Source organism: Diabrotica undecimpunctata, chromosome 5, assembly GCF_040954645.1.
Source record: "Diabrotica undecimpunctata isolate CICGRU chromosome 5, icDiaUnde3, whole genome shotgun sequence".
Lineage (NCBI taxonomy): Eukaryota > Metazoa > Arthropoda > Insecta > Coleoptera > Chrysomelidae > Diabrotica > Diabrotica undecimpunctata.
Genome location: NC_092807.1, coordinates 121283241 through 121355329, shown reverse-complemented (window position 1 = coordinate 121355329; position 72089 = coordinate 121283241). Strand labels below are relative to the sequence as shown.

The 72089-nt window shown below is 33.0% G+C and overlaps 4 protein-coding genes and 1 non-coding gene across 5 annotated transcripts in view; 2 read left to right on the top strand and 3 right to left on the bottom strand.

The window, feature by feature from the left end:
• The window catches only part of LOC140440767 (kinesin-like protein Klp10A), a 41105-nt gene extending 39996 nt beyond the window's left edge, over window positions 1–1109 (bottom strand). Inside the window, exon 1 of the mRNA XM_072531136.1 lies at window positions 1022–1109. Coding sequence (XP_072387237.1) covers window positions 1022–1064 — 43 coding nt within the window. The 5' untranslated portion in view covers window positions 1065–1109. The remainder of the gene's footprint in view (window positions 1–1021) is intronic.
• A 1461-nt stretch (window positions 1110–2570) lies between these two features.
• Window positions 2571–2909, top strand: LOC140442454 (uncharacterized). The gene has a single exon (XM_072533524.1). The coding sequence runs from the start codon at window positions 2571–2573 to the stop codon at window positions 2907–2909; it is 339 nt and encodes a 112-aa protein (XP_072389625.1).
• Window positions 2910–3530: 621 nt separating this feature from the next.
• Rpt1 (26S proteasome regulatory subunit Rpt1) lies at window positions 3531–14907 on the top strand. Its single transcript, XM_072532613.1, has 7 exons — window positions 3531–3721; window positions 3781–3818; window positions 3919–4232; window positions 4291–4459; window positions 8306–8596; window positions 9607–9848; window positions 14661–14907. Exons 1-7 carry the CDS (start codon window positions 3649–3651, stop codon window positions 14836–14838), a joined length of 1305 nt encoding a protein of 434 aa, XP_072388714.1. The 5' UTR covers window positions 3531–3648; the 3' UTR covers window positions 14839–14907.
• A 3628-nt stretch (window positions 14908–18535) lies between these two features.
• On the bottom strand, window positions 18536–18666 carry LOC140442553 (U11 spliceosomal RNA). Its single transcript, XR_011951075.1, has one exon. It is a non-coding gene; the product is annotated as a U11 spliceosomal RNA (small nuclear RNA).
• Window positions 18667–24667: 6001 nt separating this feature from the next.
• net (atonal bHLH transcription factor 8-like protein net) lies at window positions 24668–38985 on the bottom strand. Its single transcript, XM_072531134.1, has 2 exons — window positions 38722–38985; window positions 24668–25764 (listed from the first exon to the last, which is right to left on the bottom strand). Exons 1-2 carry the CDS (start codon window positions 38756–38758, stop codon window positions 24812–24814), a joined length of 990 nt encoding a protein of 329 aa, XP_072387235.1. The 5' UTR covers window positions 38759–38985; the 3' UTR covers window positions 24668–24811.
• Between the last annotated feature and the right edge of the window lie 33104 nt (window positions 38986–72089).

Sequence of the window (72089 nt, the reverse complement as noted above, 5' to 3'; positions counted from 1 at the left end):
CCCACAACCAAGTGGTTAAAAAAAGACTTGCAGAATTGGCTGAGTTTAAAAAATATTACGTACCATCCCGGATCTATAAGAAAGGAACTTTATTCGTTGTGTGCCCTTCATAAAGAAAAATTTAAAAAATACGAAATTGATGAAATTGCCAAAAATCGTGGAATGACAGTACTTAGATCCCCACCATATCATTGTGAATTAAACCCGATTGAACTGGTATGGGCACAGATAAAGAGTGAAGTTTCAAGAAAAAATACCACTTTTAAAATTCATGATGTTAAACAGTTGTTTTTGGAGGCCGTAAATAATGTAAAACCTGAAAACTGGGAAAAGGCAGTAAATCACACTATTAAAGAAGAGGAAAAAATGTGGAAGCTGGACAATATTACTGATAAAATGATCGAGCCAGTTATTATAAATCTTGGTTCTGAAAGTTCATCTTCTGAATCTGATTTGGATTTGTAACAAGTAGCTGTAAGTTTTATATTAATATTTTTATTCATCTATTTAACATACCTTAGACGGTTTTAAAAACTCTTTTTCTCTTTTGTAATTTTTAAAAATTAAAAAAAATGTGAATTTTTTAAAACCCTTTTTAATGTAGGCCAGTCAGTTCTAATATAGTGTGTGATAAAAGAGGTCACTTTTGTTTACATACACATAACACTTTATAACACTGAAATAATTCATTTATTTTTTACAATTATTCAAAGTAATTTTTCAATTAATCTTGAGCACGCCCATGGAGTGGTCGGAGCTACCAGTTAAAATTATGCTAATTACTCTCTCGTTCATAAAAATAAACTATAAAAGACAATCCTACTGCTTGTGTCCAAAAACACAAAAATATAGATAAATAGATATATTGTAATTACAATTATTAAAGTTAATAAAACATTATTTATGTACTATATATTTAAAAAAGTTCTTATGCTTTTATATCTTATATTTTTTTCTAAAAAAGATTTAGAAAAATGTGTAAAATTTTGTATATTAAATATATATTTACATAATTACTTACCTCTACTGTCATGAAGCAGCAAATATTTCTTAAGAAACGACATTTTACATACAGATTTCACTACCTACTAACTACACGTAAACTTCTTTGAAATGTTTGTAAATTTACATTGAACTTCTCTATGGGATTTATTGACCAAACAGGGGGTGTTATTTAGTTGAGTGCCGCCCATATTTAATAATGGGGAAACCATTGATGCTATCAAAAGAGAACAATTGAATCAATATTTCAACACGTATGTATTTCTGCGAATATACCTATTATATAGCAAAGGGTATTGTACCTTAACAAAATTTAATCAAAATGAATACCTGTCAATGTGGTAATCAATTGACTTCAAGAACGAAATTTTAATTAAATCTAGATATTCAAGGATTTTAAAAATACAATATTAAACGAGCATAACAATTAAAAGAAAAAAAATTAAAAGAACATTGTAAAAATAAAAAAAAAACCAAAGAAGCACGAAATGTTACAATACCAGAAAAAAGAGATAATCCGTAATATATTCTTCTTTTCAGGATCTGCAGCTCTAATCGAGTACAGAGCAAAGATTTACTCTCTGTTCAGTCATGATTTTTAAATAAGCTTCTAACTTTGGACAGCAGAATTCTACATAAAGTAACCTACAAACGATATAACTGCTTCCGGCGAAAAAAAAAATCGAATCTTTCAACCATACATGAGAGACTATCCTTCCTGGGTAGGAGTCATACCGTGAAAACTTCTTCTAGGTGTCTCTGCAATTCTTTATATTCCGTACAAGACTGCCTGTTATGGGGTACAAGGGTAATAGTTCCGCTTGGAAGGAGGAAAACAATACTGAATTTGCTACACTCAGCAAACCCCGGAATCGTAAAAATGAAGTCACTGGCACGCTCATATGTTTGGTGGCTAAATCTCGACAAACAAATCGAACACCTAGTACATACATGCAGCGAGTGCCAGGAGTCTAGAAACATGCCAAAAAAGGCTCCAATCCATCCGTTGGAGTGGGCCAGAGCTCCATGGACAAGAATACACCTCGATTTTGCCGGTCCATTTAAAGGCAAAATGTTTCTGATTATCATAGACTCGTACTCAAAGTGGTTGGAGGTTAAAATCGTTCCAAATACCTCTAGTGTTGTGACTATAGAGGTATTACGTGGTTTATTTGCCACTCATGGCATCCCAGATATCGTCGAATCTGATTACGAAACTTGTTTTACGTCAGCTGAGTTCCAAGATTTTTTAAAGAAAAACCTTATTAAACAAGCATTGGTTGCACCGTACCATCCAAGTAGTAATGGGCAAGCGGAACGCATGGTACAAAATGTAAAAAATGCACTAAAAAAATGAGAGATAGTAATGAAGAAACTAAAATACAGTTAGCATTACACAGATATATCCTTACTCAGCACATTACACCCCATTGTACGACAGGGAGATGCCCATCAGAAATATTAATGGGGCAAAAATTGGGCTCATTATTTGATCGTTTACAGCCCGACTTTAGAAAAGAAATGTTATCTAAGCAAGAGATGAAAGATTCTTACAAAACAGTACCCAGATGTTTTCAAGAAAACGAGACTGTATTCAAAAGTGGCTTCCTTCCAAAATAATTGAAACCACTGGACCGTTAAGCTACAAAGTTCAAACCCATGATGGTAAAACTTTACGTCGTCATTCTGACCAAATCAGAACCCGTGTGTGTGACCAAGAAACAACAGACGAATTTCCGTCAACCTCGATGGAAACAAAATTACTGGTAACTCCGCAACCGTTGTTTCTGCATCCAAACGAATTTGTGGACCCAGAACCAGAAATTGTAGAGCAGGCCGTTGAAGTTAAAAAGCCACCTGCCCGAATAAGAAAACCTCCAAGGTATTTCGAGGACTATGATGAGTAGATTCATCCAGGAGGGAGGTGTGTGATGTATTGGCAACCATGCAGTGCGGTTACGTCACAATCAGCTGGGAGAAAACTCAGGACGACAGACGCGACGATGGTCTATTTAATGTATATTGTTATTTGCATTACGTTTTGGAGTGATAATTAAAGTCGGTATTATTTCTTATACTGTTGTTATTATTTACAACCCGGTCCGATACATATTAATAGATACCTTAACTAGCCAAATATGTAAGAGAAATGTATATTTCAGGTCTCCTAGTATAATGGGACAAATACTTTTGAATAGATTACCAATGCAAATAAAATTGTGTTAGAGCATGATAAGCTTTAAAATAAATTTAAAGGAATTTTTGACTGCACACATTTTTTTATTCAATTGAAAAATTTCTTCAATTTTAAATGTACTCCTTTTTTGATATTAGTTTAGTGTGTTCGTCTACTTGTTTGTTTTATTTAATTAACTGACCAATTCTACACAAACTATGTTTATTTAAAAGGAAATAAAGTATTTATTTATTTATTTAATATCAAGGAAGACAAAAATAATTTTAACGTATTGTGGATTATTATACAGCACCGCATTTAATTAATAAAGTGACAAGGAGTATGAGTTGACATTGACAGCAGACAGATTAAACGTTTCAAATCCACTAAAAATTTGCTTGTAATCTTGCACACAAGTATTCTAAGAATAATATTTTTCACATATATAATTTTAATTTAAGACAATTAAGATGCCGGACCATTTAGGAGATGATATGCGAAAAATAAAAGACCAAAAAGAGGAGCCCGAAAAGGAAATTAAAGGTAACCCAAAAAAGTAATTTTTAGAAAATTTGCAAATTACAATGAAAATATTATTTTAGCACTTGATGAAGGAGATATAGCACTTCTCAAAACCTATGTAAGTTTTCTTTTTCATTTAATCAATATCCGTATTATTTATGGGATCGGTTTTCACATGATCAAATATATCTTAGATCTAATATCTATTTATTATTTAGGGACAAGGGCAATACACAAAGACGATTAAAACATGTGAAGAAGATATTCAAACGATAATCAAAAGGGTAAATGAATTAACTGGTATAAAAGAGTCTGATACTGGTTTGGCTGCACCAGCTTTATGGGATCTAGCAGCTGACAAACAAACCTTACAAAATGAACAACCCTTACAAGTGGCCCGTTGTACGAAAATTATCAATGCTGATACAGATGATCCCAAATACATTATAAATGTTAAACAGTTTGCCAAATTTGTAGTAGATTTGGCAGACTCTGTGGCCCCTACAGACATAGAAGAAGGCATGAGAGTTGGGTAAGAATTGTTGAGTTAAAAAATTGTCAAACCAAGAGATAAAATGTTTTGTTTTTAGAGTTGATCGGAATAAGTATCAAATTCATATTCCTCTACCTCCAAAAATTGATCCAACTGTGACTATGATGCAAGTTGAGGAGAAACCTGATGTTACATACAGTGATGTTGGTGGTTGCAAAGAACAAATTGAAAAGTTGAGGGAAGTTGTTGAAACTCCTTTACTCCATGTAAGTTATTTTACTAAAATTCAATATTGTAATATTTTTGTCATTTTCTATTACTGTTGAATGACTTTCTTTAAGCTTTTATTCATGAGTTCTGATTCTATACTGTTCTATAGATCATTGTGTCTAGCAGGCTCACCACTGTTTGCATTATACCCATAAGATATTCCAGTGTGTAGTGGTCAACAATGATAAAATTATTTTATATGTTCCACAATGGTTATTTACTTAGATGAGCCCTAACAATTATATATTGGAACAAGCAGTTATTTCACTAATAAAATGCCAATTTACCAAAATTTTTTTTATTTAAATTTTTTTAAATTATAAATATGAAATTAACAACATTTTTTAATGAATTTCAACTATTTAATTAATTGTTTGATAATCGAAAAATGCTGAAAACTAAATATTGCAACAAGAGGTTTTTAAAAAATTAAAATTATGAATAACAGCCTGAAATTTATTAGGCATTGTATCAACTAGGCCTTCACAGAATTCAGGGATGAAACTATCCTATATTTGTTGCAATTTAGGACATAGCTGTGGCAAAGTATCATCGTCAGTGGCATTACAGCTCATTATGAGCCAAATCCTTCTTCAGAACAATCTTCCATTCGCCCCTGTCTCTGGCAACTCTTCTCCATGCTTTTACTCCAATGGATTTTATCTTGATACCTAAGTTTTGGTCTTCCTCTGGCTCGTCTTCCCACTGGTCCTCTTCGGTCGAAAATTTTTCTGATCGTTGCATCTTCATCTCGCCTAATAACATGGCCTATCCATCGAAGGCGTGCTAATTTAATACATTTTACAACGTCAGGTTTCCCAAAACTTCTGTATAACTCAAAGTTGTAGCGCCTACGCCACAAACCCTGTTCTTGGATTCCTCCATATATTTTCTTTAAAATTTTTCTCTCGAAACATTTAAGCAATTCTTGGTCATTCTGTGTAAGTGACCATGTTTCAGACCTGTATGTTAACACTAGCCTTATTAATGTCTTATATATGGTAACTTTAATTTTTCTGGGTAGTTTTGGGGTCATATGTTTCCTCAAGCCGTAATAGCACTTATTGGCTAGCACTATTCTTCTTTTAATTTCTTCGCTGACATTGTTGTCTTTGGTCAGCAGCGAGCCCAGGTAGACGAAGGTGTCCACACCCTCCAGTTCCAGATCTTCAATTAATAGTCTAGGTATCTGGTTGCCTGATCTAGTACAATACATATACTTGGTTTTCTGTGTGTTTATTTTTAAACCCATTTTAAGTGCAGACGCCCTTAGTGATCGAAATGCTTCGATCAGAGATTCTGAGGACCTAGCAATAATGCCTATGTCATCTGCATATCCGACCACTTGTACAGATTTATTAAAGATGGTGCCATTCGTATTAATATGGCAGTCTCGAATTACTTTTTCTAGTGCAAGGTTAAATAAGAGACACGACAGTCCGTCTGCCTGTCTCAGTCCATTTTTACAATGGAAGGGTCTGGGAAAGTTGTTTTGGATTCTGACTATACTCTCTACGCCTGTAAGTGTAACTTCCGTTAGTTAAACAAGATGAAGCGGCATTTGAAATTCCACCATAGCCGGTAGAAGTTTTTGTCTGTTGACTGAGTCATATGCGGCTTTGAAATCCACGAATATGTGGTGGGTGTCGACTTCGAACTCAAGCGTTTTCTCAAGAATCTGTCTGACTGTGAAGATTTGATCCGTTGTTGATTTATTGGGTCGGAAACTGCACTGGTAGTTCCCAACTATTTGTTCAGCATAGGGGATCAATCGTCTGTATAATACGTTGGACAATACATTGTATGCCACGTTAAGTAGGGTGATGCCCTATAATTATCACATACCATCATGTCTCCCTTTTTGTGAAGAGGGTGCATTACACCTAATTTCCAGTCCGCTGGCGTTTCCTTCCGTTGCCAGATTTTGGTTACTAATTTATGCATGTGTTTAAAAAGGGTGTCACCTCCATTCTTAAATAGTTCGGCAGGAAGATTGACCAAACCGGGAGCTTTGTTATTTTTCAGTTTTGAAATGGCTTCTCTAATTTCTTCTTCGGTGAGGGGCAGCTCTTGAGCATTTTCATCCATTTCAGGCAAAGTAATTTCTATTTGGTCTTCTTCACGACTATCGCTAAGCAGTTCTTCAAAATGATTCGCCCACCTTTTTAGTATCTGCTCTTTGTCACTAATTATGGAACCATCTCTGTTTTTACAAGCTGTTATTCTGGGTTTGAATTCTTTTCTGCAGCTGTTTATCTTCTGGTAGAATTTTCGCGAGTCTTCGCAAAGTATGCTGAGGGTTATTTCTTAGGCATTGTTTCATTCTGTTTAAAGTGTCTATTGGATTAGGATCCAAGCTGCTAGGATATGACAAAACTTTAATATCTTGTTCTCCCATTCATTTTTTTGCAGATTTAGCCATATGACATGAAGCTATGTCCTGTTGAAAGATAAAATCATCTGGATGGATATAACTTTGCTGCACTTGGGTAACAAAGAATGTTCCAGAATATCTTGATATTTGACTGCATTTACTGTGCCTTCAATAAAATGTAAAGTTCCCAACCCTTTGGTCTCCATAAAACTCCACACTATGATGCCATGTGGAAACTTTACAGTCCTTTTGAGACAAGCCGTATGGAATGCTTTTGTTTTTTTTTTCCAGAATTACGTGCTTTCAGTAATCTCCCACACAGACATCAAATGTGCTTTCATCACTAGAAATAACTTTGTCCCAGTTTTGTTTGGTCCACGAAAGTTTTGATTTAGCCCAAATATAATGATTCCTTTTTTTGAGTTTCTGTCAACCTTGGTTTTCTATGACCTAAAGAAAAACCCATAAAGATACTTTATAAAAACTAAGACAGCTTTTGTTGATATATTTGTGACAACATTGTTTGGAAACATTCATCCCAGTTTCTCTATTCCACCTAGCAGTTACTTCTCTTAGTGTATTTTTTCTTCCCAACTTTATATATATATATATATATATATATATTATATTCTAATTAAATGACACACTCCTTTGAGAAACAGCTTTTGTACAGCCCTGGCTTTTGCAATGAACATGAATACTGTAAGTTTCACAGTAGTTGTTGCTACACTCAATTCACTGGAAATTTCATGCTTTGTTTTCCCTTTATGGTAGTGATGAATAATACTTTCTCACATTGTTGAATCAGTAGGTTTTCCATGAGCCATTATTGTATTCTACTCATAATAAAACTGACAGTTATTAATTATTTATACTCAAATGACGCATGACAATTATTATTGACAACACTGTTGACATTGAAAAAATAAAAGATATAATTAAGCACTAAAAATAATTCCATACATCATAAAAAATATTGTTAATTTCATATTTATGATTTAAAAGAATTTTGTAAATTAGCATTTTATTCCTAAAATAACTGATTGTTCCAACATATAGTTGTTAGGACTCGTAGTTACTTTATTACCCCAAATTTGTCTCCAAGAGAAAAATCTCCTCTTTAGTTACCTGTGAGATTTTCTATCTGTTGGTTAAGCATAGCCACTGCACTACAGCCACCACCGGCGACCTACTGATGTATGTTGATAATATCTTTATAATTTTTGGAATATGAATAATACATAGTAGCAAATGACAATGGCTAGAAACTGTCATTTAGGTTTGCCATGTGAGACATACCTGGCCATCTATAAGCCATAGATGTCAACAACTAGAGCTGGTGTTATGTGAGGCATGGCAAAAATGACAAGGGTTGATAGATCCATGTCACTTATTTACAAGGTTATATTTGATGTAGTTATTTATACTTTTAAGTCACGTTATAAACACTTCTTATTCAAATTTATAGCCCGAAAAATTTGTAAAACTTGGTATTGAACCACCAAAAGGAGTTCTTCTTTTTGGTCCCCCTGGAACTGGTAAAACTCTTTGTGCTAGAGCAGTAGCCAATAGAACAGATGCCTGCTTTATCCGTGTAATTGGTTCTGAATTGGTTCAGAAGTATGTAGGAGAGGGAGCAAGAATGGTTAGAGAACTTTTTGAAATGGCTAGGTCAAAGAAGGCCTGCTTGATATTCTTTGATGAAATTGATGCTATTGGTGGAGCCAGATTTGATGATGGTGCTGGAGGTGATAACGAGGTAAGAAATTCTTTTTATGGTCAAAAGTTTGATAGTCAAAACACAGTTGAAAATATAGATTAATTAGAAAGTATGATGATTAACTGTTTGCTTTACATTATATTAATTTGAACAATTTTTAAATATGAAAATTTACAAAAACAGAAAAAATGAACTCTTAAAAAACAAAATTATTATTCAGAGTTAGCTCGTAACATATAAATTAAACGCAAACAGTGTTGGTTACCAATAAAAACATACTAGGTATAATTATTATTGTATAGATTTAGTGTCATCATTTTCAAAATGTATTTCTGTTGATGAAGATCACATTGAACAACTTTTTATTTTATGTCAGATGTTTCAAGACCTATGTATGGCACTGCCGTCGTGTTGAAAATTTTTTTTACAGTTTCTTCATATAATATACAACCTGGGTAATAATCTATCGTCAGTATGGACCTTACGTGAGATGGAGTGAGAAACACCTATTTAAAAAGAGAGAGGTATATTAGGTCCGCCCTTTATATCGTCGAAAATGCATTAGTGAAAATGATAAATTCAACAGAAGAGGAGAAGTTCAACGTTGCCAAACTTATTGGTTTTATTTGTCCTGTTGTCTTTTTAGCATTTGAGCAATGTTCTAAGATAATGAAATTTGGGCGAATTGATTTAAATGACAGCTTACTGTTTTTTATTAAGAATATGCCACAATTTTACTTTATTTCAGTCAAAATTCGCCCATTCCTACGCCAGGAAATGTCTTTTTCACAAGACTCGAGCGAAGTGTCCTAGGAAGCGCTGCTATTAACCCACACACACACGTCTGTGTTGGTTCGAAGATAAAACTCGACTATATTTGTAGATGGAATTCGTCCCTTATCTCACACACGTCTGGTGTTATTTCGCAGATGGCTCGTCTTGTAAATGAAATACGAGGAGAATCAAAACTACCACAAAGTCTGTTAATATTTTATAAATGTTTATCTATCATTGCGAAACTGCAACACTAATGTTAAAACTGTTTTTAGGTACAACGTACTATGTTAGAACTTATCAATCAATTGGATGGTTTTGATCCTAGAGGTAACATTAAAGTACTTATGGCTACAAATCGACCAGATACTCTAGACCCTGCCCTTATGAGACCTGGTCGTTTGGATCGTAAAGTTGAATTTGGACTTCCAGACCTTGAAGGAAGAAGTCATATTTTCAAAATTCATGCTAGGTCAATGTCTGTTGAGAGAGATATTCGTTTTGAACTTTTGGCCAGGTAAGATAACAGTATTAATTTATGAATTCAGTAAAAGTTTTATTATTTATAACTACAGTTAATTGAATTTATGCTGTATAATTTTGTCTCCCTCTTTTTCTTTTGTCATCTTCTCCACATATCAATATTTTCGTTGTGTCTCGAGTCCATGCAGTAGACATGTCTCAAACCAAAATAGTTCAAACCCAAAAATTTTTTGACTGTGATCAGTTAGTTACTCTTGTAATGAATGAAAATATTGACTAAGTATAGTATTTTTCATATAAAAATGCGTGCACGTCATTCAAGATTTACGACGTCAGAACCCCACAGCGTTGCCAAAACATCAGAATAGTAAGTAAGTGAGGAATTTTTAAAATGTCAACTATTTGTCAAACTATTATATTAACAGTAAATACACTTAGTTTTAAGATTACTGCAACACACTAAAATACATAAGAAAACATTTTAATACAAAATTATATATTCTAAATTTGTTATATGTTATATGAAAGCTTATTAGCTTTCTACAGACTATTTAGTTGTTTTGGCATAGCACAATCACAATACACAACAATAATTAGTTTTTAAAGCATTTAATCTAAATTTAATATGTATTTATAAATACAATTTATTAATATATAATATATTATGATCAAATTGTGTAAGAAATCAAAACATAAACAAAATTCTTACTCTAAAAACGCGGCAACACTTTAAACAATTTTACCACACGCTGAGCTGTCAATAAATATTGAAGTATTCCCGTATCAGTTGCGTACAATTGTCTAATATGTTTAATTAAAATTATTATTTTTGTGGAATATTAGACTTATAGAGTTATTTCATAAAATTTATATTATTAATAATAACAAATGTTTTTGGTTATTTAATCAATATAATTCTAAAATTTCCAATATAATGAAGATTACATTTTTCTGATTATTATACCATGTCGACGTCTATGAAAGATCGTGCAGTTCCGTATGGGTTTCGCATTATTAGCTGTGCTAGGAAAATTTGAACTCTAAGGTTGACGTTCTGGAAATTTTAAATATAAGTGACGTCACTTTATATAACTTGTGACGTGCACGCATTTTTATATGAAAAATACTATCTATAAACAAATACTAAATTATAAACAGGAAGGAAGAAGTGTAGAATGCCCCTGGCAAATATGGAGCAAAAGTGTACCCCCCCCCCCCCCTTAAGATAGGCAAAATGGCCTCACTGCAATTTTTTACGTTCTATGTCTATCTTCTTCTTGGTGCACCATGTCCTTTCAGAACGTGGTTTACTATCATAGCTATCTTAATTTGATTCACTGCCACCCTAAATAGAATGCTTGGATCAATACCATACCAATCTCGCAAGTTCTTCAACCATAAAGTCTTTCTTCGTGCGGGACTGCGTTTGCCTGCTATTTTCCTTTGCATAATATAAGAACCTATATTTGGGACCTCTCATTAAATGTCCGAAGTACTCCAGCTTTCTCTTCTTGATCTTTTTATAATCTCAGTAGTCTTGCTGATATGTTCTAGTATTAAGGAGTATCGCATCTTCTCCGCCCAAGAAACTTTTAAAATTTCGAAAGAAACTTCTAAAGCTTCAAGATGTGGTGCTGTGGTGCAAAAGACGATTTAGATCACTTTTACTCACAGTCCAGGACTCGGCTCCATAAAGTAAGACCGAGAACACGTTGCATCGCAGTAGGCAGATCTGTAATGCCAATTTTAGGTCTCTGTTATATAATACCTTGGACATACTTCTAAAAGCGGCTCTGGCCTGCCATGTCTATCCCAGCTCTAATTATTATATATACATATATATGTAAAAACTTGTTTTTTCGCAACAGATAAGTTTGTTTATATTGATCTGAGGCTGGAAAATATATTTTCATGCATTATTTTAGAACATTCTCTACTACCAGGCTATTATTTTTCCCCATATAATTGACTATATTATGGTTCATATCAGTACATTTCTTAATCTCTGCAATATTTATTGTGTATCACCTTCTGACTTACAACTTTAACTTGTCTTTGTATTTATTTATTTCCCGATTTTCAGCCCGTAGACCAATATGCTTCTTTCGATTGTGGTTCTTCTCAGAGCCTTCTTTCAGTGCGTCATTAATTATGACGTCATATAATGTATTGGATGTTTCGAGAATTATTTCATGTAATTATTGACGAATCTAACGTCATTTTTTGTAAACACAAAAAAAACTCTTTAAAAATGTTAGATAACTAATGGTGGAAAGGGTAAACTTTGTTGCCAAACTATCCACATTTAAGAGAGGCGTATTTGAACACCTAATTGCTTCAAAATATTTATAAAGGACCACTGAAGCAATAAAACAATTAAGAGGTATTTTCCTTCGATTTATTTACAAAATAGACTTAAGGGCTGGTTCAAACATCGACAATTATCGCAATTCTGATAGTTACATAAAGAGTTATACAAATATTAGCTTTACAGTGAGTGCGGGGAGGCAGTAACAGATATACATGAAATGATAAAATTGAGAGAGACCAACTATATACGTTTTAACACAAAACACCGGGTTTACAAGCGCATTTATCTCTTACGCACCACGCACTTTTCGGGATCACACACAACCGGCCTTTACTTGCCGAGAGGCAAATTGGCACTGTCTGTCTTAAGTTACATAACGAGGGGAGGACGGGTCCCTGATCTAGGAAATCAGTCGCACACACGTTAACACGATAGCTGCCGACCTGAGCGCACAATTTGATAAAATAACTATACTACGATTACAATATACAGGTTGTTTTTACAACAACTAATATAATTATTTCACGGCATATCAACTAATGATATATCTTAAACCAAAAAAGTATAAAGGCGACAGGAACTGTAAGAGAAAATCGTATGCAAAAATGTCTAGTCTTCTTCTTCTTGTGCCACTTCTATCGGAGATTGGAGATCAGCAAGGTTATCCTGACCTTGTTTACAGCTGACCTAAAGAGTTCATTAGTGGTACAGCCAAACCACTCTCTCAAATTACGCAGCTGACATTCTTCTACGGCCTGGATTCCGTTTTCCTTCTATTTTTCCTTGCATTATATTTTAAGTAATGCGTATTTATGTCCTCTGATCACGTGACCCAAATATTCGAGTTTTCTTCGTTTGATCGTTGACAAAATTTCTGGGTCTTTTCCTATCCTTCGCATTACTTCAAAATTTGTAACTCTTTCAACCCAACTTATCTTCAGCATTCGACGGTAGCACCACATCTCGAAACTTTCAATATTTTTTATATTGTTCTGCTTGAGAGTCCAGGCCTCTACACCGTATAATAGCGTGTTAAATACGTAGCCCCTTAGCATTCTTAATCGGAGAGGGATGCTTATATCCCTGTTGCAGAAGAATTTCCTCATCTTTATGAAGGTAGCCCTGGCAATTTCGATACGTCTTTTTATTTCATTGTTTTGGTCTCCAGTTTCGTTTATTGAAGTACCCAAGTATTTGTAACTTGATGAAATGTCTAGTAATGGAGTCTAAGCTAATGAAGAAAATGGCAAGAGGTATATATGATTATAGATTCGAAAAAACTAATGAAATTTTGTTTGTGAAATGGTATGAAAATAGTGTTTGTTCTATGTTATCCAATTATGATACCATGAATCACTAGGTCACGTAAAACGGTGGTCCAGAGCATCAAAATCAAAAGAAAATGTAGTATAGCTCAAATTTTCTGCTTCCTACAATCCTGGAATGGGTGGAGTAGATGCGCATGATCAGTGTATATATAATCGAATACAACAACGAATCGAATGTGGCTTCATTTGTAACGCAAACATAAGTTATATTAGCATCATAATACATTTTACAGTTAGACCAAACACTCTATATTGGATTGAATTGACAATGATATAGACGCGGTCTCAAGACCCGATGGCCATATTGAAGGGCCAGTCTATTCAATAGTAAAACAAAGTATATAAAAATGCCATTTACTAAATAAATTCTAATACATACGTAAACACTTTATTTGGTAGATGCTTCTTTATAGTATCTATCAACTCAAACTTCATCATAGTCATTATAGTGTGAATACTTGTTCCTCTTCCATATATTTTGGCATTTTTAAAATATTTTAATGAAAAAATAAATAATCCAAAATACAAAATAATGCACAGAGCTGTGAAGTATTATCAAATACTGACCTGCACGACAACGATCACTTCACTCTTTGACACTTCGACAGGATGGCCAACATGGATGAAGTTTTATGTAAAATGTTTGTAATTCGCGGAATTGATTGGCTATAGAAAGCGCGCATTTTAAATATCAACGAATCAAACGTAGGTTAGGAATAGACCGTTTATGTATGTAACGCTACAATATTTTTGTGTTTAATAGCGGAATTACCGCTTTTTCCATCACATCCAACTTAATGCGTTAGAAAGAAATAGAAAAGCTGTGACACACTGAAGGAAGGCTTTGAGAAGAACTATATATTCTCATTTTTCTAAGGCTGGGTTAAATAGTGTTATAGACAGAAAATCTCCTTGCCTCATCGCTCTATGTACTGCTGATGTCCTTGATAGTTATCCTTGTACATTTACTTTGTTTAATATTTCATTTTTAAGCTCTTCTTGTCTAATTTTAATAGTTTTGCTGGTCTTCTTGATGATATCATAGCCTCGAAGATTCCTGCTTAATAACTACTGTGTAATAATCGTGACAATGTAATCTATTGTTGATCTCCTTTTCCTGAGACCTCCTTGATAATCCCGGATTATTCATTTTTGCAGTTGTTGAATAATTGTTATAAGCCAAATATATGTTACGTTGATTTTTTAGGTTGTGTCCAAATTCCACTGGAGCTGAAATCAGAAGTGTTTGTACTGAAGCTGGTATGTTCGCTATAAGAGCAAGGAGGAAAGTAGCTACCGAAAAAGACTTCTTAGAAGCTGTAAATAAAGTGATTAAGTCATATGCCAAGTTCTCTGCTACACCAAGATATATGACTTACAATTAATTTTAAAGATTTTCTAATTATCGTATTATTTAAATTGCGTTTCTAAATAAATAATCTTTTTTTAGGGTATTCGTTGTTTATTTATGGTTTTAAGGTTTTATGTATTTTTTCTTGAATAGACTTTACCCTAACATCGCTAATAGATCATGGCGGATCTGTGACAAAGTGACTACATTTGGATGTGAGAGGTGGCATTCGGATTTGTGCAGAAAAAATTGTAATAATATTGTAATTATTATTACTAAAACTTTAGTAATAATAATTAACACATCCTCCTTCTTCAATAGGTCGGAAATATTAATAAAAAAATTTAAATATTCAAAAGTTACTAAAAACGTTGATTTTTTTTTTCTTTTTTCCTTGCTTATAACTTTAAAACAATTCATTTTCGAGGAAAGTTGTACAGAAATAAAATAGCAACAATTAAATTTTTTATAAGATGCGCCTAGTTAAAAGGGTTTTAGTTTATTACACTTACTGCAAAATAGCAATAAATACAAAAAAGAGGGGTAAACAAGCCTTCTTCTACGGCACTACAGCCCAAATTGAGCCTTGGCCTCCTTTATTTTTTGCCTCCACCCTTGCTTGTCTGTAGCTGATCTTCTCCATACACGGACTTCTAAAAGTGCTTCTGCGTCGCTGTTTACTGTGTCTTTCCAGCGCTTTCTTGGCTTTTCAACCGGTCACTTTCCCTGCATTCTAGCATTCAGTGTTCTTTTTGGTAGCCTATCCTCTCCCATTCTTATCACATATCCGGCTTATTGCAATCTTTGTATTCTAAGGAAGTCTGACAGTTGTGCTTCCTCATAAAGTTGTTAAAGCTCGTTGTTGTATCGACTTCTGAAGATTCCGTTTTCCTTCACAGATCCTAGTATTCTCCTCAGTACTTTCCTTTCGAATTGCCGAGTTTGCTTTTGGATGTTTCTTTCATGACCCATACTTCACTGCATAGCATTCTATTGGTCGAATTAAGTTTTTATAGATTCTCATCTTTGTATTTCGGTGGACATTTTTAGACCGAAATATATGGGAGAGGGCAAAATAAGCTCTGTTTGCCTGCGTTATTCTCTTCCGTATTTCTCCATCTTCTGATCCGTCGGCATATATTTCTGCTCCCAGGTATGTAAACTTTTCAACCGTTTCAATGTCATCTTCATGCATAATGTTTTGTGGGACTATATTTCTTCTCGTCTGTATCATTATTTTTGTTTTTTCTGTGTTAATTTCCAGACCTAGCATTTTTGTTTGCGTTTTTGCATATGTATGTATTTTTGCAACTCTGCGTATGTTTCCTGTGTTCCTGTTGATGTTCTACTCATAATATTAATATCATCGGCATAAGAGGCCAGTTGAATCGTTCGGTTGGTGAGTATGTTTTCTCGTGCAGTTTGTATTTGCCTAACCGCATACTCTAGTGCCAGGTTAAACAAAGTTGGGGCCAGCCCACCTCCCTGCTTTAATCCCTGGGAAATTTTGAAAAAGTCTGTTCGGTGGTTTTGTATTTATTTGTACACATGCCTGAGTTTCATCCATTGTGGCTTTAATGAGTCTAATTAGCTTGTGCGGTATTGCCAATTCAGAAAATATATTGTAGAGTTTGTTCCTTTTGACTGAGTCGTATGCCTGTTTGAAATCTACAAACACGTTGTGAACATCAATGTCATGTTCCCATGATTGACTCAATATCTGTTCGACTGTAAATATTTGATCCAGTGTCGATCTTCCCCGTCGGAAGCCCGTCTGATACTCTCCAATAATATTTTCTGTCTACTTATTATACCAAATAGGGTGTGAAAATAATGCTTCCAGGTTTTTGTGACTTTCTGTTAGTCAGTGATTATTTGCCTACTTTCATCTTTACATAGACTTGTTTGAGGTTTATATCCACTTTTTAAGTTTTTTATGTATTCGTAAGCCCCTCCAATTTCGTTGTTTTTTAAATTTTCTTCCACTTTTTCTATTTGTCCATTTTCATGGGCTCTTTTTTTATTTCTACATATCTTATCTGCTTTCCGTCTTGCGACTTCAAATTATGTTCGTCTTTCCCGTGTTCTTGTTATATATATTTTGTGTGCTTCATTTCTTTCTTCAGGTAAACAAGCCTGTTCTTATGTTTTTCAACCACTTAAATTGCACTTACGAAATTCGTCTAAAAAAACTACAAATTTTGTATTTATATTTCAACAACAATGATATGAAACGAAAATAGAAAACATAATTGAACAATGTAATAAAGTAAATAAAAATCAGGTCAGAACCATCAAAGATAGGTGGAGGGTTTTAAGAGAAGTAGTTATAACAGCTGCAAAAGAAGTAGAGGGCGAAAAGCAAAGTACCTAGCCAAAAAAGATGGTATGACAAAAATCAAGCTAGGCTGAAAATGCTGACAGTACTAAAGAAACCAAAGAGGAATATATTGCTGGACTATGAATGCGAGAATAGGAAAAACAAGCAAAGGAAAGAAAAACATAGTCAACTATGGTTGAGCAAGCCACATATACATGACACTGAAATTATCTCAAAGAAGAGAAACTATTAAGTAAATTAGGAGATATGCCTATGCAGTTGGTCTCCACACCATGTAAACCTTTAGAGCCTAGAATCCCCAACAGGCGATCATGGCTCTCCATGGGCTGTCAGTGGTCACAGATAATTTAACTACAAACTGAAAAATTCAAAACTTTATATTATTGTTTTTTTTTGTACTGTTTGTTTTAGAAAACTCATCAAGTCAACCTTCAAAGTCCATTTTTAGGATTACATCACTTTTTATGCACATTATTATTGAATTTTTCAGCTTACTTTGTAATTGACTTGATCTTTTTAGTAGCTGAAAACCCTTGTTCACGAGAACAGTTCGTCATAGGCAGACTTAGGTACATTATCTAGCTTTTAATCTCTAAAGTAATTAACGAGTGTCGTCACAATTGTATACATGTTTCGCATATTATGAAATCGAGGTACAGATTCAATCGACCACCTATACTTTTTTATCATTTTCGTCGCAATTTATCTAATCTATTGTTTGGAAATGTATTTTTGAAATTAACGGGAAATATTATAGTATTTTTACTAATGCGTTTTCTAAACTTAATAGGGGAAAACGATTTCCAAAAATTTAATAACGAAATGAGAATCCAGATTTTTCTAACAATTGTAAAGAAAATCTATTAATAATATAATTTTTTTATTGTCTGTAAATTGGTTATTACAAGAATAAAACATTTTTTTGAATTAAGTCCATTTTTTTATTTTAATTTTTCCTTTTCTAGAAAGAACTTCACTTTGTTAATTCTTCCTAGCTACTTATCTAGGTATCTAATTTCGGAATTAAGAAACCACATATTAGCAAAAGGTATTAATCAAAGTACAAAAGTATAATAGCTTCTTATATAAATAATAAATCATAATTAACAATTTTTAATCAGGATGATCAGGATTAAGGTCAAATTTATACGCTAATTCTTTATTTTTTATTAGTATTTATCCCTTAGACAATGTCTAAGATTTATCTGTACTCAACTTTATCAGAGAAACGATCACATCGTCATCGTAGTATCCTAGTATCGTAGTTTTTTGCCTTTATTTTAATACAGATTACATAGTTACAGAGAGCTACGATAGTTCTCTGCTGCTGAATATGTGATTTCTGACATTCCACACTTTGCTTTTCGTTTTAATTTTAAATTAATTAGGAGGGGGCGTCTCTGAGACTTTGCCAAGAAACAGCCCCACGGGAACAAAAATTACGTGCTGGGTATGTCTTGATTACCATACCCCACAAGCCCGTAAGAACTCGTGTGCTATCCAGTAACAAGCACCCTTTTTGAACAGTAAGAAATGTTTCAGTTGTGCTGCAAAATAATGTGAAGTTAATGTCGAAGTAACTTAACTGCTGCCATCTGTCTGTAAAAATCCAAAGATTTCAGATAAATCCGTATTTAAATATATTATAGTTTGAAATATTATTATATAAAAAATATTGTAGTGCTAGTACAGAGATATGTAACATATCTCTGTGCTAGTATAATAAATTTTTTATCACAAATAAATACTAAACAATGACACAGACGTGATTTTGTTATGCGGATTTCTTATGCAACCAATTATACACTAGTGTTTAAGAAGTTATCAGATACCTAGTTCTTAATGTTTGAATATTAAAATCTCAGGAACACTTATATGTTATCAAATACATGGATAAAAATTCAAAGCGGTCCTGTGAAGTACATTTTCCATGTAGCATTAAATAAACTCAAAAGTTAAATTTACATTTGAAGATGTATTATTATCTGTAATCAGGGTTTAGACTTTTAAATGTTGATAATAGAAATATGTGCATTATAATAATTAATATTTTTTTATTTAGTATGAATAATTTTTATTTTAAATTAATTTAATAAGTAGATATACTTAAGTTAAACTATTATTTTAAGAAATAACTTTCTTCGGTGGTGTTTTACCTTTTCTATATAGATAGGCCTCTCTCATTGCTTTTTAGTTCTCTCTATTCTGGACCTCTCTATTCTCTCTATTCTAAATGGATCTGCATTTTCGTATCTACATGTAATAATTTTCCAAGGTATTTTATCATTATATTTAAGTTATTGAACAACTTTGAATTTTATTTATTTCCTTTTACTTCTGTTGTTATTGAACACTAGACAAAGACAGATGTAGTTCTGAACTCAAATAAGAACCCTGATATATAATAAAAATCTAATTAGTAGCGTCTGTAATATTTAAAAAATTAGCCAGATATCTTAATTATTAAATTGCATATTTTTTGTTTGTTTTAATTTTATTGAAATTTATTAAAGTAGAAATTTTCAGTTCGACATTTCGTTGACTTTATTTTTTCAACTTCGTCAGGAACATACTACAAAATTAACTAACAATTAGATACAATCATAATATTCACAATTTTTTAACTTACGAAATGTTGTTTTATTATAAAGGGTGATTGATTTAGAGGTACTTTTTTCAGCAAGGGAAAACAATGAAAAAAATAATTTTTATTTAAAAATATTTATTATCCTTAAGAAGAACCATTCTTTACAATTACTTCTTGAAGATAATTTCTTTTAAATGTTGGCCATGACTACGATTAAGTTGGTTCATTCTAAAGTTCCAATTCTCGATGACTCGTTCCAGCATTTCGATTGGTATTTCACCAATGACTCTAGTAATAGCCTCCAATGCTTCAATCGTATCTGATTTATTCATGTAGACTTTGGAATTTAGGTAGCCCCAAAAGAAAGAGTCTAGAAGTGAGATGTCACTAGGATCTAGGCGGTCAATTCATTGGTCCAGAGCGTGAAATAATTTGTTCACCGAATCGTTACCGCGGTGAAGCCATGCTTTTATGGGCTGTATGGCAAGGGGCGCCATCTTGTTGAAACCAAATGTCGTCGAGACCACTAGCTTCAATTTGAGGTACCAAATAGTCCGTTATCATGGCACGATAACGGTCTCCATTCACAGTAACATTCTGGCCGGCCTGTTTTAAAGAAATATGGACCAACGATTCCAACAGCCCATAAACACCAAACAGTTATTTTTTCAGAGTGTAGTGGCAACTCTTGAACTTGTGTGGATTGTTCATCGCCCCACATATGGGCATTTTGTTTATTAACGTACCCATTACCCAAAAAATGAGCCTCATCTGAAAACAAAATTTTTCTCGAAAACAGTGAATCTTCTGAAAGCTTATCAAGAGCCCATCGACTGAAACGGTGACGACTCAGAAGGTCGGTCGGCTTCAGCTCTTGCACTAATTAAATTTTCTATGCTTTTAAATCAAGATCATTACATAAAATACACCAAGTTGTTGCATATGACAAGCCAAGCCAAGAACGGCAACGAATCGATTCTTCATAATTTTCGAGTACACTATCTGTTACCGCCGCTACATTTTCTTCAGTACGTGCTGACTGTGGTCTATTGGGTTGCGTGTTATCCAATAATGAAAACTGGGTTTCAAACTTACTAATCGTAAAGCAAATTGTACGTTTGGTAGTCTTTCCATCAACAAAAGTGTAATTCCCAACAAAAAAGTACCTCTAAATGAATCACCCTTTATAAAGCAAATTATGTCAGAGCCACAAATATTCTACGACGAACAAGGCGGCACTGATTTTCATCTTTTTTCGTATACATATGTGTCATTAGGCCCAACTAGTTTTGTTGTCGATTAATATAATCTAACCAGATGTTAGCTATTTTCAGTTGCTCAGAATTTTAAAATATTGAAAAAAAATTTATTTAAAAATTCCTTTATAAAGGTATATATTAAAACATCCTATCGGGCTACATCACAGAACGTTTTCGGAATTAATATTCCATCATCAGTGCTATCTGGATGTACATGTTTAGAGCCACTAAATGCATGGGTAAAAACCCCTTAAATGTTGTTAAGATAAATTTCTTCTTCTTCTTCTTTTTGTATAGACATGACCCTGTCTGATTTTCAATGTACCTCCAGTAAGTTGTCGTTCCATCGTTTTCGTGGTCTTCCTACTGATCGTCTTCCTATTGGAGAACCGCCTCTTGCCGTCTTTACTACTCTATTTGTTGTCATTCGACATTATATGATCGTTCCATTCTACTCTTTTATTTCTTACCCAGTTCTTGATGTTCTCAATCTTGTATCTACATCGTATATCTGTACTTCTAGCTCTGTCCCATAGTGTCTTACCATTAATTTTTCTAAATGTTTTCACCTCTGCTGTTTCTAACATCCTTTTTGTCCTCTCTGTGTCAGGTCGTGTTTCTGCCGCGTATGTCATTATTCGTCTAATGACTTAAATTCTGCCTTTCATTTCTTTCCCGATATTTTTATTTCTCCATATAGTTTCATTTAGGCAGCCTGTGGCTCTGTTTGCTCTATTCACTTGATCTTCCACTTCAGTTTCGAGCTTTCCGTAGCTAGATAATGTGATGCCTAGATATTTAAACCCCATCACTTGTTCTATTATCTGACTTGTTATCTATCATCTTAGTAAATTTGCTGTTGTAACCGTGCATTTCGTCTTTTTTGGGGAAATTAACATCTTAAATTATCTGTCGGTTATATTAAATTGTTGCAGCATACGTTGTAAATCAAAATACTTTGAGAGAGTAGTATTACGTCGTCTGCATAGCAGATTATTTTAAGTTGTTTTTCTCCCGTTTGGTATCCTTTTTTAGTTCTTACTTTTTTTATTATTTTATCCATGGACGTATAAACATAGGTAAATAGACATAATAGAAGACGTTGGTACAGAAATAAATTTATTGATTGCGAAATAAAACAGTCTTAGTAAGAACGCTTCTTATGCGCACGGTGTTAGCATCTAAAGTAGTCTTCGTTTCATGATGAATTCCAATTTTAAAATATTTCTCAAGAACCAATTTTAAAAGTTGCATAGAGTGACCATCGATTGCATCTTCATCATACATATGGTCACCAAAATGCTCATAAATTGATTTTGGAACATTTTGTATGGTTTTATTAATCAAAATATTCATAAGATTTTTAACTGGTCTGTTGTAGATATTTATAGCTTTATTAAAAAATCGAGACTGGACAAACATGACTGTACACGAATTATTCCACGTTGCAAAAGACAGAGAAGCTTTTAAAAATGTGGTCGCCAACCTCCGTTAATGGGGACGGCATAGGAAGAAGAAGATTAAAAAATCTGAAATATTTTTCAGCTTCCTTACAAGTTTTAATAACCAAAAAGGATGCTTTTGAAATGTTTTTATACTGTTTTCTCTGTTGAAGTTTAGAGTAAGTTTCATCATTAATCAATATTTTTTGGAAACCTACATAGAAAAATAAATGAGTTTTATTCATTTCACTAATTTATTTGAATTCATGAGAAATATTAAATTAAAAAGCTACTAAACGGATCTTTTTAATCAGTCTACTTACAATTTAAAAATGTCTATACTAATTTCATGAACCATCTTATTCAATACATTAATGTATATGAACAAACCCAATGGTACGCCTATGAAAGACATATTTTAAAATGTAAACAAACAGGCTTCCTCAGTTCCTCATCTTAAATAATGTAAATAAACAGTACTTACAAATTAAATCAGGCATTGGATGTAAATATTTCGTTTTTTGCAAATGCAATACTGTAGCACCATTATTATAATATATGTTTATTTCACTATTTACAAATATCACTCAAAATACAGCCAAAATATCGAAAAACAACAACTTTTCCTCATCTTGGTAAAAAGTAAACAAACATGGAACAGCATTTGAAGTTTGACGTAGAGCCAGAAGACAGAGAAATGTAAACACCGTTGCCATTAATAAATAGTTTTCAGTGCTTCTATATAGGTATAAAATAATTGGTTGATATCTGTTATACGCTATTATTAAATGATATGCACACTATGTGCACACTTGATGTTTTAATTACAATTAAATCTATTAATTTAACTAATAAATTATTATTTTGGTTTGATAGCACCTGTAGAGTATAAAATAAATATAGTAATATTTTCAGCGATACGTGAATAAGATATTTTAATAAAAAAAACGTGACATTTGAAGGTGCTGAGAATGTGACCTATTCAAATAATTTTGGCTTCACATTTTTATGTAAATAACCGAGTCCATCTGTGTTGATACGTCCATGATTTTATCCATAATCAGGTTGAACAATAGAGGACTCAAGGAATCTTCCTCCATTGCTAGCTTCAATAGGGTCGGTTAATTCTTCTTCTACTTTTACTTTAATTGTGTTGTTTTGATAAATATTTTCGATCGTTTTGATTTTTCCTAGAGGTACTTCTCTTGCGTACAGTACATATAGTAAATATGCCGGTTTTTTGTATTATAATGATTTCTCTTGCACTTGCCTCATTATAAATATAGCGTCGGTGCATGATCTTCCCGACCTAAAACCTTGTTCTTCTGGTAGTATTATAATTTCATTCTAATTATTTGTTATCACTTTGGTTGTTAATTTTAGTGTTGTAATTACTATTTATTAAATGGGAATAACCCACAATTAAAGGTTAAAGTACGTTTATTGACGTTTTAATTTCCACTTCGGAAATCGTTCTTTGAGTTACACAACGAGCCATGGAACGTGCAATGCTGAACGTGAGCCTTCAAGACCACAACAAACCAACAAATCAGGCAAAGATCGGGAGTTCAAGACGCCATCGAAAGAACCACGACGCTTAAGTGGAACTGGGCAGGGCACTTAGACAGAACACAAGATGGACGGTGAACAAGACGTATTATGGAATGGAGGCCCAGAAACTATAAAAGAAGCCGAGGACGACCACCGACTAGATGGACCGATGATATAAAACGTGTAGCGGGAAACTGGCTACAAGCGGCCCAGTGTAAAGAACAGTGGAAAGAACTGAAAGATGCTTATATCCAGCCGTGGACACGATTGGCTGATTGATGATGATGATACCACTGTTTCCACTGCTACTCCAGAAAGGACTTTTTCGAACCTAAAAAGACTTAAAACTACTTGTGCAACACAACAAGTGAAAGCAGGCTGCACGGCTTGGTTCTCATGAACATTCACTATGGGAAATAAATTGCTAATGAGTAGTGGATATAGTTAAAAAAGAAAAACAGAACATTAATTCAGTGATGCGTATCTATAATATTTATTATAATAGGACGATATTTTTTATTTAGCCTATACTGTCTCACTGCTCGGAAAAGGACTTCCCAATTCCTTCCAGGAGCTTTTTTCTGTACCAATACTGGAACCTACATAAATGTAATGTGTCTACATAAATATAAGGTATGTCGGGAAATTTTCTTGAAATAAAAAACATGTAATAAAAATAATGTTTTCTTATTAAATATTCAAATAAATATCGTTGTAAAAACTTATGTACAATTATAAGTACAAATGTAATTTGGCAGCTTACATGAATAACAATCTGGAATAGATTCAAAAATTTAGGAACTCAAAAAAATATAAAAAATTATAACTCAGTCATTATCATCTTTCTTTTTCCTAAGTTTACCTTCTCTTTGAATGGTTCTAGTAACCATATCAACACATTCAGAGGTGGAAGGTTCACTTTCATCGCTTTCATCGTTTACAATGGAAGACAAAGTCATTATATAAGAGCAAGCTATCCTTAAAACAGATAGCTTTGATAGTTTTTGATTATGAGAAAAAGAAGGAATCGACCTCCTCAACGTATCAAACGCGGCACTAATTGTATGCACTCTAGTCCTTTCTCTAGCATTAGCTTCGATCCTCCTCTCTCTTGTCATGTTTTTGTAGTTTCGTTGCTCCCTGCGAGGCATCTCCGAAGATTTTTTACTGGTACCAGGAATGGAACTTTGCAAGGTAGGAAATAATTCGGATGATTGTAAGATTAACCTCTCTGTTTCTGCGGTAGAAAGATTCTGGATCTGAGGATGGATAGGAACACGTATTTCTTCGTTGTTAGGAACATCCTCTCTTTTTTTTATTAATGGCACCGGTTCAGACTGTTGATAGAAGTTAACTGGCGAAGGTGGTCTAAAGTAAGGCGCAAACTTGGGTTCCACCTTTTCCTCTAATCCGCGCTGGCACTCAATTTTCGGTAACTGGAAGCTAATTGGTTCTTGTTTCTTAATATTAACCGCAGTCTCATTTTTAACAGTAACTGGTTCCTCTGACTTCTTAGGAGAGGGACTCCAAGGTCTGAAGGGATGGCTATCATTTATCTCAGCTTTAACTTTGAGGCACATTCTCTTTTTTAAAGGCCCGGTAAACGTTTCGGGTGTCTTTCTTGGATCTATCCTTTTTCTCTTATTAGACAAAGATATTGCTGATACTTTGACTTCAACACTATCTTCTGAGCTGTCTGTAGGGGAGTGGATTTCATGCTCCAAATAGTCTTCACTCGAACAGAAGCCCATGTCTTCAGAAGGGACAGCCATTTTGAGATCTGTAACAAAGAAAAATTTGATTTAGTTCAAGTAGTAAAAAGTAGTAAAAAAAATTATTTGAAGTTTGAAAAGGTTCTAAAAAGAATATTAACTATATGTCCAAAAACATGAATACAGATAATGTTAAGAAAAGCTTATTGACAAGAGATGATAGTTTCAATTATTTAGAAATTTCTCCTTCCCGCTAATTTAACAATAGTTGCGTTATTTCTTTACTCCTTAGTAAAAAGTTAATTATTCTCGTAAATTCAAAATTCACCTGTACAATCAAGAAAGAAGAATGTACCTTTATAATACATTTGTATATGAGAAAATTATTTGTACATATATGCAAATGGTCGCCCGAACTTTCAAGATGGAGACCAATTATAAGGAATGAATCTTTTTTTGTAATCAAAACAAGTTCCCGAAACATATTTGTCCACGTATGAATGTACATACCGATTATTGATAGATATTCTTTGATAAACTGCCAACCCACATGTGCTTCTCTACGTGAGTTTGCAAAGCCTTTCATCGTAACAACATTTGCTACATCAAAACATCCGCTAATAAACCATAATGCTATGCTTATTTATGTATTAGCATCTTGAATGAAATCTATTTTTGAAGTCTAGGTAAGTAAATACACGTCGCAAAGAGATGGTGTGTTCAAAAATAAATTTTAACTGTTTAATTTCATAAGAATCGTTTAAGATATACCGAATTGCCGCTAAAAATACCATTCCTTATCAAATTTGAAAATAAAATGCTAATGGCATTGTTACCTTGATTATTAAAATAAGTATGAAGAAATTTAAAGCATTTAAACTATCTGTGTGGTGGCAAACAGATTAAAATTTATGCAATGTGAAAATTAACACTAATAATATTCCCTAACTCTACCATAAATTCCGATGATAATAGCCAGTGAAAACTAATAATCAGAAGGGGGGTTTCGAAGAAAAATTTGTAACGGTGGTTGCCTTGCCTTCATAGATTTTGAAGCAGCTTACAATATACTGCCCTACAAAATCTATATGACGCTTAATAATCACATCTAATTATTTCTAAATTACACAGCAGGCGTTTGTTCGTTTCGTTTTGAGAATAAAAGTAGGAGGAAAGAACAGTCTTCCACACGGAAGCGTTTTAGTGAATACTTCTCAAATACAAATGACTTATAATCGACGGCAGCTCATACCGAGAGCTCTCTTTACGCTGAATATCTTGCAATGTGTGCTCAAAAACAATATTTAAGAAGTATAAAAGAAAAATGAAAGTAACTTAAATTCATTGATAGCATACTAGTCACAGAATTTCCTAGAATCTAACCTTCCAAAACGCACGTTTGTTCAACTTTCCGTTCAAAACGAAAGCTTGAAATGACCTGAAATGAGAGTATAATAGAAACACAGAAACCAACTATTTTGGAGTAACTCTGAACCGACCTAGAAAAATACATAAAAGCAAGGAAGAAAGTAACAACTAGAAACATGTGTTAAGAAAAGAGACACAGGTACTATATTTCTAATCTACTGAATGAGCTCTTGGACCAGATCTACCCACAATAAATAAGTCGCAGTTTTAAAGACTACCAAGCGACTCCAAAAACATTTGCTCTCAATTTACTAGACCTGTAAAAGCTGATATAGGCTTCCAGAATTCTGGAATGGGTGTTATGAGTAAATGACAGATGCATAATAAGCCATTTGGCTGAAGTACAACCGTTTGAACCCCCATCCACATTTTAAATAACCTCCTTAAAACTAATCTTTTTTAAATAAACTAATCTTTTTTGAGAACGATTTTCGTGGTGGAATTTGAAACACATTGTTACATATTGGAAATGGTATAGTTGCTATTAACACCTCAACCGGATTCATTTCATTACCCCGAGATTTCTGTTACTTAACATACTCGAAAGAGTAGCTTATTGAACTTATTCTGATACATTATTTAATTTGAAGGCGATACAAAGTTCGGCGGGTTAGCTATAACATAGTATCATATAAATACTATATTTAAAAGTTCAAATTTTATTTGATAATGAAGTATTTAAAGATCTAAATAATATAGAAGTTGGGGATCATTATGAGAAAATTTAGTAAGTGTTAATGTCCAGCTGATAAACAATAATGTTTGCCTACCATGACTCATTGAAAGACGACGACTAGAGATCTGATAAATTGTAAATTTAAAAAATCACAATTCATGCTTGCTAGCTGCCATCGCCAACCTATGGATAAGTATAAATTTATAAAACTTATAAAATGAATTTGTTGTTCACAAGATGAACAAAGCAGTTTCTGATAAAAATGAAAACAAAATGCATTATTCAATAACAGATGGTTGGCAGTAAACTTTATCTGATATAAATTATCGTATCAATCGACCACTTGTATTGGCCATATGGAAACAGGATATTAGTTCGAATACGATTGGGACTGTTAATTTTACTGTTTGTATAATTGACAAACTACTACTTAGTACAGTTGGCCAAAAAATCATTTGAAAAAAATTGCAATTATGGTTGAACTGATAGATGAATAATTGGAATGAAGATTTTGAAGATTACTGAAAAGAATTTTAAACCGGCTTTCAATCGAAACATTTAATCAATCATAGAGTGGGAAATATTTTGATGCAGTATAGCTTGTCTCAAAATATATCGTCTTGCTTTTCCCCTCGTTAAAGGATTGGTGTTATTATTGCCATTGTCATCAATGGATTTACCAAAGTTATTGATTCTTAGTGAAAAAACATCGGAGGTGGACTCCAAGTAAAAATAATAATACAGAGATTTTATTTCAAGACCTCCATTCTATTGTAAAAAAAGGTTTAATTGCTTACATTGATCGCTATAGAAATCATATAATAATAATACAAACATTAATAATACATATGATTCCATGTTTAATTCTGTTTCACTGTCAGAGTCCACATTTGGATTAATTACAATGGGTTGTATATTATAGATAGGACTGTTCAACGTTTACAATATGTTGTTCCGAATTTTTCCAGCTCTCTACCCACACATTTATAATAGGTTTAATTAACTGTATAACAGTGACAGTAACTCACTTTTACTTTGACTTGGTTATATACACAAGGTTGGAGGAAGACATAACACTGTATGTCCCATTTGCTTTGCGAAGTTATCACATACATATTGCTTTTTAATATTGAATTTAACACTTCTAGTAGTTGTTCTTTGTCATAACTATGTAGTTTCAAAATAAATATCATTTTTTAAGAAATACTCACGAATTTCAGTTTTAGAGCTTGATCTGTTCGGCTCTTTTTGTAGCTGACGACTGTGGTAGCTTGCGTAATCCATGATGATTACACTATTTTCAGGAGTATTTTTCAAATGAAATTTTTAACCCAATTTTTAAAAATTTCTGCACTGGTATCGTCATGATAGTCTAAGCTAGAGTCTTTGATATTCTTCGCAGATAAGAGCAAACTGTTTGAAACCCACCAGTCTTTCGTACTGGCGTGAATTATTGTTATACTTTTTTCCTTACTTGAAGATTCCTTCGTCTGGAAGTTTTACTAGAATCGACCCATCCTTTGCATACTGTATACTCATTTCTTACAGAGAATACTCATTTCTTTAAGTGTGCAGTCTGTGTGATTCCATTCCTACTGCTTTTTTGTCACCTTACGATACTTAAAATTCATTATGAAATGACTCCATGGAGGGTGGCACGACATGTCTAAATTTGTTTCTTCTTCCTATAACTTTAATTTAACTTTATCTAACGTAGGAAATATCTGATTTTCAAAGGGAATATATTGTTCTTATAATATCTTGTTGAGTAGTGTCCAAAGGTGACTGAAAATCACTATGTTTTTTCGTCCTGTCAAGGGTTCTTTGCTTACAGTATTCTTTATCGACGATATCGACTTTTTGTAAGTAAACAAGTTTCTTTCACAACATCTTGTTTGATTAGGCCTCTATCTATTAAATGTATCAAATACATTTTTAACTATTTCTTTTGTGTCTAATGAAAAATGCTTTCGATTATGTTTAGTAGATGTCGAGCGATTATTTTCCCACGAAGAAACATTTTTTACGAAAAAACTTCACTAATATACTATACACACAGTAGCAAGTACAGATTCTTAATGACTCTGTACTACCTATTAATTTTAATTCCCTCAATATTAGCCGTACCTGATTCAACCTTGAGCGGTCAGGTAGAAATTTAAAGCCTATTTATTTATTAATAATGGCAATAAAACCACTAATCCTTTAAAGACGGGAAAGCCAAGACCATATAGTTTGGAACAAGCTATAGGTACACTATTTGTATTCTGTTTTGTTTTCTTCTACTGTCTTCTTCTTCAATCCGGGACTTTTATTGCCCATTCCGGCATACATATTTTCACAGTGCGCCCAAAATACAAAAATTGTTTTTTTTTTGGTGTATTTTGCAAACGATTTCCGAAATGAAAATCGAAAAGTTAAATTCACTTATTTTAAAGTAAGCTTCTGGCTTATTCCCAATAAAATTAGTATATTGCATTAAGATGCCTCAATAAAATAGCTTTAGAACAATAATAATTCTCTTACCATACAAAATAAAGTGTAATTTGAAAATTATTAACTCAGAGCTTTTGAACTTTTAACTTATTGAGAAGAAATGACATTTTTATTGAGAAACATTAACTTTTTTGAGTTGTTACCGCGTATAATAAAAAAAAAAACAAATGTAATTTATATCCTACCAAAGTTATACCTATTTAAATTAATTGTTGTATTCAATCTAAATTTCTTTTTTTTTAACAATTGTAAACATCAATTAATTACTGCGAACAAAATAAAGACATAGTTATAACAATCAAAAATATGCTTTATGAACGAACGAACATATCTGTTAATGAAAGATAAACAGAAACAGGGTAGTTTTGCAATTAACCATAAATACGACTCTTACTAACCAAATTGAACGGAATAGATCAATACAAAAATAAAAATAAAACGCAGTAAAAAATTCTTACGGAAGGAAACAATATTTTTCGTAAAATCAACCACTATGAATCATTTCGAATGTTTACAAGTTGCTAACAGCATTTTTTCGAATTCCTAAACAAATCTAACAACCTACACTAGCATAAACCAAAAATAATTAGAAGTCGTAACTATTTTTAGTTGGTGGAATTTTAAAAAATCACGTGAATTTCTCAACACTCCAGTTTCTTTTCAATAAGTAGGCTTTTAATAGAATCAGTTGGCGGAATATTTTTCAGGAAAATAAACAGTGTAGTTAAAAATGGATGTTATGATTAAAATACGGCGTCGTAAAAAGTTGAATCATTTGCCAGGAATTTATGTTTTTCGAACAGCTGTGGATCTCTAAACATGTAATAATAATGTCGCAGGTAATAAAGGCATCAAAAATATTACTTATAGCCTCCCAATATCTGGCAAAATACATATTGTTACGAACACTTGGATTTTATTGACTGGAATACCATATTTTGTATTTTAAACATGAATATTTTCATTCATTTGTATACCAATCATGGTTATCTATAAATAACTCATAATATCCTACAATTTTTTGTGACATTAATGAATAATTTTAGATTTTTTTAATATTGTATACGTTTCTTGTCGAACTAAAAATGTAGTATAACAAGTGCAGGTGTTTCACGTACAGTACGCACATTAGACTTATCTCTAAATATAATCGGATTTAAAATTTGCATTTCCACATAAATAACACCTGTAAAATATTTAAAAAAAAATTGGCTATCAATTCCGATAAAATTTTAAATATTATATTCTCATTCCATATTTTTGCACAATCTTACTTGAAATGGTCCCATTATAACAAAAGCGCATGTTGACCAGAGAAAATTGTTGAAACAACGAAACAATTTTTTTTTTAACAAATTGTCAAATTTAATTTTTTTGCTCGGAACAAGTTTTTTAGGTTAACTAGCTCATTCCGAACAAAAAAGTGGAACCGATTTCGAGTTAACAATTTAAGGTCTGAAAAAACGCTAAAATGGAATTTTCATTTTCATGAAAAATTAATATTTTTGTTAGGCAATCGCCAAATTAAACCTAAACTCCATTTTACAAGATCCCGAGGAGTTTTTATACATAACTTTATTACACCCCATTGTTTTTTAATTGTTAAGCTTCGCCACGCCGAGTTGCGCGACCGCTATATATACATGCATGAACATAATAATAGGCGGGTGGCTTTTGTCGAAAAAGGTCGATTTCATACCTACAAGAGAACTGTTTTAATCAATACATTATGTTAAAAATATGCAATGTTTATTTCAACATTTTACGCGGGAACCTATTTATAATAATTTTAAATAAATTATTTTACAATTAATTATATGTTAAACAATTTTTTTTGCTTCAAAACTACTTTTTTGATAATTTGCGTCATTCTAAGACAAAAGTCTTCTTGTATTTTTTTCGCAAAATGCTTACTTAAACATAAAATGCAAATGAACAATTAAAAATGTCGGAAAAAGCCAATTTTAGCGTTTGTGGAGACCATTCATTTTCAATAGGTTGGAGACTGAATTAAAAAAAAAAACAAAAAATGGAAATTTCAAAATGCTTAATTATATTTTGATTTTATATTGCAAAGCTTTCATCTCATATTTTGTTTGTTTTTTTTTAATTCGATATTCAACCTATTGAAAAATGGCGCCAAGAGACGCTAAAACTAACGTGTCTTCATTTTTAATTGTTAATTTTCATTTTACGCTTTCATCTAAAAATACCCCGGATTATCGAAAAAGTGGTTTTGAGGCGAAAAAAAGCAATTTTTATAATTTGTTTGTTTATAAATAAATAGGTTATCGTAGAAAACTTTCGGTAACCTCTTAAACATAGCATATTAGCATCATGATCTATCGTTAAAATAAGTTTCAGCTTGTGGGTATGAAATCGACTTTTTCCGACAAAAGCCACTTTCCTAGTACGAGTATATGCACATGCATGTATGTATATTTATATAGCATGTACCTATATATATACATATATATATATATATATATATATATATATATATATATATATATATATATATATATATATATATATATATATATATATATCTCGGACGCGGAACTCGGCGTGGCCCGAAATTAACAATTAAAAGACAATTGGTTGCAATAAAGTTACGAATAAAAACTCTTTCGGGAGTTTTAGGTTCAATTTGATGATTTCTAATCGTAAAAATATTAATTTTCCCATGACTTTTTGAGCTTTGAAAATGGTCATTTTCATGCTTCGTATCTTAATTTGTTTATAACTAGAAAACGATGCATTTTATAGAAAAGTAACCAGAGACTTTTTACGCACAATCAGCCAATTAACTTAAAAAAAACTTAAACCAGACAAAAAAAAAACTAAATTCGTCAGACAATTTAAGTTGGGGTTGTGGGCAAAAAGGGCGAACGTACCAATACGATCGGACATGAAGAAGCTAACAGAATCGGGCCATTCAGATCGTACATAAAGTATTTTTATTAAAATCAATTAGCTAAGTTTAACACATCCTTAGAAATCGCTCATAGGCAACAGAAAACATTAAAACACAATCAAAGTCTGTTCATTAATGTATTTAAGCATTTGTTTCTGAATTCATACTGCATATTGATTAATGAAACAGGCGGAAGCGGTGCCACTCAATTAGGCATACAATATAAATATGGCGCTTGCAGTCAGTAACCAGTGATATGTAAATACCCAGACTAGATAAGAGCACATTTTTCAAAGGTCAACTTAAAAATATTTAATGTGTTAACAAAAAGTTTTGTTCGATTTTAAGCATAATTTTTAAATATTTCTAGAACGTTAACAGCAGTTATTATTAAAACAGACAATAAGCTTTATCGGGTCCTAACATATTCTTCTTCGTTCTTAACTTTAAGCAAGCTGCCTATTTTTTATATTCATACAGCTACCCCTTTTATGTTTAAGCCATAGTTCCACCTCTTTCAGGGACGAGCGACGAGACGTTCCAATGCCTTACTGGTTATTTATCTCGAGCGATTCTCACCAATGGTTTCTTTTCCACTTTATGTTCAGTTCACTCTTTAAATAATCAGCCTAAACAGGACATGAATATTATCTTGGGAGATTTCAATGCAAATATTATGAAGGAAGCAGCATACGGACCAACCATAGGTAACCATAGGCTTCATGATGTCAGTAACGATAATGGAACAAGGTTAATAGACTTTGAAGCATCCCACAACCAACTAATAAAATCAACAATGTTTGAATACAAGAAAATACTCAAAGAAACGTGGGGGTCTCCAACGACGGCGTCACAAGAAATCAGATCGATCATGCTCTGTAGTCTGTAGATGCCAGGAGAGGTAGTAACTGCTTAGACATAAGAAGCCTAAGACGAGCGGATGGTGACACGGTCACATCTTCTGGTAAAACGAAAATAAGAACAAGAATAGCTACTATTAACCGGGTATTTACTATTACTATGTAAATTTCGTTTTCCCCGAATTTATATCCTTAATTTTAGACAATTTCGACTTATTGTTTCGTCCCTGGTGATAGAATAGAAGCGGAATCAATACGCCTCCCTGGCTGATCCTATGCCAAACCCGTACACTATTAAATATAATATACCTATTCGGAGTAAATGGAAAAAAATAATACAATTTGGTACATATAATATAGAGAACAAATCAGATGGAAATTGGAAGTTAACAACAGAATTCGTAAAAACTACAGGTAACTTCGAATACAGACCACGGTCTAATACAAAGTCGATTAAAAGTGCTTGATAAAATATGCTCAAGCCCAAGAGAAACTGAATAGGCCATGTCGTAATCGTTTATTATAGCGTAAGCGTAACAAGTACTTATAAACACTGATAACGATTTTTTGAATATTTATAATAAAAAGTAGATATATTATTAAATGTGTCCTAATGCTTTTGCATAGTTAAGACAAACTTGGCTTTGCATATCACTTATAAACATCACTTAAAAAATATATCTTAACGTTTATATAAAACGTTGAAGATTGAGCAAAAGCATGTAAAAGTAATCTTCAACGTTTGATAATGAATTGAATTTGATTCATTTTTGCTATGCATAAAATGAAATTAAAAAAAAATGAAATCTAATGAGCATTTTTTTGTTGTTGTCTTAAATTTACTAAATGGTTTGTTAACTAATTCTGGTTACTAATAGCTCTTCATAGAATGCAGCAATAGTTTTAAATTCCGAATTGCAAGAATATAATAGTTCAAAGAAGACAAGCATTATAACAAAGCTCCTTTCATATACCGTATTATGAATTAGAAATAGCTAACATCTTCATTAAACAATGTTTATTTGTTATAATGCAACTCATTATTTGTCACAACATGCACACAACCAAACTTGTGGAATCACCAGGTATTTCAAACAAATATTTATTTCTTTTGAAAAAACTTAGAAAGAATAAAGATTTTTATTGAAAATAAACAAACCAATAACACAATCAGATAATACAGCCCGTTACGGTATAGATTATTTGTTTTAGTTGTAAATGACGAAAATAAATAAACTAACTTTTACGTCTTGTGGTGCAAGGAATGTCTTAGAGGGACATAGCTGCAGTGGTAGGCGTCACACAGGTCTTTGTGTTGAAAACCTATGCTAGGTATCAGGAGTTAGGAACGCTAAGTAAAGACAAAGATAAAGTCGCCAAAAAGTAACAACGGCTTGCCACAATCGTTTTATTGTCCTTCTTCTTCTTAACATGCCATACACCAAAGTGCGTAGGCGACTATCTCATTACTAGAATTATGCTCTTGGCGGCGTGACACAGCTCGCCTGTATTGTGTATTCCTGTCCATTCTTTAATATTCCTTAACCAGGATAATTGTTTGAGGCTGGCTCCTCTTCTACCTTCGATCTTCCCTTGTAGGATTAACTGTGGTATTTCATATTTTGCTCCTCTCAATATGTGCCCAAGGTAACCAATCTTGCGTTTTTTAATTAATTCAAAGAGTTCTCTTTCCACGCCGGCTCTCTTAAGGACGTCATCGTTTCGAACTCTATCCACCCAAGGTATGCGCATCATTCTTCTCAATGACCACATTTCATTTCATCTCATTTTTATTGTCCAAGTAGCTAGAAGAGACCCAACACTTTCTCACCCTCAACTTCAAAAGCAGCTTTTGGAAGGTAAAGGTGAAAGTGTTTCAGTTGAAACGATAAGAAGAAGACTTCGTGCCTAAAGACTATACATAGTAGACTGTTACGGGTTTCCGAGTTAACCAGGCAGCACAAGATTGATCGCCTAAATTGGCGTCTTCAATACCAAAACTTGAACATTGGAAATTGGCAAAATATGCTATTTTCAGACGAAACCAAGATTTTTGTAAAATCATATAACCGATGGATTCGTGTACTTAGAGGGCGCGGAAGACAAGCAAGAACGGAAACAGCCAGATCTGTTCACAGACATAAAGGAGGAAGTGTTATTAGCCAACTTTAATAGCTGGCTGGTACGTTGATTTGGCTCTAGAACCTGTAGTTAAACTCTGAAAAAGTGCACTAGAAAAAACTTTAATTTTCATGCACGAAAATCCACCTCCATATACCGGCAGAGTCACTACAGACTTCCTTGAAGCAGAAAATATCACTATTCTGTAGTGGCCTGCTCACTCACCCGACCTTAACCCTATAGAGCATTTGTGGGATATGCTTATGAGAATAGACCTCGCCGACATAATTCACAAAACACCCTACAGCTAGTACAAGCTGCTCTTGAAGAAAGGAATCAACCTACCATAATAAAATGTTGACAATTTGGTTGGGAGCATACCCACGCGAATTGGAACTTCTATGAGGCCTAGGTTTAGTAACCCTGACTAGTAAAAAACATAAATAAATAAAAACAATTTAAACATCATTGTTTAATTTAACACCTTGTACATTGAAATTGTGTATGCTATTGACTGTTGGTTTTTTTTTTAATTCCATTAAAATAATAAGAAATATCAGATAATTCCATATAAGTTTGATTGTGTTTGTTTTTGCACTGGCGTCTAAAATTCGTGGATCTTAGCCCACTGTCTCGGGATACTTTTTCATGATTAAAAAATCTTGCACTTCAAAATCTTTACTATAACTACAAAACTTTATGAAACTGTAACTAAGAACGAACACTTTTAAATTTCGGTGCTTGTTTAGTTTCTCCCCTGATATTTTGTTTCTTTTTGGACACAAACGCAATTTTTACACAAAATAAACAACGTGCATGTAGATTCAATACTAATCATCTTTTTTCCCACAGTAGCCAATGTATTCTACAGAGCATTATAAATGAGAGCAGATGCGTAAATAATCATCAAAAGGTTTGAAGTATCAGTGATAAAGAAGAGAGGTGCCGTAAAGCTCCCAAAAATTGTTCTCTAATTGTTCCACTATTGGCCGTTTCCCCAAATCAGGAAAGAAACTAAACAAGCACCTAAATATCTCTTTGACATCAGTTAGATCAATTTTTCAAATGTGGTACTTACTACGAATTTTTTCAATTTCTAATTTAACACTAAAACCTGAGACTGAAGGTTACACGAATGGAAGACGTAAGTACAATAATCCAATTGTATGCAGTTCAACTGATTATAACAAACGGTTTCCGAAAAAAGAAACAAGCCAAGAATTCCAATTTAAGAAAGGAAAAAGGTTTAAAAAAAAACGCGTAACAGAACGTAGAGCTAATTTTGTCCACGGTAAAACCAAAAAGACTTTGAATTCAACCATAACTTTTGAAATTTTGCTTAGACAATTTTTTTTGAAGTTTCTGCTGTATCATCGATCTGCATTGGTGCCAATCACGCATTGTTTAATAAAAACACCTGTCTAAGAATACCAGATTAGAAAAAGAAAACATGAAATAGGAAAGTAATAAAAAAATCTGTATTTTTCCAGGTAGATAGGTACTTAATAGACTGTCTCATTATCGAAAAGCATAATAATAAAACGACTTTATCATCTTAAACTGTTGTTTTCTTTGCCGAGGTTTAAACTTTTCACAATCATTTTATCATCCCAAGTACCTCCATCTCTCGAATGTTCATTTACAAAATGTAAAATTGTTGAATTTTGGTCCATTCTCGAATATTTTCAGAAGTTTATTTTCTTACTGCACCACGACGATCTATTGATTCCTTTAAAAATTAGTGCAGTATTTGATATCGAGTTTCTCTCAATATATATGTCCCAAATAAGATGTTTTTTTAAATCCAATAAATATATTCTTGTTAACGTTCATCAGTACTTCTTCGTTTGGTATGACATTCAAGGTGATCTACGTATCCACGTTCCCAATGTTTTAGTTTCACGCTCATACTCTCTAACAGTATATACTCACTGGAAGATATTCTTTTATAGATTATTATAATAAAAAACTGTGAAAGTAACTACTGAATTGTAGTTGGACTCTTAACAAGATCAGGTGCTCAAAACCAGATATACCTATATTGAACTCATTCATATCCTCTCATAAGTGTCATTCATATTAATGTATCATTATGATACAAGATTTTTAATATAAACTGTTAATTAGGTATATATGTATTAAAATTGTGATCTTACGGTTCTAATGGTTATCTTAGATTATACATTTCAGTCATATTAAAGAAGAAACTTAAATACTGTGATGAATGATGATCTAGAAAAGAACTTCAAAATCAAAGAAGTTACATCGGCAAAACTGATTTGAAGTATTGTTTAATTTAATATTTATGTATATTTGTCAAAACTTTAAGCACGTGTGATATGCAACAAAATATTTAATGAATTATAACAGGTCATAAAAACTTAGTCAGATTTCAAATAAAAATTATGCTATTTCTCACAAGACTGTTCATAAACCGTAGCATAAAACTCAACATAAGCAACTAAACTGAAGTTTGTAAGTTTACTACATACATTCAAAACTTTATAGAAATAAAAAATATACTAACCGTTGACACACAAATCAAAACAAGCACCATTCGTCATAATCCCATAAAACTAAATTATGATATATCACAGCACATACGTCGGGTTCCTATGTCACAAAAAACTGAAAATTAAATATTGAATCAAAAAGCGCGTGTATTTTGAACTTCTGCGTAAAGTCGTACAACCAACTCGTAGTAGATTTAATGAACGACTGACGGCAAACAAGAGGACGTGCTTTCTGTTCTGGTCGCTGCAGTGAATGTTTTCAGTTGTGCGGCCCCAAAAAGGAGGAAGGGGGGTGTGGGCGCACTCTTTGGCGCCAGCTGTCTGGCCAAGCTGACTTGTTAAGTGTGAGAAGTAACAGGGCAGAGGGCCCGCTGCTTTGGAATTTACAGATACGGACTAAGTATCACTTCTGATAAATAGCGAAACAGGTGTTCCGGTCATGAGATTAAATAAATTCTTAATTTATCATAAATATCTCTACAGCTTCCGTTATCGATGCGGAAGTTCCGCCTACCGCTGTGCCAAGCTATAGATGAATATTTTGTCACCTTATCTTATCATCGTTTTATGTAGATAACCGTTTAGTAGAAAAACATCCGATTATTATTTAACTGTTATTATTAGACAAATATTATTTATCTTTGCACATGGGCTCCTCTAATTTTTTCTATTCTTGCCTATCTTAAACAATTTATACCGATATCAGTCAACTTGTTTTTTGACAGTGTGTAAACAATTAAGTTGTAGTCTCCAATTCAACGCAGGAGCAAAAGAATTTAATATCATGATCTTAACTCCAACTAGATGTAAATTAGAAATCGATAGAGTCAGCAAGGAATAAGTAATGGAAATGAAGTACCTTGAGAAATCAAGTACAAAAAGCAGATAAATTGACAGGAAAACCTACATGTTCAAACACGTATGCATCAAAAACAAGACCCGACTAAACCGCAAAACAACGGCTGTTGTAAGAATACTGAAAAGAATTATTGAAACCAAGCTACAAAGGAAAGCATGAAAGAGATCAGAGTGATCAAAAACCACGCAAAATAGTTAGTACCAGTCTTCCTTAGAGTTATCAGTCCCTCAATTAACAAGCAGAATTGCTTATAGACAGGAAAAACAGGACGATGACCATATCTTATGTATAATTAATTACGTATACGTAATACGTATTTAATATAATTAAGTATAATCTTATGTAAAATTATAAACGTATCAGATCTAAAGTTCTGACCTAACAATCTCCAAATCAAAAGGAGTATTTTCTATTTGTAACCATTCATGCATATTTTTCATTTTTGATCCATTACAATGACGTTTTTTGGCAATTTTCAAAAACAAAAAAAAATTAATTTCAATTTTTATTCTCACCCTCTTAAGGATGAGTGGCGGTGTGTGGTGAGTTGTCTATGAAGTACATTAAAACGAAAAGAACGCAACAACAGTGTACAAATCATAGACAAGCCGGCACCAGAAAGGTTGCCAGGTCATATTTTATTTCTTTAGTAGATTGAGAATAATGGATATATATATATATATATATATATATATATATATATATACATATATATCAATAAATACATTTTTTTCAAAATTTATAATTGAACACTGACATAACGATCATTTTTTGAACATGATATTATCATTACATATTTTTTACTAGATCGATATACTGTTTCAGTAAATCAGTAAATTGAAGTTGAAATCAGTAGATCTACTGAGAAATCAGTAGACCTGGTAACCCTGCGAGAGGTAGTAATGGTCACAAAACATGGCGGTAGCATCGAAACTGGCTTCACTTTTCGAAAGTTTATTAAATGAGCGTTACCTGTACTCTATATTTCCTTGTCTAAGGTGTCAATAGTGTCAAAATTTCATAATTTAGTGGAGTAAACCATAGGTAAATAATATAGGAGTAAACTTTCCTGCGGTTGTACCAATTACAAACAAACATTACTGCACGGTAAATTTGAATAACACCTAGTTTAAAAACGAGGTATAAACAATTTTGATTATCGAGCTCTCGATGCCTCTGCAACCTGATTTAAAACGGAATTGTGCTGAAGGACCCAGAACCTCACGAGCATCCTAAAGTAATCTAATCCCGATTGCTTTACTTCCTAGCATGTCGAAATCTTTCTTTTTGTGTGAATGATTTACATTCAGAGTAAAATTAGTGTCTTGTCAAATTACCAAATATTGTGCAACAATCATTCAAAATGTGTGAAAATCTCAAACTTTTCGGACATCTAGCAGTCAAACTGAGATGTATCGACTTTAAAAATATAATGTCGGTTTACATATATTACAGTAAAAAAAATACTAAATATTCTGCACTGAACCCAGCCACAACTATCAGGTAAATTTAGGAATTCATTATTTTTTGCTGCATTGGTCAAATTTTGACTTCGACTGAAAATGGCTTAAGGTCACAACGTAAACAACCATTGACAAGTGCATATACTTAAAAATAAACAATTATTCGCATTAACACAATAAAACTGCGACAATTAAAATAATAAAATAAAGTGTTAAACCATTATTTTTAGACTAATTAAATTTTAGATTAAAGAAGTTTGCAACAGTAAGTTTATTTTAGGTAGGATTTTTTGTGTTCTATATTTCCGACAATGACACTGTCAAAATGTTCCCAAGCTGAGTGAATCGACTATACTTTCTTGTATTTTTAAGAAACTACCAATTAAAATTTATTTGTCTTATTTATTTGATTTATAAAAGTAGAAACAAAAATAACAAATAAATAAGACGATCATAAAGGCAATAAGAAAAGACATAAGAAACTACAATGTAGAAAAAACAAAACAGGCAATAGAGAAAAATAAGAACATGAAAGTTTTGAAGAGGAGCGTACAAAAGGGGAAAATAGAAATTAACAAACTGAGAAACAGCACTGGAGAAGAAACAACGAACAGAGATGAAATATTAAGAATAGTCTACACAGAAGAGTTCTACACAGAGTTATATAGATCAAGAAAAAAAGATAACAATACGGAACCTCCAATTACACTAAAAACTGGGGTATTAAACCAAGGGTCAGATTTAATGCCCGATATAACAAAATCAGAAATCAAAGAAGCCCTGAAGAAAATGAAAAATAATCGAACCCCGGGTGAAGATGGAATAGTATCAGAAGCACTAAAAATTGGAGGGGATGTATTACTTGAAAAAATTAAACAACTTTTCAATATCTGCCTTCACAGCGCCAATATTCCAACCGACTGGAACAATGCTACTATGATTCTATTACACAAAGCAGGAGACAAAGCAAATTTAGAGAATTACAGACCGATTAGCCTCCTCAGCCATATATATATATATATATAAGTTGTTTACGCGAATACTAGTTAAGAGAATGGAAAGAAAATTAGAGACTTATCAACCAAGGGAACAGGCAGGATTCCGAAAAAGTTACGGAACAAATGACCATCTACAAAGTATAAAAACCCTAATAGAGAAAGCAGTGGAATACAATAAACCTCTAGTTCTAATATTTATTGATTTTCACAAAGCCTTTGACACAGTTGAGCTAAGCAAAATATTACAGGCGCTTAAAGAATGCAGGCTAGATTATAGATATACTAAATTATTATACAAAATATACCTGCAGGCAACAACCACTGTCAGATTACATACTAACAGTAATCGCATAAAAATAGAACGGGGGGTTAGACAAGGAGACCCAATGTCACCTAAACTTTTTAATACGGTGCTAGAACATGCTTTTAAGAATTTGGATTGGATGACAAAGGGAATAAAAATAGATGGAGAATATCTAAACAACTTACGTTTCGCCGATGATATACTTATAATAGCTGAAGATCTAGGTATGGCAAGAGAGATGGTACAGGAACTCGTTGTGGCTACAGAAAGTGTAGGTTTAAATATAAATATCTCGAAAACAAAAATCATGACCAATTTGGTACCCAACCAGAACATCAGTATTGGTGGAAAAGAAATAGAACTCGTAGATAGATATAAATACCTGGGACATGAAATTATGATTGGCAGGGATAACCAGACTCATGAACTGAAGAGAAGAATCGGCCTTGGGTGGGCAGCATTTGGAAAACTGAGAGAAACTTTTAAAAGTGAGCTGCCCACATGCCTAAAGAGAAAGGTATTTGATCAGTGCGTCCTCCCAGTCTTAACGTACGGAGCAGAAACACTTACCTTAACAAAAGCAGCAGCTACCAAACTGAGAGTCACGCAGAGAAGAATGTAGCGGTCCATGTTAGGAATAACTCTGCGAGACAGAATAACCAACGAAGACATCAGGAGAAGAACCGGAGTGACTGACATCATCGAGAAGATAGCCAGACTAAAATGGAGATGGGCAGGACACATAGCCAGAATGACAGATGGGCGATGGACAAAGAGGTTATTGGAATGGAGGCCAAGGGAAGACAAGAGAAGCGTCGGTCGACCACCTACAAGATGGACTGACGATTTAAGAAGACTCGATAAAAACTGGATGAGAGCGGCGCAAGATAGACGGGGTTGGAAACATGAGGAAGAGGCCTATGTTCAGCAGTGGACTCTTGAGGCTGGATGATGATGATGACCAATTAAAACGTGGAAATCGTGACTGGAAAATGTTTACTCGCACATGCAAATTTATTTTATTTAGTTTATATTCATACGCATAATATGTTGTTCTATTATAATTTTTAAGTCCACGGTTGAATGACCGGTGATAAATAATATTAACCACCTTATCTTGCTCACTAAATTTGTTACATTCTATTGATGTATTATTTTAATAGATATAGATATATTTTTATTTATTAGGGAATATACATAAATATAATGTATCTTCAATTCTTCCGCATTGTAAAGACTTTGGAATGCCCAGTGTTGTTAGCTATTTAAGGCTTTCTCAAGTAGGTAGGTATTAGTCGAAATAACATTTTCACACTAAACAGGCAAATACAGCTTATATTCTACTGTTGTCTGTTAAATTTTTAAATTATTTGCAAGTTATATAAGTACAATATGTGAGTTTCAATCCGGTCCTGTCTGGAATTCGTTGGGCGACGTTAGTTAGCGATGCAGGTGGACCGCTTTTTCATCAAAAGTTTTCGGTGGAAGGTTACACAGGTACCTGGTAGGGGGTATTTGGCTTTTTAACGCCACTTGTAATATCACGCTTCGACAGGTACCCATTGGCAGACAGGCTAATTGTTGTTATCGGCTCGGGGAAGCTGCAATAAAACCTAAAAGGCGTGTTATTATTTTAAACTGTAATAATCATGAGGCGGATGAGAATGCTAGTGTTCTTTTGTAAATGGATTGCCGCTCGTTTGATATAACACGTTATAGGAATTCGGTAGGGTTCGAAGTTCGGATATTATAACTGAAAGTAATATTTACTTGATTAGTTAAAACCAAACTGCATCTTAATTCTATTAGATAAAGTATATTGAAATTGCCACATTTGTAGTTGTTTTTATAACATATTTATTTATATTTATAAATATTATTTTTCTACAAAACTGAGACTGCGACTTTTTATTTCTCATAAATTATGCCGGGTAGTGAGTTATGGTATCCTTTAATATTTTATTTTTAGTGTAAATTCGACACACCTTTCTTAGCACTTTGTTATTTTCATTGCGAACTTCAATTTTTATGGGCAATTGTTCAAAGTCACAAATCTGGTTTTGCCTCTTGCAGTTCTTCTAGTAAGAATTTCTCTATAAGTTGTAGACGAAACTGATATAATGAAGGTTTGCTACCGATATACTTATTAAATAATAGGTATAATATACATATAACCATTTTGCACGTATATTTGAAAAATATGGATGATATTTATATCAATTTTCTTATAAGTAATAACTTAACCCAACACCTGATCTTAGTCCAGTCGTCAGAGAGTTGACCCACAAAAATCATACGAACAAGATAAATTTTGACGAGATGACAAGAATATTAAGTAATTTTGGGACCCCAAAAAAGATGCAAAAAAGTTTACCAGTTTTACCCCCGGCTTACCCCTAAAACCCGCTCGTAGGGTGGTAAAAACGCAAAAAATTGATTTACCAAGAATCTGTACACCGTAGAAAAAAGTTTTTCAAATAAAAAATGTAGCTGATATAATTTTAAACAAAAATGTTTATTAGCTATTTTTGTGTAGGCTGAATAGTTCTGTCAGAAACAAAGCTTGAAGCGACCGTCTATTTTGAATGTCAGTTACACGCACGAAATCAAGGTTCAATTAAATTTTATTCAGCACGACGGTAAAAATTCGATATCTTTTGATCCAACTGTCCTATCGACAAAAATCAAGATGCGTTTTAAAGGTAAAGAGTGCAGCTTTCGTATGCAGTTTTCGTATTTTGCCGAAAATAAACTCAGTTTTTATAAAGGTGTTAAATAAATAAACGTGACGCGACTTCTACCATTTTTTACGATTCTCATGAGATCAATAAAATTGGTCAGTTTCATGGACCAGACGTAGTAAAATTTTCATTTTTAGAGATCAATCTTTAAAACCTATGACATAAAATTTCAATTTTGACTTGTGGCAACAAATACGAGACATTTGTAATATGAATAAAAAACGAAGAATTTAATATTTTACATTACAAACGATCACACGTCACGGGAAATGCCTCCAAGAAGACGGTTTTGGGTGTAGTTTATAGCAGAAGTTTTGTTCTTTTGAAAAACGTACTAGTGTAATTGAAAAAAAAATTTTTAAACGTTTTAGATCGCTTGTTACGTGAAAGTTTAAATCCAGCGTTTTTTAAGCATATTTTAATGCCTTACATTTGTTGCCAAAGCTCAAAACTAACGAGAATCATAAAAAGTGGCAAAAATCGCGCCACGTTTATTTATTTAACACCTTTATAAAATCTGAGTTTATTTACAGAATACAAAAATTGCATACGGAAGCTGTTTACTTTAAAACACATCTTGATTTGTCGATAGGTCACTAGAATTAAAAGATATCGAATTTTTACAAATTTTATTGAACATTAATTTCGCCCGAGTAACTGACATTCAAAATCGACGGTCGCTTCAAGTTTTGTTTGTGAGACAACGGTTCATTCTACACAAAAAGTGTTTATAAACATTTTTGTTTAAAATTATCTCAGCTACATTTTTTATTTAAAACATTTTTTTCTACGGCATACAGATTATTGGTAAATCGCGTTTTTTTGCGTTTTTACACCCCTACGGGGGAGGTTTTAGAAAAAAGCCCGGAGGTAAAAGTGGTAAACTTTTTTGCATCTTTTTTGAGGTGCCAAAATTAACATTCTCGGCAAAATTCAGCTTGTTCGTATGATTTTTACAGGTTCAGTGGCATTTTCGTTTCTGCCGACTGGATTATCTAGGTGATCTCTCCATATACAGGGTGTTTCAAAAAGGTATGTCATAAATTAAATCACGAATTCCAGGGACAAAAATAAATTGATTGAATCCAACTTACCTTAGTACAAAAGTGTACACAAAAAAAGTTACAGCCCTTTGAAGTAACAAAATAAAACTTGTTTTTTTGCAGTATCGCCTAAACTACTCGACATTTTGTAATAAAAATGGACATGCTACTTTCTTGTTCTGAAAGCATTTTTCATAAAAAAGAAACAACAAAATTAAGCACACAGAAAAGTTTTAAGGGGGGTGTGCAGCCCTAAATCCCCCCAAACTTTTAAGTACGTTCAAATCAAATGAATTTTGTGGCATCATTAGTTTAACACATTATTTTTAAATTTTTTTTTGCCTCTTATCACTTTTTTTTAAAAACAGTTTTTATTGAGTTGCGGCCCTTTAAAAAAATACGTGCAACTAAATAAATGGCTCAAATTAATTAACAAGTACAAAAAATGTCTATCACCTCTATAAATATGATATTACAATAAATGTTCAAAATTACTCCCATTTTCTTCAATACACATTCGGTATCGTTTTAATAAGGAAAACCGAATGTGTTGAAAAATCATATTTTTCTGACGAAATTTGCAGCTTAAATTATTCTAACCCTCAATTGTTGTTCGTCCTCTATTGTTACAGAATTCACTTTCTCTTTCATAAACCCCCAAAAGCAAAAGTCCATGGGGTTAAGACCTGGACTTCTGGGTGGCCAAGAAATAGGTGCGCCACGACCCCTTCCAATCCACCGACCAAGATACTGCCTGCAAAGTATTCCCGGACTTCATTACTGTAATGCGGTGGAGCGTAATCTTACAGAAACCACATATTATGCCTTATTGCAATATTCACTTCTTCCAATTACTCTTGTAAATCGTTTGCCAAGAACTGCAAATAATTATCACCATTTAAATTGTTGGGAAGACATACTGGGCCTATTAGATTGTTATCCACAATTCCTGCCCAAACATTAACTTTGAAAGTTCTTTGGCGATGAGTCGTTTTTTTGGCGTGAGGATTTTCGTCGGTCCAAATGTGCTCGTTATGATGGTTTGTTATTCTATTTATAATGAAGGTAGCCTCGTCGGTAAACAAAATATTTCTAATAAAATTAACATTTCGAGTGTTTTCCATTAACAACCAATCGCAAAATCCAATCATTTTAGGATAATCTTCAACCAATAACTCTTTGACTGTTGTTAAGTGATAGTGTTTAAGCAGCTGATCCTTCAAACGCCTCCAAACCCTTACGTGAGGAACATTTAGTTGAGCAGCTATTACCCTTGTACTTGTTCTAGGGACCTTCTGCAATGATTTCTAAAATGTCTTTATCAGTTGCATCCATTATTAGACGACCACTATTGCCAGCAACTTGCGGTTGGAATGTACCCGTTTCCCGTAAACGACGATCAATGGTCAGAAATAATCGTCTATCGGGTGTATTTAGATTGGGCTATTTTACTGCATAACGCCTTGCGGCTGCTACACCATTTCCTTGACATTCACCTACGATATCCCCGATAGTTTATTGAAATCATAATTTAATCTGATCCAACTTACCCAAAGTTAAATGCATATCTGTCATTTCCTAAAATGTGTAGGCCATTGTAATATCAAAAATTTTTAATATTAATCTTATTCACACAATAAACGATAGTTTCAAACTATTGACTTTTATTGATGGAACTGTTTGTAATTATTGTATCCGTAGAAACTAATTGTAATTTTATGGCCAACTAGGAAAAAACTAGTTTTTCGAAAAAGTTTTAACAATAATGTGTTAAACTAATGATGCCACAAAATTCATTTGATTTGAACGTACTCAAAAGTTTGGGGGGATTTAGGGCTGCACACCCCCTTAAAATTTTTCTATGCGCTTAGATTTTGTTGATTTTTTTGTATGAAAAATGCTTTCACAACAAGAAAGTAACGTGTCCATTTTTATTACGAAATTTCAAGTAGTTTTATGTACACTTTTGTACTGAGGTAAGTTGAATTCAATCAATTTATTTTTGTCCCCGGCATGCGTGATTTAATTTATGACGTACCTTTTTGAAACACACTGTATATATAATACAAATAAACAGCGCTGCCATACATTCCCGTTCCCCCAGTGCGACAGAGAAAACTGAGACAAAGCAGACCCGCATCTTTCTAATGGTCCGGGTTTATCAACCACGTGACCTTCCTATTGGTCATTTAGGTCTGTCTTCATCTTGAAAAGTTCTTTTATCTTGAAAAAACAGAATTGTCAGTCCCATCCTGTTCTGACGAAGAGTTACTCCAAATCTTATCCATATCTGTTTTTTTTTTCGGAATAAATTGCAATCATCTAAAGACTTCATTCACTTTCTGGCAAAACGGTTGATTATAGTTCTTTTCTTATACAGAGGATCTTTTGGGGATAAGTGAGTAAACTGTACATTTTCTTAAAAATATAAACATATTATTATAAGAAAATGCCGGTCTCTGCTCATGAAAGCATGAAACTCTCCTCACGAAGTAATTTTATGATTTCTGTATGCAAAGTTCTTCATCTTTCTTTTTTGTGTGTCATGCAGGTTTTCAAGCGTTGACTATCGTCATTTTAACAAGCTGCTGGAATGATTCTCGGTCGGTAGTTACATGAAACAATTCCTTGACCGTTCGACCTGTCCATGTCCAATGTTACGCAACCAGGAGAGTTGTTATCTTCCGAACCAGCGTTTTCCTTATATTTTGCTCTAAATGATCAAGCGGAGTAAGAGATATTTAGGTCCCCTTATTATATGACGGAAGTGTTGGACCTTTCTCATTTTGATCTTCTTCTTTTTTTGGTGCATATTCGTTTCGACTATTTTCGATCATTCTGGTTATAATTATTTTATTAACTAATGCTTTAAATAGATTAATTGTTGTTGTCGAGAACCATTTCCTCAGGTTTTTTAACCATGATATTCTTCTTCTCCCAATTCCTCGCTTTCCGAATACTTTGCCTTGAAGGATTATTTTCAGTAATCTGTATTTAGTGCCGTTTCTCATTATGTGTCCGAGATATTCTAACTTTCTTCTTTTTAAACTTTTCTCCTCATTTTGATGGTGTTAATCAATTCTCGCTCTTTGTGCACAGGTTCTAGCACACATTGATGGGATTTGTGCGCTGTTCACCGGATTTTGAACGTGCAACGGTAACACTACAACTCGAACGCTTCTAATCTATTTAGATTTTGACTTTGATTGTCCAAATTTCACATCCATAAAGCAAAGCAGAACAGACGTAGCAGTTTAGCACTCTTAGACGCATGTTCAACGAGAGACTTATATTGCATAATACAGAACGCCAGCCAATGAATAGGGTTTACTCGGGACAGGCTCTTGTTTCGTCCCGCACTTTTCCATCTGTCAGTCACGCAGCTATTTTCGCTGCCCCGTCCCGCTGTCCCTCAAAGCTATCTCGTATTATATTTTTTAAATAAATAAACATATTTTTATAATATTGGTACCTATATAGACAAATTTAATTTTATATTTTTTTAGTGACAAAATTTTGAGATCGTACTCGTTACTAGAGGACCCAGAAGAAGATCCAACTTCCTTGTTGCTTCTAGGTTAAGGCTCTTTTTTTCATATTTTTTATATAATTCTCTTAGTTGTGTCTGTTTTTTGTTTCAAGGAACGGCCTTATTGAGAAATGGAAAGATTTCAATAATTTTTGGCGGGAATCGATTACTAGAGAAATACAGTACACCTAATTTGTTTTATTGTAGTATTTGATAATCTTGCTTCTTGCTCCTATAAAAGAGTTTTTCAAATGGAATTCCTCGTCATTGTTTTGGTCAGTATTAATTTCTAATATGTTTTTTTGTCGAGGTAGTCCAGTAATAAATTTATGTAAATGGCGACACTGGGAAGCGTGACATACTTTTCCCCTCCTAGTAAATATGTAACTTTTGTGAAATTTCATAAGAAACCTTCTATTGGTTTTAGTAAATTCCATTCTGCTTCTTGGATTCTGATTGGAGTTTTAATTTTGAATTACTGATACATAAGGAAATAAGGGAAAAAAAGTTCTTTATATTTATCATTTTCGCGGTTTCAAAGATATTATCATCTGGTGTTGTCGCCGTAATGTCGGGTGACGGTTTATTAGGAGGAACTAAACCAAAACAAATTTTTGCATATCAGGCGTGCATCGCAATAAATAAAACAACGGTTCAGTAGGCGGTACTATTAACTACAAATGCTGTGTTTGCTATTCTCTTTACAATTTCATAATATTTTCAATCAAATTTTTATTCAGCAGCAGTTTTTGTAGGTATGTCTTTTTTAACCTTTTTTCATGCTTTATCGCATTCGCTAGTAAGATCTTTTTTACGTTTCTTCTACAAAAAATTATGAAACATTTTAAAAATCAAAATAACAAATTATGGTCAGTTTTGACATTTTGTATACCTAAAGGCCACCCACTCGTTAGGTCCACAAAAGGACTCTTCCATTGTGAGTGTATAAAATACGATAATGTTTTACCAATACCAATTTTTATCGCACTTTAATACAATAGTCGAACTGATAATTGGCAAAATCCAACATTGTATTTATATTTATATGAAATTATGAAAATATAAATAAATATCATTTGATAGTAGATATTAATAGATATAAATAATATAATAATATAAATATAAGTAGATATATTATTTAGTTTATGTAATAATTATAAAATTTATATCTACTTATATTATTTAGTTTATGTAATAATTATAAAATTTATGTTTAAAAATATTATAAAAATTTAAACAGATGATTCAAGATTGTTATTAATCGAATGACATTTATTACTTGTAATAAATTTTGACAATCGTTACGAATTGAATCTTTTAGTGACAGATTGATATATTTGTCAAAAACATTTTAAAATGTTCTATTATTCTAAATGTATTAGTTGTGTTTCATCAATATAAATTACTAAAACAGAAAACGTTTTAATTTCTATAAATATTTTTACGGTTCAAACATAATGCAGATACATGTATAAGTTTAATAACCAAATCATTGCGATAATACCTATTAAAAGTGTAGTTTTTGCTAGATATGCTGGACGTCCGCGAGATATGCGGTAAGGTCAGTCCCGCTGCCTGTCCGGTCCCGCAAAAAATAGCTGTGCCGTCACTACTAGCATTAGAGCTTAGGTAGACTGGACTCAGAATAGTCACAACTCACAGGATATCATCTAACTCAGACATCAAGACGTGTACGAACTCATCACTTTATAGCACTCCATAAAATTATTAGACCCTCCGAGATATAGTAAACTGATTACCGACATCCTTTGGAGATCCGTAAACTCATCAACGCAGATAGGTAAACTTATCACCAGCATTTTTGCCACAAGGCGCTGGTTTCTAACGCGGAAGATGTTACCTATTACAGTTCTTGTTTACGCGGTAATCTATTAAATTCAGAAATTATTTTTAGCAAATTGCTTTAAAATTTTACTGAAATATTTATATCGGGTGTCTCCCGGTGAGTGGCCTATTATTAGACGTATCTGCCAATCTAATCTGATTTCTTCTTCTTCTTCATGTGCCTTGTCCGTTCCGAACGTTGGCAATCAACATGGCTATTCTGACTTTGTTTACGGCAGATCTGAATAGTTCAGCAGATGACAATCCGAACCATTGCCGCAAGTTTGGAGCCACGAGTGTCTTCTCCTCCCTGGACCCCTTCTGCTTTCTATTTTCCCTTAAACGATCAGCTGTAGTACTCTATATTTATTATGTCTCATAACGTGACCCAAGTATTCCAACTTTCTTTTCTTTATACTTATTCCTACCTCTCTCTCTTTACCTATCCGGCGTAGTACCTCTTCGTTGGTCACGTGCTCAGTCCAGGATATACGTAATATACGTCGGTAAGCCCACATTTCGAAGGCCTCTACTTTTTTCATCAATGTTGCGGTCATTGTCCACGCCTCCATTCCATATAACAAAACATGGGAATACATAACATTTCAGAAGTCGAATTTTGAGAGGTAGGGTGAGGCTTTTAGAGGTGAAAATTTGCTTCATGCTAGTGAACGATGCTCTTGCCTTTTCTACTCTTATACGTATTTCCTTCGCTTGATCCCAATTTGAGTTAACTGTTGTTCCCAAGTAGATGTACGAATCCACGTGTTCAATTCTTTCATTGTCTAATATCAGTTGCTGTGGTGGTTGTTGGGTTTTGCTTACTAACATCAATTTGGTTTTTGTGATATTTAGTCTGAGTCCGTATTGTGCACTTGTTTTTTGTATCTTACTCATTAGGCAACTCAGTTCCTCCATGCTACTTGCTAGAATCACAGTGTCATCAGCATACCTTATGTTATTAATTATTTCTCCATTTATCTTTATGCCTTCTGTGCTTTCCTTCAGCGCTGTCTTACATACTTCTTCTGAGTATATATTAAAGAGAATAGGAGACAATCTGATTTGAGGTCTGAAAATTTAGCTGCATGGGTTTTTGATAATAAATTTTTTAATGACAATATTTTTGAGCATATGTTCTTTTCCTTGTCAGAAATAGTTCCCCAACTTCGTCATTTTATGTGAGTTTGGACTTCAATTATTCTTTCAAATTATCAAACCTTAGAGGTTTGCAAGTATTTTACGGTCTGTCATGGGGTGCAGGTAGGACAGTGATCAGTTTGCAAATCTGTTCGGGCCTATTTTAAAATCGCTGGTTTTATCGCGGTAGTTAGTTTGTATTTCTACGAGTGCATTTAAGCTATAATTCGTGATGAGTTTAAATGTACCCGAGAAATCTACAAGATCCGGAGTTTCTCAATCCTTATATACAGAGTGGTCCTTAAGTAATTGTACAAAAAGAAACAGTAGATTCTACACTTTAAAATATTACGATTTAAGCCAAATTGCTTTAATACAATTTTGATATTAAGAAAGATACAGGGTGTTAAAGTGCAAATTTAAAATTTTATTTTTCGCTATAATTTTCATGTTTGTAAACATTTATGTATAAAAATTTACAACTGGGTATTTTTTAATATTAGAAATTATAATTTGATCCACAATTTGATTTAACTGATAGAGGGCGCCACATATGCCACATATATGGTATAAATTTGCAATTAACTTTTTTGCTCTTTAAGTTACCTGTATTTGGGGTAAAAAATAATAAAGACACATTAATTTAACAAAAAAAAAGGTATACTTATTAATAACTTTAAAACTCAACAGTTTTCGAGATGATCGCATTTTACAATCGGTTGCATAATTCTGATTTAAGGCAATTACTCCAGGCAACGAAGAAAAAAATAGACAAAAACATTATTACTTCTGAATTTTGGTATAGAGTACCTTTAAATAAAGTTGTAGTTAACGAAATATTAAATAAAATAAATATATCAGCAGGATAATTAATAAAAGGATTTGATAAAATAACAGAATAATAGGATTTTGCATCAAACATTTTACGTTTTATGTTAAGGTCATAATCAAAACATTTTGTTTACAAACCAAATAAAGAAATAGTTAAACTAAATAACATAACTTTTTGTCAAAGTAAGTGTTCGATATGTCCACCATTTTCTTTAATTCATTTGTCAATATATTCCATAAAAGATTGTCTCATATTAAATAGCATGATTGGTTCTAAAGAAACTGCTGTAGTATTTATTTCTTCCCATAGTTGGTTGCGAATGATTATGGGATTCTTATAGACACGTTGTTTTAATGGGACCCATACACCAAAATCAAGAGGATTAAATTCTGGTCTACGTGGTGGCTATAATGTATAATGGATGAATATATTCTTTTGGATACATATCCAAATCGTATGGTATATTATGGAACTACATCCTATTTGTCGCAGAGGTTAAATAATGTATTAAACTCTGATGTATCTCGTTCATTGGTTACTTATATACACACACGGAATAACCTATCGATGACATTACTTATTCATATGATTACGTTACAGCTTACGAATAACTATAATTACATCTCGAACAAATGGACTATTATGATTTACTAACGAACTAATATTATGCTGAACTAAATTTCCTCTGTGTTTACTATATTTATAACAGTATCGGTTATTAGGCCAACGATGATGTTTTTGTAAAAATGCTGAGTCTTTAAGGTTAGATTTGTAGCAAAAGTATTATGAAACAAGACACATATATGTGTTATTCAATACCTGTGCTCTAGTTTCTATTAATTGTCCTAATAAAAATGGGTAAATAATTTACGTAATAAATAAGTATTCTTTTAGGAGTTTTTATAAATTTAATAATTATATCAATATCTCACCACATTGTCAAGAAATATGACTACCATGACCAATCCAACGATTAGAAAAGTTGTATTTAAGTATGTTCCAACTGCCTTCTCTCTAGAATGTGGTCGTGTACCATCTTGCATAAACCACATATTTTGGGTTTTCAGCATTTTACAATAGAGAAAAAGTAATACAACGTCATTATAGAAACTTAAGAAGCGATAGAAAAGGGAAATTGTAAACATGATGACGGCCAACATCTGAATACGGACACGGCACCTAAAGAAGAAGATGAAAAATCTTTTCTCCAATAAGACATTTAGCAGCCATAACCAAGCATTTTGTGATGTTACGTTATCATCTTTGAGTTTTTTTAATAAGAATAAACTATGAATTATGCTTATCTACAGGTATACAGTGCTTTACCGCACAAATATCAAACTAAGAATTATTATGCAGCTGACTTATAAAATGCGATTATCTCGAAAACGGTTGAATTTTCAGGTTATTAACAAGTATACGTTTTCTTTGTAAAAATAATGCGGCTTTAATATTTTTTAACAGAAATAGAACTAACTTAAAGAGCAAAAAAGTTAAGCCCAAATTTATGCCAAACATGTGACATATGTGGCGCCCTCTATTAGTTACATTAAATTGTGTATCAAATTATAATTTATCCTGTAAACATCTAACTGTAAATTTTTGTCCAAAAATATTTACAAACGTAAAAGTTATAGCGAAAAATAAAATTTTAAATTTTTACTTTAACACCCTGTATCTTTCTTAATATCAACATTTTATTAAAGCAAGTTGGCTTAAATCGTAATATTTTAAAGTGCAGAATCTACGGTTTCTGTTTGTACAATTACTTAAGGACCACCCTGTATATAATTCTCTGTTTACATAAAATTACATTTCGTAGGTAAAGTTTTTTCTGAAACAAGAAGAAAATATGATATTTAATCAGATTCATATTGCGAATAGATTATCATCAAATTAGTTAATCGTCGTGTAGCTATATATTGTGAAGGTCGCGTTCTTGAAAGTTTATACCATAATAGATGTTTTTGACATTATTATTTATCCGAGAAAGTGACGTGTACAAGGAAGAATTTAGACGCCAGATATAAAAGTGGTATGCACGTCCAGTTATAGTCCGGTGTCTATTTACTTAATAATTATATTCTTAGTAGACAATATTATATAGGTAGTACGACAACTGTTGTTTTATTTTAGATAGTTTTGTGATTATTTTTTCTTTTCAACAATGTTATTGTGTCTTGTAATATTAAAAAAATCCGGGTCGGTCTAAGGCCGCTTTTATGCACGCGTTTTTCGTCGCCTGTCGCATGGCGACAAAAAACGAGGCGTTATCTAAAGGAATTGTCTTAAGGCAAGTTTACACATCCAGAAACTGGCTCCAGTCGCACTGGCACGACAGCGCTGGCATAGTAGTGGCATCATGTAAACACTTTTTTGCGACAGTCCTGTGCTGTCGGTCAGCGCTGTCTCGAATACTTGAATAGAGTCTATTTGTTATGCCAGTAGCCCTCGTCCGCATCCCCTCTAACCCCGCGCCGATAGATAAATGTCAACACATCGTTCAAAATTCTATGTAACTAAGCATTGACCAAAGATCCAACTGACATTACTCTAGGAAATCAACTGATGAAATATGACATATAGAATATTTTAACTAGATTGCATAATCCAGATCTCACACTTAAACCTCTCTATAATAATTATGGTGTTAGTTTGAGAGCAATTGAAGTGGACGTAAAGTATGAATGCAAGAAATATACTAAACAATCTATTAGACAGTGGGTTGACTACAATAAACGGGTCTACCAGGCACTATCAATTTTGAATAAATATCTAAACTTTTTTCTTCTACAATTGAAAACATCAAAATTTCCTTCAAGTCACACAACACTTTAGGTTCCTTTCCAAAGATAGGATGAACACACTTGACAAAAGTGGTATTTATAAATTAAAGTGTGATGATTGTGATGCCTCTTATGTAGGTAGAACCATTAGAAAGTTATCTACTAGAGTTTCAGAACATTTGAAAAGACCAAACTCTTCAAGTTTTGGTCAACACTTATTATCTAGTAAAAACAATTTTAACATCAATACTGGTTCGTCTATTTTACATGACATTAGTAGAAAGAAAAACTATTTGGAGTTGGATTTATTGGAAGATTTAGAGATCACAAAGGAAACAAATGGAAACTCTCACTGTCTTAATACCCAAATTAATAAATTGTACTAAATTTAAACCTATTTTTAAAAATTTTATTGCAGCTTCACCTCGTAGTGGAGCCAGCTCGGCATCCATTGACTGGGAGTTTAACTGAACTACTTGAATTATACCCCATTTATACATTGCTTCCAATTTTGGTTTTTTAATTTTTAGTATTTTAATTTGATAGTCGGATTTCTTCTTTTCTACAGTATTGATAGTGCCTGATAGACCCTTTTATTGTAGTTAACCACCCTGTCTAATAGATTGTTTAGTCTATTTCTTGCATTCATACTTTTCGTCCGCTTCAATTGCTCTCAAACTAACACCCTAATTATTATAGACAGGTTTAAGTGTGAGATCTGGATTATGCAATCTAGTTAAAATATTCCCTAGAGTAGTATCAGTTGGATCTTTGGTCAATTCTTAGTTACATAGAATTTTGAAATGTGCAGATCACATCTACATGAGTGTGACTGCCCATCCAAGCTGTCATATGTCACATGTCACCTAAACATTTCCGTTAATACCGGGAGCCATTATCTCTCCTGTTGCCGACCAAAATGTAGCTTCGACTTTTTAAATAATTTTAAACTGCTTGTCCTTGTATAGTGTAGTGTTATGTTCAACTTTACGTTTAGTTTAATGTGTATGACATTCTGCAATTGTTGCATAGAACAAAATTGATTAAGTAAGTCTAAAACGTTAATTACAAAAAACTTTTTATCATCCATTAATTTCGAGTTTTTATCGAGGTTAATCAATTTCTTCATTTAAAAAACGTTTTTTGGCTTATTTCAGATTTCCCTGAAGATGCTTTAGTGAGCGAAAGTACTTGGGCAAGATTTAATTAATAAAAAAACTGTGCTCGATATCTGCCTTTAATTTTCAAAGTTTGTTTCTAATATGTCTACTACACTTTGTCTTAATGTTATTTCCTTCTTTTAGTATTCAAGTATCGGTTACGTGTATGAAAATATCGGGAGGACGCTTTGATTACAAACCCAAGATCACTGATACATCGTTATTTCTTTTTAATATATGAGCTAATCTTGTAACCATCCAAAAAACCTATAATTTTTTTAATTCCATATAATTCAGAACGCAATAATGTTTACGCGCTCCCTGTACAACGTATTTTCGTTTCAAATAACGTAACTATTGAGGGATGACGCAAACTTGACCTGAATCTTTTTTTCAATTGGTCGGATTTGATCATACGATTGAGACTTTGGCGTGATTTCGACGGGGAGATGCAAAGTTTTCAACAAAACCGCGTCTCTACCGGTTTTAATGTAGATAGTATTGGAAAAAAATTGTTCCAATCTTCGGGATGTCCTCTTCTTGTAGGTCCCAGACATATATTATTTTTAAACCTTCAGGTATGGCATTATTCACACCTGCTGCTTTGGTATTTTTCGTCTGAGTCAGAGCCTAACTTATTTTTCATCTATAATTATTTCTGCAGTCTCTTCTGATCTTACGTTCAAGATTTTTCTTTGATGTTTAGCTATATTTGGTTTCCATATCTTTGCCCTATGGAGTTCTCTATAAAAACTTTGTAATTTTTGTTGATATTGTCTTGGTCGTTTTCTGTCTCTCCTTTTTGATTTATCAAGCTAAGAATTTGGCGTTGCCTGTTTAAATATCGCATTATCTGGTTCATGGTGTTGTTGTTACCTGCTTATTAATGTTCACAGTGTCTTCTTTACGAGTTTTATCATTTTGGAGATAACACTCCATAAAATCATAATCTAGTAGTTATTGTCATCAACAAAGAAACCGAAAGATCAGTTAAAAGGTTTATACCGATAACGAACAGAATTGCTCTTATGAAATTACAGCATACGCACCGACAGCTGATAGGTAGAAATAGACAGCTTTTGCAATGAATTAGACAAAACACTGAAAGAAACCAGAAGAAGAAAAAGTTATTATTAATATTATTTTAGGCGACTTCAATGCGAAGTTAGGAAAAGGAAGATATGGAGAAGTAGAAGGCAAATATGGACTATTCTCTGTTCACAAATTGTTGAGAGCACGAAATATGAATACGAAATAGCAGTAAATCATAGGCGTTCCTAAGGTGTTTATTCATTAAATAATAATATAATGTTTTAATACTGTTATATATAATATTGATAATATTTTAATACTCATATATTTGCAAAAAAACAATTAAAACTTTCACGTCTAATGTTGGTTATTATATTATATTAATAAAAATAAGAATTTAACCTTTAACAATTTTGTAAATAAGAATACCTTATCTCTTTGGATATTTCAATACTAATCTTCGCGTTTAATCACTTTACTAGAAAACCTGGAATTCATATCCGAATGTACTATTCGTTGCAAGATAATTAAGATGGAATTCCCCAGATTTTTAATAATATAATTATATTCGAAACTTAACTTGAAAGGGTGAAGTTATTACGAACGAAAACAATTTTTTTGTTTAGTACGTTTTTGATCGCATGTAATTTACGGCTCGTCGGTGTTACCGCGACTACGGCAGTAATTAGCGTCTCGAATATTTCTTTTGCGAATTATATGCAGTGCGTGAGTGATTTTTTATTCCATATACCTACGAACATATACGTACCTTTCGCTCGTGCTCGTTTTGTTGGATTGTTTGTGATGGCTTCATCATCAAGTTTTACACCGGTACTGTTGCGTACAGTCAGTAAGTCTGTCTATTCACCAAGAGAGAAGACTATTGTCCTGAATGTTCACGATGCTCTGGTTTCTCAGAATCCCACAAACACTGTTCGCAACATAGTCGAAAGTTGTGCCAACATGACTGGCGTAGGAGAGTCAACTTTATATAGGTTCCTGTCAGAAAGAAAAAAACACGGTATAGCTAACCCAAACACAAACGAAAACTTAAAGAGAGGGAAAAAGCCTATTGAAATTGATGAATTTGCCAAAAATGGTATTCGAAGGAAAATTCATGGATTTTTTTTCAAAAAAGAAATACCAAACCTAAACAAAATTTTACAAGAAGTTAGAGACGACCCGGATTTGCCTCATATCGGACGAACTAAATTGTGGCAAGTTTTAAAAGAATTAAATTTCCGGTGGGAGAAATCAGACCGAAAATCACTTTTGATTGACCGGGAGGAGAAGATGATGTTGGAGAAGAAATTATCTAAGATTCATACGAAAATTCCGGGCTGTAGAAAGGCCATCTTCTACCAGGATGAAACCTGGGTAAACTCAGGTCATACTCTAAAAAAAATTTGGTCAGATAAAAATATATTAAGCTCCAGGGAAGCCTTTATGAAAGGTTGGTCTACTGGTATCTCCCCACCTTCTGGTAAAGGCAGTAGATTAATAATTTCTCACATTGGCAGTGAAAAAGGATTTGTTAAGCATGGTTTGCTGGAATTTCATTCCAAAAGCACAAAAGACTATCACGAGGAGATGACAGCTGATGTTTTCGAAGAGTATTTTGAGCAAATGATTGAAGACATACCACCAAATTCAATTATAGTATTAGATAATGCACCTTATCATTCACGACTAGTAGAAAGACTTCTAACGAATGCGTGGAAGAAACAGGATATTCTTGACTGGCTGCGGAATAAGTATCTCCCTTACGAAGATGGAATGGTAAAAGCAGAACTTTTAAAAATTGCCCGGCAACACAAATCTAAGTTCAAGAAATACGTAGTTGACAAAATGGCGGAAAGGCGAAACATCACAGTCTTTAGACTTCCACCCTACCACTGAGAAATAAATCCAATTGAACTCATTTGGGCACAAATAAAAAGTTATGTGGCTAGAAAAAATACCTCATATAAAATACAAGCTGTACGTGAATTGTTATACGAGTCTTTATAACATATTGCAAAACAAAACTGGAAAGATGCAGTAAGACATGTAATAAAAGAAGAACAAAAAATGTGGGATCTTGATAACATAATTGATGCGACCGTAGATTATTATTAACCTAATTATTAACCCTCAAGACGACTCGGATTCCGAAGTTGATCCCTTATTTTGAATTTGAATAGTTTTCTAATCGTAATTATATAAGGTAAGTAATAGTAGTTGTAATCGTAAGGTATTAAAGGGGAAAGGCGCAAAATGTCGCCTGGTAAAAATTTTCAATGTGTTTTAAATGTATCCATTTTTTTTTCAAATCCTGAGAAAACTAAAAAGCATTTTTGAAAAATTTAAAGGCAGAATGAAATATTTTTTAGAATAAATAAAAAGTTTCTTTTGCATGCAATATTTTCAATTAAAAATTATACTATATTTTCTCTTTTATTTTCACCCCTGTTACATAACATATTAAAATAAACATTGTAGAAGTTTTCAGGGACTTTCTGCCCTGAGTAATAAAGTAATCTTTCATTCTGCGTTTAAATTTTTCAAAAATATTTATTAGTTTTCTCCGGATTCGAAAATAATGGATACATTTAAAACACATTGGAAATTTTGCCTGGCGACATTTGGCGCCTTTTTCCTTAATTAAATAAATGTATCTTCTACAAATGGCAAGAAACTTTTTATTTTTGAATAAAATAAATAAGTTTTATTAAAAAATACAATTTACATAAGTACAATTTAAAAAATATATTTATTTAGTTCAAATAAATGTTTCAATCATATACTCTACGACACTGGTCGTTCATTTCTAACCATTCAAAATACCCCCGTAATAGGATTATAAGGTATTGTATTCCTTCAGATATAAGGTGGGTTAGTCGAAAACGTCTTAAACCGTCAGTTTTAGGTTGGTTTTTACTATTATATCGTATTACCTATCCTCTCTGTATTTCAGTTTTCTAATTAGGGTTAAACTTGTAGCTATCAACAAATTGTGAACCGTGTATAGGAACTCGAAATAAGAGACGACAGAGGCTAGTTCAGTTTTACGAGGACAGCGAACTCATTATCGAGAACATATGGTGCAAACTACCAGTCCGAAGAAGATACACCTGGAAAGCCCCTAATATAACGGTAAGAACACAGTAAGAAACCAGATTGACTACATCATTACAAACCAAAGATTCCGTAACACCATAGTTTCGACTAAAGCTTACCCAGGGGCAGATATAGCAAGTGACCACAACCTTGTTTTAGCAGACATGAAACTCGAAAATTAAGCCACCAAAACACCTAGAATTAATCTAGAAGACTAAAAGAAGCTGATCTCTTCCAACAGATCAAAGAATAAATACACAAGGAAACCAGAAAGTGGAAAGAGAAGGACAACTTAACGCTACAGGGAAATGGAGAGAGTTAGAGAAGATCCTAAGGAACATTATACAACAACAACTGGAGGGCGATATACCATTGATATCGGAGAGGAAGAAATACAAGAATAAAAACGAACAACAATACAAAAACGTAAATAAAACAATCAAACAAAAATCAGAGAAGCGAAGGAATTGTGGCTATCAGAAAAATATGCAGAAATAAAAAGATTAGAAAAACAACATGACAGTTTTAACATATACCGGAAATTTAAAGAAACAGGGAAGTGCAGAGAAAATAAATAGATGGGAAGATGGGAAGAATATATAAAAGTGCTATTTGAAGACAACGAAAGAATGGAGGTCATAGAACCAAGAGGTAGGCTACAATTACCTAAGGGGAAATTGAAAAAGAACTAAAACGTATGAAAAATGAAATATCTAAAGATTACTAACAGAGGATCACATTGATATACTAGTAGAATTATTCAATGAAATTTACTATACCGGGGAAATTCCTAAAGAATGGCTAATATTTGAGTTCATCCCAATACCTAAAAAACCTAACGTAATAAAATCTGAAGAATATAGAACGACCAGCTTGATGAAGAAAAGATAAGTGTTCAGAAGAGATGTTTAAAGAGGCACTAGAAGACATCAATGAAGGCATGTCAATTACCGGAACACTAGTGAATAATCTCAGATATCCAGACGATACAATACTTCTTGCAGACATCAGAGAAAAACTGTAAATTTTGATTGATCGCACTACGCAGTACTGCGAGAGCTATGGAATGGCTCTGAACACAAAAATAAACAAAAATCATGATTGTAAGTAAGAAAAAGATTAAACACGAATTTCGAGAAAGTACTTAGACATAATTACTTGAGATGTGAGCTAAATGAACAATGACAACACAACCTTGAAATAAAATGATGCATTGAGATGGTCAGTATGTAATGGATAACTGGAAATAGAAATAAGAACTAGAGTATTGAGATGTTATGTATTCTCTACCCTCTTATGTGGAGTTGAAGCCTGAACAATTACGGACGCAATCAGCAAAAATCTTGGCAGCTTTGAGATGTGGCGTTAGAGAAGAATGTGGAAAATATTACATATTGACACAACATGCAGTAGTATGAAAGTATGAAAGTTCCCCTAAGTATGAAAGTATCATACTTAGGGGAATTGAGGGCAAAGAGGAAAGGTATTCTTTAATTATAGTATTTGTTATTAGAATACAGTTTGGGATATACAAAAATCTCGTTGTCGAATTCACACTTCGTTATGTTTAATGATAAGACAAAAGAATAGTTAGACAAAAGAAAAATGAGCTACTTTGGTCATATTCTAAGAAATGAAAAATATCAAAAAAGAAAAAGGAAGGAAAAAAGGACCGGGGTGGCGACGCACGCCCTGGTTGAAAAATTTAAAGCAGTTGAGTGGAAAAATCACAATAGAACTCTTTAGAAGTGCTGCAGACAAAGTAAAATGAGCCGTGACAATCGCTAATGTTCTTAAATGATGAGGCACATGAAAAAGAAGAAGTATTTCAACATTGCTCTTCTCTTTCTAACCTTTGTCTTTATCTTTAGATGTTGTATTTTGGCTGTTATTACTATTTTTATTAATTTTTGTCAACCCACACTGTGACCAACTGTGGCAAGTTAATTAAGGCCTTGATTATTTTCTGTGGGATTTTTAAGTTTTCTGTCAATGTTTTCTGACATTATCCTTTTTTGTTTTTAAAGTTCGTGTATCGTGTACTTTGCGTTTTTTGATGCATTCATTCTCGAGGGCAGCAAAACGATAGTCGTTTAGCAGTGATGTGTTGTTTTTATAATATCTCAATTAAACCGGAAGCCGTTTTCATTTTCAATTTAGACAGTTTTGTGCCTTCTTCAGACTCCGTGAGACTGACGATTTTACAGTACGTGATTCCGAGCTTACTGCTCTACCCGCCTGGAGTATTTTTGTTTTCATAATAAATTGGCAGATTAATGAAAGAAAGGTTTGGTGCAAAGTTCACACGATCAAGTATCGGACAAGTAATGTCTCGCCTGATTACAAAATAAACGTATTTCGAAAGGCTGAATCTATCCGTGCCGTTTTGGGGGTTTGCCGAAATTTGAATTGACTCCAAATTTGACAACGAATTAGATATTTGTATGATGTATTATTTTGAGTGTAAACTTTTGGGTTTGAGTTCTTTAAGGGGGGCCCAGTTTTGGGCAACATATTAAATTCGACTGGGAAATAGTCTTTTCATTAAATTTTTCAGAAGATTATATAATTTGTACAAAAATTAATATTTTGTTCATTTTACTGCTATTATTCTCATTTTGTTTTTCAAAATAGAGATTGGCATAATATATTGTATTGCAGTGTCATTGAAGATATTTACTAATATGTGCAACTCATGATAATTTCTATGTATCATATATGATGCAGTTAAAAAATGCCAATATTAACAGAATTTTTAAAATGTTATCAATATTATCGACATCTAATCACCAGTCTATTTATCTGGTTGTTACATGAACCAAAATAAGCGTCAAGCTGTTAAATATATGCAAAAATGTAGTTTCTTACAAACACATGCCTCCTCCGTCATAAAATTTGAGAACTTGGAATTTCCCCCAAAATTATGGTAATGGTTTTAATAAATGATAAAGTTCCGGTTATTTGTGGAAAGATATATTTAAAAATTCTTTACATTGGATATATTATGTAATATATATATATATATATATATATATATATATATATATATATATATATATATATATATACCTATTACATTATATTAAACGGTCTGTTTAAGACTTCCTGGTCACCATATACAGCAAAGGTCGAAGACCATCTTCTATTCTCAGTACTCTTCCAACTTTAGGCTGCTGATTTTTTAACTCGTCGAAATGATCGAACTTCTTATAAAATATGGACGAGATTCCGTTAGTCATCTCAAGATCTTGGGCAACACAGTGGGCTAGACAGACGTTATGCGGAAAGCGGAATACTAAAAAGATCCTGCTGAACTTCTGTGGTCACGTCGAATCTAGCACTATTTCTCTCCGTGTAATTTGACATAAATCCATTAAAGCTTGGTCGCCGGTCACCTTTGATCTCATGTTGAAGGGTTCGTGTTTCTTCTGTTTCATTTGAGCCCGCATAAGGTGCAAGACGATTTATGTGAATTACTTTTGGTTTACCTTTCGGCAGCTTCTTAATTTGGAATAGTACGTCATTTATTCTCTTTTTAATTCCATACGGACCAATTCCCATTGTCTTCGCAGTTTAGGAGACAAGCATCGACGACGTTGTGTATTATAAAGCCAAACAAGATCACCTACTTCAAAGCTATCATTCTTGTATTGATAATCATATTGATCTTTCATTCTATCACTGGCTAATTGGATGTTTTGTCGGGCAAGTTCATGAATGTTGTTCATTCTTAACTTTAGGCGGTCGACATAATCTTCGCTTGCAACATGTTCTTTGGAAGGTCTGCAGCCAAACTCTAGGTTGCAGGGCAAACGAACTTCACGACCTAACATCAGGCAGGTTGGAGTCTGGCCTGTAGTTTCATTCATGGCCGAGTGGTAGGCCATTAGGAATAAATGAATATGCTGGTCCTAATCTCTTTGATGTTCTGATGCAACTTTGGACAGGTGTTTACCCATCGTTCGGTTCATCCTCTCGACCATTCCATCTGATTGAGGATTCAGGGGTATCGTTCTGGTCTTATTGACACCAATCAATTTACAAACGTTTTGGAAAAGGGTTGACTTGAAGTTTCGCCCGTGGTCGGAGTGGATCTCCAAGGGAACACAAAATCGGCTGAAGAATTCTTAAACAAGTACCTCTGCAACGGTAGCAGCTTCTTGATTTGGTATCGCATAGGCCTCAGCCCATTTCGTAAAATAATCCGTGGCTACCAGGATATATTTATTTTCATCATTCGTCTCTGGAAGTGGACCTGCAATGTCGATTGCTACTCTTTCCATAGGACTACCAACATTGTACTGTTTCATGGGTGCCCTCTTTTTACCAACTGGACCATTACTGGTTGCACACAGTTCACATTTCCGGCACCATCTTCTTACATAATCTTTACAGTTCACCAAATAGAACCGTTCTCGAACCTTTTGCAGAGTCTTCGTAATACCACCAATCATCATGCAAATTACTTAATACTTCTGACACTTTACTTTTAGGTACAATTAACTGAAGCTTAGATCATCAGTACCATTATCGTTCTCAAAGGTTCTATACAGAAGATCATTTTTTAGCACTAGGCAATTCCATTGGCTCCAGTAAGACTTGACTTCTGGACTACATGCACTTATGTCTTTCCAAGTAGGTCTCTCATTTCGAAGCATCCAATCCAATACTCTTTTTATACATGTATCATCTGCTTGGTCGTCTTGTAGCTGTTGAGGCTGCCATTGATCATAAATGACGGTGGTTCGTCTCACGGGGCAAATAATTTGTTGTTCCATAGGTGTTGTTTATATCATTATTGTTGTCTGTTTCTTTTAAGCTTTTAAGTCGTTTTAAGCTTTTCGTTAACTTTTTTCTCAAATATTTTTGCGATTTCTAAATTCTTATTTAAAATTTATAAAAGTTGCTGAATCTTTTATATTTTATGGGAATAAACCAAAATAATTATCTATTTTATTGACGTTTCGAATTCCAGTGCGGAAATTAATTAATATACTTAATAACTTAATAATATAAAATTATATAGCTGGAAAATATTATGTTTCTGTCAATTTGAATTATCATTATTCTGGTTTATTTACATAAAACATAAAATATTTAGTGTAAAACATACGAGAAACAAATATCAGAAGCGAAAATAAATATTTTATAGAGCAGTAAAAATTATGAAATGGGCTCTAGAAATCTAAAAAACCGGTAGTCCTGCTCTGATGGTGATCCAGTAGAACATCTTTAGGTTAAATCTTAGATCTTGGTATTTTATTTCTAAAGTTTTATGTCAAAATATCTAGACCACTGCAGTGCACCTGTAGTAAAAATATCAGGCGTGAAATCTGCCTTTGCAAATAAATGTGTAGGTATATCAACGCTTTACGCCTACACTTCCGATACTCAACTTCCATTAATCTTTACATATTTATGTCTGTAGCGCAATAACAAAAGTTAATATGTAGTCATTTAGTTCTATATTTAAACAGTCATCTCTTTTATTTTGATTTTTTTTCTTCGCCTTTTTCATTTTTTCGTTTTTGTTATCTTTTTTTAAATATTCACAAAAACTAATCTGGCAAATGCTTCCTACATTATTCTTGCGAGATTTAAATTATGCATTATAAATTAAAAAGAGGGTTATAAATTAAAAAAATAGCTTACTGTCAATCCCAGAAATTTTACGTGACTGTACATTCATTGTAACTACCCGTAATTGTATTTGAACCACCCTAATTTTTTGATCATCCACTCTTAACATAATCCAAAACGTCCATTCTCTGCAGACATACCACATTTATCGAATCTGTTTATGACATTATTGGATCCGCTGATGAAATCTGTAAAAATACAATAAGGGGAGTTCGGCAGTGACGCCTCTGGCCTCGAATATCTTTGCCAGATGTATTTGACATTTTTAATTCATCAGTAAAAATCTATGGCCAAGCTCCGTCTGGTTCATGAATTGCATTCTAATTCTATCTCTATTTAAATGAGTCGAATTATCTAACAATACGCAACTGTTGTTTTCAATTAAACACTAGTGGGTCTAGTTTAGATACGAGGTAAATCGTATTAAACTACCTAAATAGAGAATTTATTAACATCCATTTTTAATACAGAAGAATATATTAAAAAACACGTTCAAAACAAAAAGAAGACAACCTCTGAATTTTGTTTATATGCGTCGATTTGCTTGAAATTTTGACAGTAGTAAAAAATTAATTAAATATCAAAATCTACCCTATGGCAATATGTGCTGTTCCTCTGGCGATAATTACCACCCAAACTCGGGGGTTTGGGTGTTTATAAGTTTATAACAAAAAACCATGGTAGTCGCTGGAATAATGGATTTTAAGACAAAAATGTTCGTAGGTAACAGTTTTTTCGAAAAGTCAATATTTTTGGAGTTATTCTTGACTGAAAGTTCACCACAAATTACACGTCAAAAAAGCTTGTTTTAAAATTGTCAAAATAACTGTCGAACTTAATGTAAATTTTGGAATTCTCCCCGAAAAATATTAATTTTTGGCGGTTTTCTGAAGATAATTGTACTTAATTGTGTTAACTAATTATTAATCTTTTTGAAATTTGATATATTTAAATTGAGTATTGGTAAATAAATAAATTTTTATTCATCCAGTCAATGTGAAATAAAAGTGAGAAGTGACGGGAAAAATGTTTCCAACAGGGAACGGACCAGGATCAAATGATTTTCAGTACCCTACAGTGCAGTTTCCAACTGTAATGCAGAACGAGCCTACAAACCTAATACATCCGTATTACCAAGTGAGTCAAATAAATACTCAAGATCCACCATTGTGCTCAAATCAACCAACAGTCAACCAAATGATACCTTTTGATAATTATCAATAACAATATCAGGTACAGCCAGTAGTTGCCCAGCACACCAACTTTTCCCATTCTACATCAAACTCTCAAGCTAACCTAAACTTAAAAAACAATCCAGAAACACAGAATGAACATGATTCGATGTCAGATGAAGAACATGAAGACTCTCAAAATATTAAACACCCATGGCAAACAATAAGATCAAAAAGAAAAAGGCTTAAACGCCAAGATTCAAGAGAAGAAGAAGCTCCAATTACACTCTCAAATAGGTTTCAGCCACTTCCAGAGGAAAACTCCGTAAATGATACGAATAAAAATCCACCAATCTCAAAACCCCCTCCAATTTTTATATATGGCGTGAATGACTATAGTAAAACGATAGATAATTTAGCTCGAGCAGTCGAAGTGGAAGCTTACTTCACTAAAGCCTTAACAAACAACACAATAAAATGTTTACCAAAGACACCTGAATCCTACAGAAAACTAATACATCACGTACGAGAGGTAAATATTGTCTACCATACATACCAACCTAAGGAAGACAGAGCATACAGAGCAGTTATTCAAGATCTACATCACTCTTTTCAAATCCAGAAAAAGGGTCATAAGGTAAGGAACGTTACAAATGTCAGACTCAGATTGGGGCGTTAACCACTACCATTATTTTTTGTGAACCTCGAGCCTTAAACGAACAACAAAGAAATAGTTGAACTACAGTATATACAACATTGTAAAATAAGGGTTGAACCGCCGAGAATTAAAAGAAATATACTACAATGTACACAATGTCAAGAATATGGTCACACTAAAACGTACTGTGCAAAACCATATAATTGCGTAAAATGCGCTGGATCACACAACACAAAGGACTGCAAGAAACCAAAAAACACGCCAGCAACTTGCACTAACTGCAACGGAGACCATCCTTCTAATTACAGAGGATGTTCTGTTTATCGTGAACTACTAAATGTTAGATACTATGACAAATCAAAACAAATCACCACTCAAAATCCTGTCAACAATCCCAATGTAAATATACCTACCCAACATCATGCTCATAATTTCAACAGAATCAGTTATAGAGATGCTACCATTGGACACATAAATGCAGATAACAAAAATAACAACAATGAATTAGCAGATAAACTATCAAATTTCTTAACTACAGTCATTAACAAAATAACCAAATAACTTTCAAGTCACTAAGAATTGAGTCGTGGAATGCTAATGACATTTCAAACCATATATTAGAGATATCACTGTTTTTAAAAATGTATAATATACGATCGGATTAGCCAAGCGGGCTGGGCGGCTGGCTTCTCCTTCGCTTCAATGCGAGAGATGTCAGTTCGATCCCCAGCTCGGTGTGCAGAAAACAAAAAGGCTAACGCAGCAGTTTAAAATTCTAAAATGAATCTGCGGCTTAGTCTAGAATATGCTGGTATCTGATCGGCCTATGGTGGAGCAGTACTGCAAGAGATAAGGGCTTGCGGCTAGGTGATACTCCTCCATAGATCCCTACCGGAAGGGCGTCGAACGCCTAAATACCGGGTATATATATATATATATATATATATATATATATATATATATATATATATATATATATATATATAATATACATATTCTATTAATATCTGAAAGCCATGCCACACAAAGGAACGGTTATTAAGATACCTTAGTATACTGTGTATTAACCATGATTGACGGAAGAACTGACCTCATTTTCCCACGTGGCTTTCTCAAAAGTCGGCAACATTTGGACACTATTCTTGAATCTGTTGTGCGCCCGTTCGCTGCTGCTGTTGGAGAAAATTTTTACTTTATGAATGATAACGCTCGACCACATGTTGCGCATATTGTAACAAACTGGTTGGATAACGAGGGTATTGATGTACTGCCGTGGCCAGCACAATCACCGGACTTGAATCCCATTGAGCATGTATGGGACATGCTCCAACGAAGAATTACTCCACATATGGGCAATATCTACAATGAGTTTCAATTAAATGAGCTTTTGAGAGAAGAATGGACACAATTACCTCAAGCAGACATTAACAATGTGATTCGGAGCATGAACAGTAGATGTAGAGCTGTGATAAAACCAACGTGGTGGCCATACTTTATTTTAAGTTTATATTTCTTATTTTTGACATTTTATGGTGGTATGTGAAACATGGGTGATTTGCAATATATTTTTTTTTGCTCCAATTTTCTGTATTTTTGGCAATGTATGGTTTTTGACATATTAAACAACAATTTAAACTACAAATTTTGTATTACTTTTTTTAAGTTGATTACAGATAAACAAAATACGTCTATTTATAAAAATATCCCTAGACTTTTGCGTTGTTAGTAACTTGTTCACCCATCCACTTGCCGAAAGAAGATTGAAGAGGGTATGGCCAGAAGACCTACCGCAATAATACTTAGAGAACCGTCACTGGACGGTACCTAACTCACGTTAGTTTACTTACAGACTATTTACTTATTACTTGGTGTATAGAGTAGATTGTAAACATGCAATGTAACAATAAAAAAAAGTTTGTTTTAAACGGTTTTACGCAAATGACTCCAAAAATATATATGTATCGGAAAAACTGTTTGGATATAAAATAAAGCTTATAAAATAAATAGATTTGTTTTTTATTGTTAAAGTAAACTTAATATGTAGTCTAACTCTTGAAAGTAGACTTTGATTCATCGAATACAAAAATCCAAACATATGATGTTGAATAACCGGAAAACGGTGAGTTTTTCATGGAAATGTATCAAAAGTTTTTTTAAGATCTTAACAAAACCTTCACAATAACCACTGGTAAAAGTGATTGGAATGAAAATTTAAGTAAGTTATAACTAAAATATTTTTTGAGACGCAAAAAGTAACAAACTTACCCTCTCTAAACCACTCTGGTTAAAACTATTCGTTGTGCATTTTAAATTTACTTCATTTATATACGAACATTACATTCTGGATGTTTAACTAGTGTAGAAGATTTAGTTTTGAAAAAATTTAAAAACATAATTTTTTTTTCAAAATAACTCAACAACTAAAAAATGTACAGAAAAAATGTTGAATACAAAAATCAGCTTTGTTTACTGAATGATTTGATTTTTTTTTTGTTTCTATACACTACAAATTAAATGATATATGATTGTTAAAAGGTTGTATTCGTCACAAATTTTCTGCGTCATAAAAATTACAAGTGAACTTTATTTTAGTTATAACTTACCTTAATTTTTATGCAAATCACGTTTATAAGTAGTCATTTTAAAGGTTTTTTTAAGATCATTAAAAAAGTTTCTCAAATTTTTCCATGAAAAACTTAGCGTTTTTCGGTTATTCAACGTCATGTGTTTAGATTTTTGTATTCGATGAGTTTATGGATGTAATATTTATGCTAAAATTAAATATTCTAAGAATTAACAATAGGAGAGACCGGATGAATTCTGCGCACCTAAGGGAAATAGTTACAAAAAGTTTCCTATTTACACACAAACTTACTGAAACTCTTTCTGGGAACGTTATTCTCATAAAAAACGACTTAAAGTTTTACGGATTTTGAAGAAAAAAAAATAACTTTAAAAAACTGTCATTGCGCGGTATTCCCCCAAGTACAGAGTAATTCTGCGCAGAAACTAAATAAAGCTGTATTCAAAATAAAAAATTGTAATTAAGCAAATATTGTAAACAAAACAAATGTCCTTAAG

Excerpts from the sequence above, each read along its gene's own strand:
- LOC140442454 (XM_072533524.1), top strand. The coding sequence starts at position 2,571 with ATGTTTTCAAGAAAACGAGACTGTATTCAAAAGTGGCTTCCTTCCAAA.
- Rpt1 (XM_072532613.1), top strand. The coding sequence starts at position 3,649 with ATGCCGGACCATTTAGGAGATGATATGCGAAAAATAAAAGACCAAAAA. Across the intron at positions 4,460-8,305 it reads TTGAAACTCCTTTACTCCAT|CCCGAAAAATTTGTAAAACT; the intron begins GTAAGTTATTTT and ends TCAAATTTATAG. Across the intron at positions 8,597-9,606 it reads GTGCTGGAGGTGATAACGAG|GTACAACGTACTATGTTAGA; the intron begins GTAAGAAATTCT and ends AACTGTTTTTAG.
- net (XM_072531134.1), bottom strand. The coding sequence starts at position 38,758 with ATGACGAATGGTGCTTGTTTTGATTTGTGTGTCAACG. Across the intron at positions 25,765-38,721 it reads TTTTGATTTGTGTGTCAACG|ATCTCAAAATGGCTGTCCCT; the intron begins GTTAGTATATTT and ends TCTTTGTTACAG.